At 39.4% G+C, this 72,089-nt stretch overlaps 1 protein-coding gene and 1 non-coding gene across 2 annotated transcripts; both read left to right on the top strand.

Annotated features, from left to right (window-relative positions):
- The first annotated feature begins 21,604 nt into the window (after positions 1-21,604).
- Positions 21,605-22,132, top strand: LOC102267145 (cytochrome c oxidase subunit 6A1, mitochondrial). The gene has a single exon (XR_001351551.2). It is a non-coding gene; the product is annotated as a cytochrome c oxidase subunit 6A1, mitochondrial (transcript).
- A 14,541-nt stretch (positions 22,133-36,673) lies between these two features.
- On the top strand, positions 36,674-50,257 carry SPIC (Spi-C transcription factor). The gene is made up of 6 exons (XM_070369945.1): positions 36,674-36,752; positions 38,669-38,694; positions 39,249-39,342; positions 41,032-41,144; positions 42,655-42,763; positions 48,910-50,257. The coding sequence occupies exons 2-6, from the start codon at positions 38,692-38,694 to the stop codon at positions 49,335-49,337; spliced, it is 747 nt and encodes a 248-aa protein (XP_070226046.1). The 5' UTR covers positions 36,674-36,752; positions 38,669-38,691; the 3' UTR covers positions 49,338-50,257.
- Positions 50,258-72,089: the final 21,832 nt, after the last annotated feature.

Raw genomic sequence — 72,089 nt, 5'->3', positions numbered from 1 at the left:
TCTACTCAAATCCCTTACCTATTTTTTAATGAATTATTTGTCATCTTATTGTTGAGTTGTAGAAGTTCTCTATATATTTTGGAAACTAGACCTTTATCAAATACATGATTCACAAGTACTTTCTCCAGTTCTATGAATTGTGTTTTCCCTTTGTTGTTAGTATCCTTTAATGCACAAACTTAAAATCCGATGAAGCCCAATTTATGTATTTTTATTTTTTAGCTTGTGCTCTTTGTGTCATATCTAAAAAAATATTGCCTAATCCAGGCTCACATCGATTTACACCCATATTCTAAGAATTTTGTAGATTTGTCTTTTACATTTATGTCTCTGATCCATTTTTAATTGTTTTTTGTGTAATTTATGAGGTAGGAGTCTAGATTCATTTTTTTACGTGTAAATATTCAGCTGTTCCAACACCATTGTTGAAACTGATTTTTCCATTAAATGGTCATGTCACTCACTCTGTTGAAAACCAGTTGACCATAAATGTACAGATTTGTGGACTTTTCAGTTATTTATGGACTTTTCAGTTCTAGTCCTGGGATGCTTATGTCTGTTCTCATGTATTGTTCTCATACAATACCATCATGTAGCTTTGTGATAGATTTTGAAATCAGGAATTATGAATTCTTTAACTTTGTCCTTTTTCAAGATTGTCTTGGCTGTTCTAGATCCCTTGCATTTCCATATGAATTTTAGGATCAGTTTGTTAATGCAAAGAAAGGCAATTAGAATTTCAGTAAGGATTGCACTGACTCTGTAGGTTAATTTGAGAAATTTCGCCATCATAATAGTGAGTCTTCCCCATTCACAAACATGGGATGTTTTTCCATTTATTAGGGTCATCTTTACTTGTTTTTAGCAATATTTTGTCGGAGAAAGAAATGGCACCCACTCTAGTACTCTTCCCTGCAAAATCCCATGGGCGGAGGAGCTTGGTAGGCTGCAGTCCATGGGGTCACTAAGAATCGGACACGACTGAGCGACTTCACTTTCACTTTTCACTTTCATGCATTGGAGAAGGAAATGGCAACCCATTCCAGTGTTCTTGCCTGGAGAATCCCAGGGATGGATGAGCCTAGTGGGCTGCAGTCCATGGGGTCGCAGAGTCAGACACAACTGAAGCGACTAGCAGCAGCAACAGCAGCAATATTTTATAGTTTTCAGTGTACAGGTCTTATACTTCTTTGGTTAAACTTATTCCTGAATATTTTGAGCTTTTTTGAGACGAAGGGTTCTTAACTTGGCATCATACAAATCCATAGATAGACTTGTGGGAGACTGTAAACCTACTGAAATTATCTCTAGAATTTTCTCTCTCTGTGTACATGCATTTTTTTCCCAGAAAGACAATCTAGCACTTCCATCATACTCTCTTTGATACACAATTTCAAAATACTCTTGAGAGAATAGTTACAAGGAACACCCATGCACTTAACACTCATCTGTAATAATCATCAATTTATGGCCATACTTCAGAGTCACTCTTGCTTCATAATTATCCCTACCATTTGTACCCAGTCTCCCCACAACCCACACACTAAATTCTTTGTAACGAGGCTGCTCACACTTGGACCTGTCAGCTGTGGCTAGGGGAGCAGTTCAGTTCCGTTCAGTCACTCAGTCATGTCCAACTCTTTGTGACCCCTGGACTGCAGCATGCCAGGCCTCCCTGTCCATCACCCACTCCCGGATTTTACTCAAACACATATCCATTGGGTCAGTGATGCCATCTAACCATCTCATCCTCTGTCGTCCCCTTCTCTTCCTGCCTTCAATTTTTCCCAGCATCAGGATCTTTTCAAATGAGTCAGTTCTTCACATCAGGTTGCCAAAGTATTGGAGTTTCAGCTTCAGCATTAGTCCTTCCAATGAATATTCAGGACTGATTTCCTTTAGGATGGACTGGTTGGATCTCTTTGCTTTCCAAGGGACTCTCAAGAGTCTTCTTCAACACCACAATTCAAAAGCATCAACTCTTTGGCGCTCAGAACAGTGCCCACTGGAAAATCATATTTGCTTTCATATGCACCATATGCATGAATAAGGGTGCAGGAATGGGGAAGTTATAGAAGCTGGACACAATAGGTATTCACTATAGTTCTTTTCTAATACCAGCATTTGTCCTTTGGGGGTGGATGTGGCAGGCGTTAGGTACAGTATTAATGGCTCGTCCTAAACTATGTCTTACTGTGATTGCCCTCTGTTCCAGAGGACACAACACAAGCCACAGTAGCACAGAGTCTGTGGTCTCTTTTATAGACTGCCTCTTGACCAACCCTACCCCTTCCTCCCACCTTCCCCTTTTCCCCAAGGGCAAGACCGGCTTGTCTCTCTATCAAAGTTATTATACCAGAAGTGAGAGCTTTTCTCTCATTGCTTTATTGCCTCTCAAACCTCATTATAGAATGGGGGATATTTCTTATTTTGAAATTCTTGCCAGCTGGAGAAACTTGGGATAAGGAACAGTTTTATTTTCTGACCCAGGAAGTCTGGGCTCTCTGTATTTCCTCCAAATTCTTCTTACAAACTGAAAAGCTCTCTAGTGCCTTTCTCTCTTCCCATACCTTATCATACTCAGTGCTAAGAAGCCAGATGACACTATCAATATTCTTCCTGGAAATATATCAGTTCAGCAAGTTCATTTATCTCTATTTCAAGTTACCACAGGCAGCATTTTTATCCACTATTCCACAACTGTTTACCACAGTTCACTCTTTTCCAAGCCTTCGTTAATATTTTCTCACCACCTTTATATCCTTTCCTAAAATAATTTTTGCCAGTCCTCCAGCTCTCACTAACAGCCTCTTCATTTTTCCAGCCCCCACCCACAGTATGGTTCCTAAGTCAATGCATGTACATAAGGTAAAGTCGCTCAGTTGTGTCTGACTCTTTGCGACCCCGTGGACTGTAGCCCACCAGGCTCCTCCGTCCATGGGATTCTCCAGGCAAGAATACTGGAGTGGGTTGTCATTTCCTTACATGGGGAAATGCAATTTTTACGTACCGTATCTCTTTGGTACCAATTTCTAGGTCAGTTATTTACTGCTGTGTAACAAACTGCTTTGAAATGTAGGGACTTAAACCAGCAGTAAGTAGTATTTATCACAATCATATGGATTGGCTAAGCAGTTCTTTTCCTGATCTTGCTGGAGGTTATTCACGCAGCTATATGCAACTGGTACACTGGCTGAGTTGGTTGGCTTCTCTCTGCATGTGGTGGTTCATCTTCGCAAAGGCTAGACTGATCTTGACATGGCTGTGACAGTGCTGTAGTCCTAGGTATAGACCTAACAGAAATGCATGCACATGTGCACCAAGTGACATGTACAAAAACATTTATGTAGCATTATTCATAAAGAATAAAAAACTAAACACCCCAAGTGTCTGTCAGCAGTAGAAGAATTCATAAATTGCTGTGTATTTACATAATGGAAATCTATAACAAAACAAATAAAAGAACTAGAGTTGTATCCTGGAGACATCTCATAAACACGTTACTGAGCAAAAGCAGCAGACACCAAAGAAAGTATATTATGTATGATTCCATGGATATAAATTCAAAATCAGGCAAAGCTATCATGACTGAACTATAATGTTAATTTTGGGAAAGGAGAAATGGGGTAGGAGGAAGCACGAGGAAAGTTTCTGGAATGTTTAGATATTCTCTTTCTTGACCTGACTTGTTTGCTTCTTTAATAATTCACTGAATAGCATATTTATATTTTGTGTGTTTTCCTGTTTGTGTTATATTTTAAAAATAATTTGAAGGAAGCACATTAGGATGACATTCACCTATCTAATTGGTAAATTTTTTAAGTAGTTCTGTGTGGGGAAATTGTCACTCTCACCCACAGTCCATTTACCATTAGGCAGGATCTACATACAAAATTTTAAATATACATACCCCTGACCAAAATGTCACTTTTAGGAATTATGCATATGCTTGCGCGTTTGCACAGCCACATTTGTACTATGCTGTGCTTGCAAATGCATGACATTCTGAACATTTATACAAGAAACACTTAAGAATCGTTCTGCACAGACTACAGACTTGAAGTGCAGGGAGACATTTTTTATTGTATACCCTTTGTACTGTTTGAATTTTATACCATGTACGTGAATTACTCTTTTAATAAAAGTAAACTAGCTGACTTTTTTATTTGTTTGTTTTTACTTGTCCAAGGTCATCTAGTTAAAAGTGACAGAGCCTAGATTTAAGTCCTAGGGTATCTAACACCAAAGCCCATACGATCAGCTGTAACTCTGAATTTCCTCGTGTGGAGTCTCAGTTTTCTCCCCTATAAAGTGAATGTATTTGTCTGCATTTCAAGGGTCTCTCTGGAAACCAACATGGAAGCTCCGTTATATGAACTGAATCAACACCACAGGTATGTAGGAGAGATCTACTGCTGAGTCATGGCGTCAGTGCTCAGAAATCACCCCAGGACACTCCATCCACCGAGTCTACCACAATAAGACTCAGTCCCTACCAAATGAGAATACCACCTAGAAGTTGGTAGTTGAAATAAATCTGTCAGTAAATCTCGCCGGAAGCTGGGGGAGAGCAAGAGCATAATAGGTAAATATAGCATGAAATCTGCATGTTAAAATTAAATTGCACGATTAACTTTTGAGAAATTTAAGTCACTCAGCTGTGCATTGACTGTAATAACCGTTGATACAGTTGTTCACATTTTGTAGGATACGAGACAGCTGTGGTTTCCGAAGTTAGCTAACACATTTAAAAAGTGAACACAGGCGAAATGTACTAGAGTAGGACTTTGCAAATGGAATTTAAAGAAAAACTTGCTATGGTAATTTTTTTTTGCTGTTACAGTTGCACTAGCAGGAAAAGGAAATAAAGTGATGTTAGTGAACATAATAGTTGTGATTGAGATCACTGAACTAGCTTGTGTTGTTCTCAGCTAAGAAAGCGAAGTTTGAAGATTTATTTTAAAATAAACAAAATGTAATAAACCTGCAACAGACAACTTCAAAATGCACAATCAATCCTATTTACTGTCCAATGATTCAAATGATCTGTTAGGAAGAAAAAACATCTGATCAATCATTTCTCCAGCCCTGTTTTTCTCTCAAGCTCCAGTTCTGAACCTCCCACTCCTTACTAGAAAGTTCTTGTTGAACATGCATTCAAGATTCACATATCTAAAATTGAACATATGTGTTGCCCAGCTAAAAAGTAAAACAAACAAACCCCCCCAAATATGGTTCATTCTCTCCACTTTCCTGTTTCTCTGCTTAGTGATCCAAATTCTACCTTCTAGCCTTCCCTGGCTAACCTAGTGCTTCTGCTCCCAGTGTTTTGGGTTTTTTGTAATATATTAGAGTATCCATTTTTGGTACTTGGAGTTTGAAACCATCATCTGCAAGCAATTAATGATTATCATTGTGTATGTGCAAGAACACAGTTATATACTTCTTTTTCTTTGCTGTGAGGAAAGAAATTGTAAATATACAGTAAAGTGTTGGTGAATGATTGAATGACACTTCAGCATTATTATCCCAAAGATAAATCAAATGCTTTGCCTGTCTATACTGTCATTTTCCAGAACATGGAGGAAAGAGGCAATGTGGAATTTCCCCATAATTTGATCTGTTCAAAAATTAATGATATTAAAATTCCTAAAATGAGTTTATAAAATTTTCTCTTTGGTATTTGAAACAATGAAATTTGCTACTGCTGTTTCCGTCCCAAAACTAAAAGCACATAGTTTGTATGAGAACTTCAGCATTGTAGAGAATAAAAGATTGGTCCTATAGCATATGAATTAGTATCATAGCATGATTTTAGTAGCCTGGTTAAACAACAGGCTTTATACCAAATACCATGTTGCATATCAAATAATGAAGTGAATTCCCTGCCTGGTGAAAAACAAAGAAACTTTATTATTGATATAGAGAAGTTGTTTTAAATTTTAAAGTTAAAATAAGGAAGTTCTTTGAATATTGCCTAACTCACTATTGTGGGAAAAAAGAAGCATTCCAGAACATACCACCCTATTTTGCATTTCTATTGAACAGTTTTTTTTAACCAATTTGCAATATTTGCTTTATAAAATAAACCCTAACTCAAATATCAATTTATCATTTTGACAAGAGAAAAGAGCTATGTTGTATATTATCAAATTCATGACCAGACAGGTGTTTTGATTGTAAATTATTAAACTGTAAAAATCTTTTGGTAAACTATGAGACACCAATTCCACAAATGTAAAGCATTTAATCATTATTACACATAATTTATAACATTTCTACAAAATGCTAGAAAATATGAGCTAAATGAGTACACCTGTTAAAAGTACTGGGTCACCTGAATAGGAGATATAAAGCAAAACGATTTTTATTCTTAGCAGATTTTAGTCATTTAAATCTGTTTATTCTATTTAAACTCTGAAGGATTTTCATTCTTAATTTAGTTTCTGGTGGAAACTTCACAAAATGAATAACCAAGTGAAAATTCTCAGAAAACAGACATTAATACTGGTTTTTAATTACCTTTATTTTATTTAGCTCTCTAGCTTTTCATAAAATATTTATGGGAAGAGGTTATTTTTAGCTCCCGCTTTACAAAGCTTTCTGTCACCTCATAACCTGAGTTCATCAGAATGGAGTAACACAGGATATAGAATCGGTAGAGACCAGAAGAGCTTAAGCAGGCATGGCATTTTGTAGAACTGTTAGATCTAGAAGAACCTCAGAGATCATCTGGGCCAGTCTCCTTGTTTTTTAAGTGGGGCCAGTGGGGCCTTGAGGTTCCCCAGCTCATTAGTTACAATCAGGCTTGGACTCTTCTCTTTCTCTTTGTTCCCTGGTTCTATCCACCTTGTTAAGTGACACATGGGAAAACTAGGAACAGTGAGAGAATCCAGAAAGACGTGTCGATAACACAGGTAATACAGTCTCTTCTAAACTGACTGAGCGCTGCCACTTAATCCACATCCAAAACTTCAACCAGTGACTGGAAATTACTAGATTTTTAATTACACAATGGAATGTCTCTTAAAGTGTTTTATTATCGATATTTGTCACTGGATGTCCACATTTTTCAAAACGGAAAACAGATGTTGACTTCCCACAAATCCTCACTGCTGTGCCCTTCATTTTCATCATGCATTTTCTAATAATGCTTATCAAGTGCTTACTTTGGGTCAGCCAATACACTAACCACTTCAAGTGCATTACTTCATGTAGTCTTCATTAACAACCATATAAATTAGGTACGACTATGCTCCCACATTTCAAAGGCAAAGAAACTGAAGCTTAGACAGGTTAAGTTACCCTAGGTGCATAGCTAGTAAGTGGCAAATCTAAGATTAAATCTCAAGCTGTTTGATGTTAGAGCCAGACCTCTTCAGCAGTATTGCTATGTTCTGTTCTGGGAAAGAAACCAGCCTACCCAAAATAAGAAAGTTCCTTATTAAAAAAAAAAAATAATATATATACATATGTGTGTGTATATATACATGTATATATACATATATTTATACACATATAGAGTTGGACATGACTTAGTGACTGAACATATATGTATAACTGAAAATATTTCTCATATATATGAAAACTGAAAGTGTTTACATATTATTTTCTAAATGGTATGTTCTTTTCCTTTTATTTAGGCTAGATAGTAATAGTCAATATTAGAAAGTTCAGACTAACTTATCAGTTCAGTTCAGTTCAGTTGCTCAGTTGTGTCCGACTCTTTGCGACCCCATGAGCTGTAGCACGCCAGCCCTCCCTGTCCAACACCAACTCCTGGAGCCTACCCAAATTCGTGTCCATTGAGTTGGTGATGCCATCCAACCATCTCATCCTCTGTCAATCCCTTCTCCTCCTGCCTTCAATTTTTCCCAGCATCAGGGTCCTTTCAAATGAGTCAGTTCTTCGCATCAGGTAGCCGAAGTATTGAAGTTTCAGCTTCAACATCAGACCTTTCAATGAACACCCAGGACTGATCTCCTTTAGGATGAACTGGTTGGATCTCCTTGCTGCCCAAGGGACTCTCAAGAGTCTTCTCCAACACCAAAGTTCAAAAGCATCAATTCTTTGGCGCTCAGCTTTCTTTATAGTCCAACTCTCACATCCATACATGACTACTGGGAAAACCATAGCCTTGACTAGACGGATCTTTGTTGGCAAAGTAATGTCTTTGCTTTTGAATATGCTATCTAGGTTGGTCATAACTTTCCTTCCAAGGAGTAAGCGTCTTTTAATTTCATGGCTGCAATCACCATCTGCAGTGATTTTGGAGCCCCAAAAAATAATAAATAAAGTCTCTCTCAATTTGCCATGAAGTGATGGGACCAAATGCCATGATCTTAGTTTTCTGAATGTTGAGGTTTAAGCCAACTTTTTCACTCTCCTTATCAGTCATTTTTAATTTTATTTTTTGCAATGCATAGTTTTTAAAAGTTATACAAGATATGTGATAATATATATATGTAGATATGGTTGAAAAAGAAATAATAAAAAAGTCTCTCTCTCCCCAGATTTCCACACCTAGAGTCACCTTCTCAGAATTAATCACTACAAACTAAAGAGCCTTTTGGGCTCCAAAAATCACTGTACATGGTGACTGTGGCCATGAAATTAAAAGACGCTTGTTCCTTGGAAGAAAAGCTATGACAAACCTAGACAGCCTATTAAAAAGCAGAGACATTGCCAACAAAGGTCTGTCTAATCAAAGCTATGTTTTTTCTAGTAGTCATGTATGAATGTGAGAGTTGGACTAAAGAAAGCTGAGCGCTGAAGAATTGATGCTTTTGAACTGTGGTGTTGGAGCAAGACACTTGAGAATCCTTTGGACTGCAAGGAGATCCAACCAGTCCATCCTAAAAGACTTCAGTCATGAATATTCATTGGAAGGACTGATGCTGAAGCTGAAGCTCCAATACTTTGGCCACCTGATGCGAAGAATTGACTCATTTGAAAAAACCCTGATACCGGGAAAGATTGAAGACAGGAAGAGAAGGGGACGACAGAGGATGAGATGATTGGATGGTATCACCAACTCGATGGACATGAGTGTGAGCAAGCTCTGGGAGTGGGTGATGGACAGGGAAGCCTGACGTGCTGCTGTCCATGGGGTTGCAAAGAGTCAGACATGACTGAGAGGCTGAACTGATCTGAGTGGTCTTGTGTATCCTTCCAATGTCTTCTATGCATTATATGTATATTTCCTTTATTATCAATGGTAGTATAATATTTACATTGTTCTGTACTTTTTTACACTTAATATATCTTGGCCTCTATTCAATACTCTGTAATGACCTATGTGAGGAAAGAATCTAGAAAAGAGTAGGTGTGTGTATATGTGTAACTGATTTGCTTTGCTGCACAGCAGAAAGTAGCCCAACATTGTCAATCAACTGCACTCCAATAAAAAAATTTTAAAATGATATAGCTTGGAGAATATTCTATATCTATACACATAGATTTACTTCCTTCTCTTTAACACTCGTGAAATGTTCTGTTGGGGAGACATGGAGGAATAAAGTGAAATGAAAAGTTGGAAACTGAGTAACAGTAATAAAGAACATCTCTTAGGTTCTACCTTCTAGATGTGACTAGAAGATTCCTAGGCCCCCTGCAAAGTCCACAGATATGTCCTCTCAACCTGCACTTAATGGGAATAGATACAGGTGGATACTGGTGCCATCATACAGGGAGTTCACACTGCGCTCTTATAAGTAGATTTTGTAAAGACAGAGCTCTCTGCAGGAGGTCTCCTTGTCTTGTTACTAACCCCAAACCAGGCACCCCAACACTCTACACATCTCTGGCCTAAGGACGCATTTCAGATCTTTTTGACCACACAATACTTCACCTAATCTGTTGATTCTTTCTGTAGATCGAAGAAGTAGAAATGAAGAATAAATAATTAACAGATGACCGGATGTCTTCCCTAGCTTCCCCTTCAGTAACCTCATCAACAAACTGTGTGAACAAGAGAGCATCTAGAGTCGACAAGCCTGCAAACAGTGGGGGATGGTGACGACTCTGACCCCCTCATCTCAATGATTGAGATTATTTCCCTTTTTCCCTTTAAAAACGTTCATGGCTGAGCAGAATCTTTGGACCTGGTTTTGAGAAGGGGGGTGGTGCACTGAGTCCACCATCTCCCCAGATTGCTGGCATTCTGATTAGAAGTAACTTTCCTTTCCTACCAAGATTTGTCTTGTCTCATGAGTATCGATTTTTGAGCACTGAACAGCTGGACCTGATTCGGTAACCCTATCACTGCACTACAGAGAACAATGGGACATTCCTTCCCCCACTATGTCCTACTAAAACCTTTGTGTCAAAACAGCTTGTCCAGTTCTTGCTTTTGACATGATGCACAAGCTCTTCAATCTGACTGATAAATGATAGGCAACACTCGAAACTGGCTTTTTTCTCCAGTAACTAATTCCCCTGAAATAAGAGCCTTTTAGGAAGCTCCTGAGCCTTTCATACAAATTGGTAGACCCTCTCTAACTAAAGTCCAACTATTCCCAGTTGGATCTCAATCTATGTAATAAAACTGTTCATTGGCTCAAAATGAGTCACCCCACCCTCTACTTCCCATCTCCTAAATATACACGATGAGGCGCTCCCATAGAGTCCCCTTGCCTCGTGCGAAATTTATCAATATGCATGGAGAAGAGAAGGTTTTTATCAATAGACATCAAGTTTGATGTTATTGTTTTTATTTACAGTTGAAGAAAGTGAGGTTCAGTACCATGGATGGGAAGAAGTTGGTCTGGGGTGTTCAAACAGGGGGCTGATATTAATCAATTGATATTAAAGTCTTCTGTACTTCCAGAGTGCCTCCCCAGAGCTGGGGAACCCCTCCATCCACAGCCGTTCCAATCACAAACTGTTTTCAAACTCCTATTAAATTCTAAGCTCATCATGGACAGCTATGTACTTTGGGGCACTACATGTTTGATTCTTTATTCATTGAGCCCTGACAATAGGCCAGCCACTGTGCCTAGCCCTGGGTTTCGCCTGCAAAGGAGGCAGAACATGTCACTTTCAACACATAAACAAATAAATGAACAAGGTACATATAGATTGCAATAAATTCTGTGGAGGAAATGGGTAGGGTAGTGTGATAAAATGTAACTGGGGGAAAAGGCTTGTTTTAGATAGAAGGATCCCTGAAGGCCTGGAAGAAAGTAACATCTTCACTGAAGCCTAAAAGGTGAAAGAGAAGAAGCAGCCAGTCATGTGAAGACCAGAGAAGAGCGTCCAGGCAAAGTGGACACCAGTTACTTGAGCTCGTCAGTTCATTGTAGCATTTGAGAGGGGCTTCCCAGGTGGTGCCAGTGGTAAACAACCAGCCTGCCAATGCAGGAGACATAAGGGACGTGGGTTTGATCCCTGGTTTGGGAAGATCCTCTGGAGGAGAGCATGGCAACCCACTCCAGTACTCTTGCCTGGAGAATCCCACAGACAGAGGAGCCTGGTAGGCTACAGTCCATAGGGTTGCAAAGAATTGGACACAACAGAAGTGACTTAGCACACACACACATACCCTATCAAGCTCAAAATATATTTCTCTAATGAAAATGAATTCACATTGCTTTGCCAAGAACTAAAACTTATTCAAAGGCTGTTACCTGGCTAATTACCATTATTAAAAAGAATATGCTAAATGGTAGTTTCTGTTATTATGTTATTTTTTAATTTGTTCTTTCTATAGTAAAGTATATTTGCTATTCAATATTATACATCATAGGTGTACAGTATAGTGATACACAATTTTTAAAGGTTATACTCCATTTATAGTCACAAAATACTGGTTACATTCCCTGTGTTGTATAATATATCCTTGTGGCTTATTTTATACCTAATAGTTTGTATCTCTTAAGCCCCTGCTCCTATGTTCCCCTTTCCCCTTCCCTCTCATCACTGGTAACCACTAGTTTGTTCTCTGCATTGTGATTCTGCTTCTTTATTGTTATACTCACTAGTCTGTTGTATTTTTTAGATTCCACATATAAGTGATATCATACAGTATTTGTCTTTCTCTGACATTTTATTAAGTATAATACCCTCCAAGTTCATCCATGATGCTGCAAATGACAAAATTCCATTCTTTTTATGGCTGAGTAATATTCCATTGCACATATAATATATATATATATATATATATATATATAATATTTTTATCCATTCATCTGTTGATGAATACTTGGGGTTTATTTATTTTTATAATTTTTCTAATATGTATTATAAGTGATGACCTCTATTTGATATTGACTGAAGCAGCATAACATATTCTTTCAACAAACATTTGTGCCAGATACTTTGTTGGTTTCTGGTGATAAAGTAGTGAAATGAAGTTTATTTGATATGAATATTGGATTGAGTTTGAGGTGGGTCTTCAATCATCTCTCCCATCAAAGTGGCTTTCATATGTTTCATATGTTGACATTTCCCATGAGACACTAATTCCATTGATTAAAAAAGAAAAGGATTTGAAAGTCAGTGAGTCCCCAAAGTCTCCATACAATCTTAGGTATGTGTATTATCATTAAGAACTTTATATAGACATAATGTTTGAGACAACTCAAGAATATAAAGTAAAGTAAGTTTCTTTGCTTGAATGAATAAAAAAACCATATTTACTCGATGGACGTGAGTCTCAGTGAACTCCGGGAGTTGGTGATGGACAAGGAGGCCTGGCGTGCTGTGATTCATGGGGTCGCAAAGAGTCGGACATGACTGAGCGACTGATCTGATCTGATTTGACTTTGAACAAAATATAGTATTTCCCCTCAGAGATACAAAACATAAACCAAAGTTCCTTGCCTTCTCAAAAAATAAACTCCTCATATTTAATCATTTTGATATTTTAAATTCTTGTCCTATTAGAATTTTTAAAGAACAGTCTAAATGTATTTTAATTGACTTCTTCTCTCCTTTCAAAAATGTCTGACAATCTTTTAAGCAATAAAGGAAGGAAATACCAAACTGGCAAGATGTGGGATGTGAAAATGGTTCTATGGGCATGAGAAAACTGCTCCTATTATGTTAGCAAGTTTCGAGTCCTTTATAAAAAGAAGAACTGGCTTATTAATACCAGTTTTGCTTAGTCATGTAATTTTTTAAAGTTATTTTGCAGTTATGTATTGGCTTTTTCGCTGCCATCAACGTGGGAATCAAAGTCACATGAACTGGAGTTTGTGCTAATGTTTTTCTGTCGTTTTTTCCTCTTTGACACCTATCTAGGGCAGACAAGTGTTATGAAACTGGTATCAAAGACCTCCAATCATTCCAGGGGGATAAATCATGCCTTTTACTTTTCTTTCTCAGAGTACTTTGTTTCTTTCTTTAGATTGTGTTAAGTCCACTATTTCATGTTATTATGGTACTTGGTATGAGGCAGTGAACTTTGATAATAAACAAGCCAGGTACTCATTGTTGGCCCTTGGCAACATTGTGAGGCAGGATTGTTGTCCCTGGATCCTTCATTGTGGGTGCTGTCTTTAGCCTGATAGCTAGGGCCTTCTGAGAGCACATGACCTCTGCACACAGACTCAAATCTGCATTCTCTGGCCAATCCCTCAGTGACTGAGCTACCATAAACTCAGTTTTTCTGAGCTCTTTCTCTTCTTTATCCCTCAGTGACTTCCAGCTACCATAAAACATTCGCACTGAAGCATTAGAAAAAAAGAACTATGATGTTCCTGAGAAACCTCTTTCATTGCTATTTCAAGATTTTCTGAAGTTATAAATAATATGGGAATTCAGGTAGCCAAAGGGGGAAATATTGTCTCCACCCTCAGATTTCTTCATGGACTTTTCGAATTCTACCCCAGAGAATTTGCTAAATGGATGTCAGCCTCCTGCCTTTGTCACTCAATGAAACTGCTTACTCATGGCTCACAAGGTTCCCCTGCAGATGATTAGTAAGCATTATTCCAAAGTTTCAGCAAAAACATTGAGGGAGGCTGCCTAACACTATTGTATTTAAGTTAGCTATAAGGAAAGAAGTCACATTGCCTCATGTGCTAGCCAAATTTTCCGCTAAATTTGTTTTTTTTTTTTTTAATTAAAAAGTGCTCACACAAACAAGGAAAAAAGAGGAATCCACACAGAAATATAGACTATGAGAGTTAAAAAAGAAGGGGCCTTCAGGATCGACTAGGCCAATGTACTCATTTTATAGAGAAACTACTAAGGATACTAAGCCAGGTTGCTTCCCTGGTGGCTCAGTGGTACAGAATCTGCCGCCAAGGCAGGAGACTCAGGTTTGACCCCTGAGTCGGGAAGATCCCCTGGAGAAGGAAATGGCAACCCATTCCAGTATTCTTGCCTGGGAAATTCCACAGACAGAGGAGCCTGGTGGGCAACAGGTCATGGGGTTGCAAAAGAGTTGGATACAATTTAGCAAGTAAACAACAAGCCAGGTTACCCAAGATGACATTGCCAGTGTCAGATCTTGTTTCTCAATCATAGCCTCTTATAGCACTATGGTCCTCTCCCTTCTTCATAGCATAAGCTGGTTACATTTTTGCATTTGCTTATGCCATTATTTGATTAATGCCTATTTCCCCCACTAGACTATTATACTCACGATTACAGGAACTCTGGTTTTGCATTGCTACTTGGCAGGACAGTCAGGCAGTCTCAATAAACATTTAAATGAGTATCAGTAAACACAGAGTCAACCAGCAGTAAAGATAGAATTAACAGTATGTTTTAGTCTTTTGAATAATTTCAAATTATTGTTCACATATTATGTGGACATGCTACCTAATCAAGGAAATGTTAAGTGTTACTGTATGTAGTAAAATATAATATCAGTGGCTTAAGACAAAAAAGTTTACTTCTGATTTATTTTAAATTTAGTTTCCCACCTGTGTGTTTCTTCCCTGTGTGTTTCTTCTCCTTTACTACTCATATAGAACACCCCACTTAAGACACTTCTGGTCACCAAGAGAGTTTTTTCCAACACCAACTTAAATAGGCAGCCTATCTCCACCTTGTAGCTACTCCATTTGGAACACAAAGCCTCCAGGGTCACTGTGGCAGGAGAAGAGCCCCAGCTTGTAAGGCTCTCCCTCAGCCTGGAAGTGGCACATGACACTTCCACCTATAGTCCTGTGGCCAGACTGGATCATATGACCCCATCCCAATGGTGAAAGAAGTTGAGAAAATTTTAAGGAGAACTACCTGTCTCTGCCTGCCATTGTACAGGTTGATGATAATAGTAACAATCACTAATTTTTATTGAGCACTTACTTTGTGCCAAGCCAAGAGCTAAGTGCTTTATTACAAAACCTCATTACAGATAAATGAACTACATATACTCTCACTATGATCAATTTCCAAATGAGGGGATTGGGGACAATTGGTGAAATTCAATTTTAGCTTCTGCTGTGCAACAATATGAATCAACTATAAATATACACATTTCCCCTTCCTCATGAGCCATCATCAATTTTAAAAGAGGGTAAAGAGATAACTTTCAAATTTCTCTTCTGCAGGCGTGCATACAACCAATTACAAGAAATAAGGATTAAATGATTTAATATAGGCAAGGTATTCAGAACAATTCCAGGCACACAGTACATTATCAACTAATGATAACTTATTTTTTAAAAGAGAAAAAAATATTGGCTAAGCGGTATTGAGATTGAATCCCATTTAAACCATTGTTGTCTGGGAACAAGTCAGAACCCATAAGAACCAATTGCAAAGTATCCTAAGGACCTAGAACTTCATCCAAAGCAGAAGGAATTTTGCCCTAGAGAGTTATGGACTTGGGAGTCTAGCAGTCCTGGGTTCAAATTAAGAGACATTTTTAATGCTTTGGTTCTTAAGTCTGACCTTTCTTCTGATCCGTAGTCAGATGCATTATTCATTGTAATACTGGCCCCTTGCAAGTCTGACCTTTCTGCTTTTCCTGGGGATCCAAGATACTAAGACATAATGCACAGCTGGATATTTGGATGTTTGTCCAGGATAGAACAATGTGAAGGTCGACCCCAGAAGGACAATGTCTGGGTTTGGTTCCAACACTTCCCGGAACCATGACCTTGAGCATCTGTGTCCTTCATTGCCTAATGGAGCTAATTGTTGTTGTTGTTTAGTCACCAAGTCGTGTCCGACTCTTTTCATCCCCATGAACTGTAACCCACTAGGCTCGTCTATCTATGGGATTTTCCAGGCAAGAATACTGGAGTGAGTAGCCATTTCCTTCTCCAAATGGAGCTACTGATAGTATTCAAATGGCGGGTGAGGTTATTAGAAGAGTTAAATGAACAAACATATGAAAAATTCTTAGAACATTGTCCATCTAACATAGTAGGCATGCATGCTCAGTCACTCAGCCGTGTCCCACTCTTTGCGACCCCATGGACTGTAGCCCACCAGGCTCCTCTGTCCATGGAATTTTCCTCACAAGAATACTGGAGTGGGTTGTCATTTTCTCCTCCAGGGATCGAACCCGCATCTCCTGCATCTCCTGCATTGGCGGGGTGATTCTTTATCACTGAGCCACCTGAGAAGCCCCCAACACAGTGCAGGTAATCAACAGATGCTAGCAAGCATTGGTATGGTTTACTTCTGCAGTGGCAACTAACTCTTTCAGTTTGACCAGGGTTGTTTTAAATCTTCAGTTTCAAAATTGAAAGTCCCACATCCCAGGAGACCATTCAGTCCCAGGTAAACAGCTTGGAACCCTGTGTTCACCAGACTGGCTTTGTCAGTTCACTTTGGAAGAACAACTACAAAAACTGTGTTAGCAGACATTGGCAGAATCTGTAGGTTCAAAGTGATTCTGTGCTCAGTTGCTTCAGCCACGTTCAACTCTTTGCGACGCTATGGACTGTAGCCCACCAGGCTCCTCTGTCCATGGGATTCTTCAAGCAAGAATCCTGGACTGGGTTGCTATGCCCTCCTCCAGGGGATCTTCCCGACCCAGGGAATGAACCCTCATCTCTTATGTCTCCTGCATTGGTAGGCAGGTTCTTTTACCACTAGCATCACCTAGGAAGCCCCAAGATGATTCTAAAGAGCATGCTTTAAGGTTGCCTTTCCAATGTCCCTTGGCTTTTCCTGATTTATTCTAGGACCTCATATCCATACTTAAATCAGCTCCCCAATTCTTTTTCCCATGTCTATTTCTCACACATGACTATTGGGCTATCTCCTCATTCACCTCCCCTTGAGATGATCAAGGACCTAAGGTTGTAAGTCTTGTCTTGTTTCTGTGGCTGCTCAATCAACAACGATGGGTTGAAGGGAATTTTGCTTTCCCGGACTTGAATGGGAGGGTCTAGATTAATTTGCCTCTGCATAGAATTTCCATAAAGGTGAGGCTTTTCCCAGGTATCGAGTGCTACGTGACCTTGGCCAAGTTGCTTAACTGCTCTATGCCATATAGTAAATATTTGTCAGTGATGTTGTTATTGTTATTAATATTAGGCATAGGAAAATTTGAATTTGGAAAATGGAAGAGCTGGGATTTTGACCCAAGGAATCTGTCTCCAGCTTTAGGACTCTGTGCCCTTGACAATTTTTCTTGATTTATTAAATTGAGAAAAAAAAGAGCAAAAATAGATGAGAAGATATCCAAGAGGAAGTACACTATGTAAATGAGTTTGAATGAGTGCAGATACACAAAAGCAAGGTCAATAACTTACAGATTCAACATTAGCTTTAGCTTTTTTTAAGGGTAAGAAAAATGGGAGTAGGAATAATCTCTTTAATAGTTTTCTGTTTAAAGAAAGCAAAAATACCATCCAGAGACCTACCTTCTTCTCCTACCCACTACCAGATGTTCATAAAGACATATTAAGTAAGATTTTATTTTCTACCAAAACCAAATTGGGGATTACAAAGACAGGATAAATGGGGGAAAAAATTCTTTCTACTATAATTTTTTAATATGCTGAGTATATACTTATTTTCACACTGAGTTATGTATATCTTTCATATATTTAATCATTTGTTTTTCTTTTGTGGTTTTCATAATTAATTTTAACAATACATGTCTCCAGGTTTCTGGTAAACAAATGTAGTTGAATTTTTTTTTTCTGAAAGCAATATAGTATTCATTGATAAAGTTCCTAAGAAAATGGAGGGAAGACTGAGCGACTTCACTTTCACTTTTCACTTTCATGCATTGGAGAAGGAAATGGCAAGCCACTCCAGTGTTCTTGCCTGTAGAATCCCAGGGACGGAGGAGCCCGGTGGGCTGCCGCCGTCTCTGGGGTCGCACAGAGTCAGACATGACTGAAGCAACTTAGCAGCAGCAGCAGCAGCAATCTAGTGGTTAGAACTCAGGCATTTTCACTGCTGTGGCCAGAGTTCAATCCCTGGCCAGGGAACTGAGATCCCACAAGCCTTTTGGTGCAGAAAAAAAGGCAAACAGAAAAAGGAGGGATAAATATGGTTTCAAAATACTAGTTCAAAATGAAACAGCAACAATAACAAAAAATAACAAGTCCTAATTGCATCTTCTACATGCTCCTGACAAGTATGATGCTGGTTTGTTTGCCAGTATTAGCTTCATTTTCACAAATGTACTTAGTTTAGAAAACCTTCCTATTTTTGTCACCTCAGTAAGTTATGTTTTTCAAAGAATTTGCTCATTTCATCTAAACTTAAATTTTGGACATAAGGTTGTTCATTATATCTTCTATCATTAGTTTTTAAAAAATCAGCTTTATCAAAGTATAATTTACACACAATAAAACTCACCAGTTTTAAACGTGCAAAGAGTTTTGACAAATGTATACAGTTACGTGGGCTTCCCAGGTAGCGCTAGAGGTAAAGAACCCATCTACCAACGCAGGAGGTGTAAGCGACGTGCGTTCGATCTCTGTGTGAGGAAGATCCCCTACAAGAGGGCATGGCAATCCACCCCAGTATTCTTGCTTGGAGAATCCCCTGGACAGAGGCGCCTGGAGGGCTACAGTTCATAAAGTCATCGGACATGACTGAAGCGACTTAGCACTCATACAGCCATCACCACAATTATGATATAGAATACTTATCATCCCCTCCCCCCAGATTTTTCTTGTCCTCCTTTACAGCCAGTCCCTTCCCCCAGTCCCCAACCCTGGACACCTGTTGATCTGATCTCTGACACTATCATTTTGCCTATTCTGGTATTTCATATAAATTGAATCTTACAGTTTGTAGTATTTTGTGTCTGGATTCTTTCAGTTAGCATAATGCTTTTCAGATTTATCCATGTTGAATGAATGTGTATGAATAATTTGTTCCTTTTTCTTTTGAGTAAAATTCCATTGCATGGCTATATAGCAAACTGTTTACTTATTCATGAGTTGATAGAAATTTGGGTTTTTCCAGTTTGGAGCTATTATGAATAAAGCTGCTATGGTCATTTTCATACAAGTGTTTATTTGAACATGTTTTCATTTCTCTCAGGCAACTACCTAGGAGTGAAATGGTTGGGTCATAACAGGAGGTACACATGTTCAGTTTTATAAGAAACTAACAAGTTATTTTCCAAATGGCTATACCATTTTACATTCCCACCAGCAACTTATGAAAGTTCCAATCACTGCATACCCTTGCTGACACTTGGTAATTATCAATCTTTTTAATTACAGTCATTCTAGTATGTGTGTAGACGTAGCTCATTGTGGTTTTTAATTTGCATTTCCCCAATGACAATGATACTGATGAGCAACATTTCATATGTTTATCATTCATATATTTTCTTTAGTGTTATTTTATCATTTTCTTCTTATTATAAAAAAAGTCAAAGCAGCATTTATATCATCATAGTTCCTTCTATGTGACAATATACCAAGGGAAGAGAGAGAAAACCAACTCTTTTTCAATACTCCATTCTGGAATGTGTGGTCTCAGTTGATCCAGAACAGCCAAGGAGTCAGGTAGTTGATAAACTTTACAGATAAGAAAATGAACCAATAGGTAAGCCATTATTCAAATTCCTGTAGCTATTACAAGGTGAAAGATTTTCAAAGTTTATGCTCTTGCCATGCCCTCTGCTACTTCTTAAGTAAGTAAGAAGTAAGGCTTTTGAAATTTAACTTTCCTAACTCATATTAAATTCTATGACTCTTGGACTTTTTCTGCTAGATTTTAACTTTTGTCAGCTCAGCTTTTTAAAAGAGCTAAACTTGGGACCTTCCTGGTGGTCCAGCAGTTAAGACTCTGCTTCCAATGCAGGTGAGGTGGGTTCTATCCCTGAGATCCCTAGCCAGGAAACTAAGGTCCCACATGCCGCATGGTGGGGCCAAAAAATTTTTTAAAATTTTAAAAAATAGCACAGGGAACTATGGTCAATATCTTGTAATAACCTATAATGGAAAATAATTTTTAAATAACATGTGTATGTGTATAACTGAATCACTTTGCTGTGTACCTAAAATATTGTAAGTCAACTATACTTCAATAAAATATATATATTAAGAAAAAAAAAGTGCTAAACTATTCTGGAATCTGAACAACAGACTTTGGACAAGAGGTAATTCTGTTTAAAATATAATTTTTAAAGGCCACAAACAGCCAGTTTTTAAATGCATGCTTAAGGTTTTTTGTTTTTCTGTTATCAACATTTAAGAAGATTTATTTTATTGAGATTAGGTGTTAATAAAATATTCTTACCTGTTTTCAAAGTAACTTTTATTTCTAATTGTGACATTTCTTCTGGACAAGGGAGGAAAGTATATATTAAACAGTATTATATGATAAAATGCCAGCCTATAATTTTTTTAAGGTTTAATGCTTTTTAAACTAGATAACACACATTATAAAAAAGAAATTCAGAATATCAAAAAGTATATAGTGAAAAGTAAGTCTCACATCTTTGGTATCCAGTCCCCAGTTTTCTCCAGAGACACTCATTTTTAACAATTTCCTATATATCCTTCCAGGATATTCCATGCATATGTAAGCACATGTATTTAATATATTCTTTAAAATACAAATTGAATTATCATATATACACTAGATCTTGCATTTTCTATTTTATAATGTAACTTAGAGTTCCATATTGATATTTTAAAAACGCCTCATTTTAATGCCTACATAACAGTCCATTAAAGAATATGCCACAGAAATTCCCTGGCAGTCCAGTGGTTAGAACTCAGCATTTTCACTGCGGTGGGTCTGGGTTAATTCCTCGTCTGGGATCTTGCCTGGAAAACTCCAGGCATAGAGGAACCTGGTGGGCTATAGCCCACAGGGTCAAAAGAAGTTGGACATGACTGAGCACACACCACTGCATCACTGCCCTGGGAACGAAGATCCAGGAAGCCACGTGGTGTGGCAAAAACAAAAGAATATGTCACAGAAACTATTACATATATTGTGCAAAGCCTAAAATATTTACTACCTGGCCTTTTACAGAGGAAGTTTTTTGGGTTCTCTTTTTGTTGCTAATTCTTAACTTAATAGTGAGTAATTAGAGAACATGGTCTCAGGATTACAAAAAACATATTAAAAGCCCTTTGAGATACTGTACTTAGAAATTTAAAATATACATTGCTCCAGGGTAAAAAAGAAATAATAATGAAAAGTTAATAAATACTTGGAACAGAATGATAGTGAAAACCCTCTACATCAAAACTTGCTGAATGGGGACCCAGGTCGAAGATGGCGGCGGCAGCTGGATCTCGGGTTTCTGGGCTGCTGGGTCGTTCCGGGCTGCAGCTAAGTCGGTGTATGTCCAGTGGCACCCATGGCGAGGAGGGCTCAGCTCGCATGTGGAAGGCCCTCACCTACTTCGTGGCGCTCCCCGGGGTGGGAGTGAGTATGCTGAATGTCTTCCTGAAGTCGCACCACGGAGAGGAGGAGAGACCCGAGTTCGTGGCCTACCCCCATCTCCGCATCAGATCCAAGCCCTTTCCCTGGGGAGATGGTAACCATACCCTATTCCATAACCCTCATGTGAATCCACTTCCAACCGGCTATGAAGACGAATAAAGAGAACCTGGACCACTACCCAGTGGGGACCACAGGACTGTTTGGACCATTACTCTACACGCATGGACCGGAAAAGTACACGGGACCTTAAGCTCACCACCTTGTATCCATTGATGACCATTACACTTGAGGACCATTATACTGATCTTCCATCCCTTTGCTTATAGCAGGAGGAGATGGCTTAAATAAATAATTTAGTCATGAAAAAAAAAAAAAAACTTGCTGAATAGAAAAAAACAAACAAAACTTGTAGGATAAAGCAAATACTTTTATCTTTTTATGCTCATGTTAGCTAATAAAATACAAACAAACAAAAATTAAAGACATGTATCTCAAATAAGAGATTAGAAAAGGAACACAGAATAAATCCAAACAGAATGAAAGGAGATAGATAATACAGAGAACAAAGAATAGAAGAAGGCACACAATTAGAATCAGCAAAGCCAAAATTTTTCAAAAAGGTGAACAAAATTATTTGGTTTGTTTTTCTATTTTCTAAGATAGAAAAGACATGAATGGATGTATTGAGTTCTTAATCTAGATTACTGCATGTTTTTATTTCTAGAATTTCCATTGGTTTTTCTTCAAATCTGCCATACTCCTAACCTCTGCTATCAACAAAAATAATTTTTAGTCTTCTGCTGAGATTTTCAATCTTGTGTTTTATCTCCTTAAACATTATCAAACATAATTATTTTAAAGCCTGTGGCTGACAACTCCAATATCAGAAGCCCTGATGTGGTAACTCTGTTTTCTATTACTACTTGTTCTCCTTCAAATTGCCTTATCTTCTTACAGGTTTAATGATTTTTTAATGCCTGTGGGCATTGTATTTGAAACCCTGAGGCCATAGTGCTATCTTCTATCTAGAAGTGCCACAGGGCATTAGCAACTTTGAGTCCCTAAATCCAATTTCAGGAATTAAAATGATAGCTACAAACTGGGCTAAAACTTCTAGTAAGGCAATTTGACTTCCAATTTTGACTTAATTATAGCATAGGGGCTTGCAAGCTCTCAATCCAAGTGTTAGTTGCTCAGTCATGTCCAACTCTTTGCAACACCATGGACTGTAGCCTGCCAGCTTCTTCTGTCCATGGAATTTCCCAGGCAAGAATATTGTAGTGGGTTGCTATTCCCTTCTCCAGGGGATCATCCTAACCCAGGGATTGAACCCAGGTCTCCTGCATTGTGGGCAGATTCTTTACCATCCGAGCCACCAGGGAAGTTAGAAAATTTATGCCTCCACTACCCATGGCACTGGCTTCCCAGGTGACACAGTAGTAAAGAATCTGCCTGCCAATGCAGGAGACGCTGAAGATGTGGGTTTGATCCCTGGGCCAGGAAGATCCCCAGAGTTGGAAATGGCAACTCCAATCCCCACTCCAGTATTCTTACCTGGGAAATTCCATGAACAGAGGAGCCTAGCAGGCTACACTCCATGAGGTCTCAGAGTCGACGTGACTGAGCACACATCACACATCACTCATAGCATTAATGGCACCAGAAGAGAGAGAAACAAGTGGGCATCCTGAGAACCTGATTTTGTCAATACTCAAATCAATATCCATGAGATAGTAATGTGACATTTAAAGCATTTAGAAGTGGGTTCTGAAAGCAGGAAAGGTGAAATACAGACTACTTTTGTGACCCCAATATAATCCCAGGAATTAACTGCGGCTTTCCCTCCTAAGAAACTATTGGTCCTAAGCTTCTTTCAGTCCTTGACTTGTCTCACTGGCAACTGAGCAGTTCACTTCCTCACCTCCTTCCAGTCTTTGCACAAAGTCTACCATCTTAAAACGGCATGGCTGATGACCCTATTTAAAAGAGGAACTGTTCTCCTTCCTCCTTTTCATTACCCTACTCAGCTTTCTTTTTTTCATGAACCACTTACTGTTTACTATGCTATGTGATGTACTTAATTGTCATGCCCATTATCTGTCTTTCCCCCATGGAAATGCTACAAAGATGGGAATTTTTGTTTTATCCACAAATATATCCTAGCACCTAGCACAGCATCTATATAGGTGTGCATGTTCGGTCACTAAATCCTGTCTGACTCTTTTGCAACCCCATGGACTGTAGCCCACCAGGCTCCCCTATCCATGGGAATTACCAGGCAAGAACACTGGAATGGGTTGCCATTTCCTCCTCCCAGGGATCTTCCTGACCCTTGGATTCTTTACCACTGAGCAACCTGGGAAACCCACAGCAACTATCGGAAGGAATAAATGAAGGCAGTTCTGAGACTATCAGAGATATGAGAGGGAGTATCTCAGATGTCTCACTTCTCCCCTCTAACCCACAGTTTATCAAACATTTTTTCCTCAACTACTTATAGCCTTGTCCTTGAGTGAACCAGCAGCTTCTGGGAGGAACAACTGTCAGAAGTAAAGATGACCTGAAACACACTAGGTAGTTACTAACAAAATGTGCAAAGAAAACATGTTTAGGGATTTCCCTGTGGTCCAGTGGTTAGTTGTCATTGTTATCGCTAAGTCATGTCCTACTCTTTGCAACCCCATGGACTGCAGCATGCCAGGCTTTCCTGTCTTTCACTGTCTCCTGGAGTTTGCTTGAACTCACGACCATAGAGTTGGTGATGCCATCCAATCATGTCATTCTCTGTTGTCCCCTCTTTCCCCTGCCTTCAGTCTTTCCCAGCATCAGGGTCTTTTCAAATAAGTCAGTCTTTGCATCAGGTGGCCAAATTATTGGAACTTCAGCTTCAGCATCAGTCCTTCCAATGAATATTCAGGGTTGATTTTCTCTAGGGTTGACTGGTTTGATCTTGCTCCAAGGGACTCTCAAGAAGACTCTCAATCACTCCCAGTGGTTAGGACTTGGTGCTTTCACTGCCATGGCCCAGATTCAATCCCTGGTGAAGATCCCTTTAGATCCCACAAGCTATGTGGCGTGGTCAAAGGGAAAAAAAAGACAACATGTCTACATTGAGTAAAATTTCAACACATAATTTTCAGTGATTGGAATGCAGGAAAGGGCAGACATTTCAAACACACATGAAGTCTTTTTGCTCATTAAGTTTCTTGTTAAAGAATCATTGAAATGCATGGTTTCTACACATACTGACTGCTCTACATTTACAAAGCCAACAGCCCACACAGGTACTTGGCTACCTGTACTCATGTGATGTGGTTGAGAACAAAAGGTAAATAAAGGATCTTGCTGAAAATCAAACAAACAAAACAAGAAAAAAACATTTCCCTTACATCTGTTTGTGGTCTTATTTTGGATTTACATATTTTAGGTCTTGGATCCTGCCTGCCTGGCCCATCCTTTATCTGGCTCTGCACCTCAAGATAAAGATGATAGAGATTTCTAATACTCATGCACTACCACACCCTGCATCTAGATATGGATTCTTTTGCCTAGAAGCAGATTACCTCTCCTTCTGGAGTTCTAGAATAGGCTTGTTCCTTCAGTAACAGCCCTCCTGTCTGAATGACTCATCTCCTTTCAGATATTCCTTCTTGTCCTTCTTTTTCAGGAGACTTTGAGGTTGGTTTTTCTTCTTCTTGCTGTTTCAGCTAATGGAGGCTATGCTTTCCCCTTTCCAAGATCCACGAGTCTCTCGCTTGGACCTCAACTGGTAATGATCCTCTCACATCCTCTCACAGAATGTGCCACATTCTGGCACAGTGGCATCTATATACACTGTAAACCTGACAACTGATCTTAACTTGCACAGAAACCATGGGAATTCACACCATGAATACAAAAGAAAAATAGCCAAGCTCTTTGGTTTCTCATTAAACACAATAAGATGCCTTACTAAATATGTGTAAAGGAAGGTGGGTCTGCTTTTCGCATATGTGCTCGGTCACTCAGTCACGTCCAACTCTTTTGAAACCCCATGGACTGTGGCCCCTTCCCAGGCTCCTCTGTCCATGAGATTCTCCAGGCAAGAATTCTGGAGTGGGTTGCCATTTCCTCCTCTAGGGGATCTTCCCAACCCAGGGATGGAACCAGAGTCTCCTCCATTGCAGTGGCCACCAGGGCAGCCTGAGGTATTATATTATTTGATGGCAAAAAAATTTTTTGGGGGTAGGTGGGGCTCCAAAATCACTACAAATGGTGATTGCAGCCATGAAATTTAAAAAAACTTACTTCTTGGAAGAAAAGTTATGACCAACCTAGACAGCATACTCAAAAGCAGAGACATTACTTTGCCAACAAAGGTCCGTCTAGTCAAGGCTATGGTTTTTCCAGTAGTCATGTATGGATGTGAGAGTTGGACTATAAAGAAAGCTGAATGCCAAAGAATTGATGCTTTTGAACTATGGTGTTGGAGAAGACTCCTGAGAGTCACTTGGATTGCAAGGAGATCCAGCCAGTCCATCTTAAAGGAAATCAGTCCTGAATATTCGTTGGAAGGACTGATGTTGAAGCTGAAACTCCAATACTTTGGACTTGATGTGAAGAACTGACTCATTTGAAAAGACCCTGATGCTGGGAAAGATTGACGGCAGGGGGAGAAGGGGACAACAGAGGATGAGATGGTTGGATGACATCACCGACTTGATGGACATGAGTTTGGGTAAGCTCCGGGAGTTGGTGATGGACAGTGAGGCCTGGCGTGCTGCAGTCCCTGGGGTTGCAAAGAGTTAGACATGACTGAGCTACTGAACTGAACTGATGGCAAAATTATTCCCATTTGAGTAAAAGGCTTCAAATAAGAAATAACACTAGGAATTGATTGAAGGCTGAGATGAGGGGGACAAAACCTATTTCTGTGCTTTGTAAATCTTTATTACTATCATATTTATTTCATGATATAAATGTATAGATTATGTTTAAATCATGCTGGAGTTTTAACAGAATTAAAAGTGTAATTTGTGACTTCCCTGGTGGTCCAGTGGTTAACATTCTGTGCTCCCAGTGCCATGGGCCTGGATTCCACCACTGGTTGGGCAGCTAAGATCCCACAAGCGATACGGGCAAAAAAAAAAGTAAATTTATAATACTGACTGATGAGTGTGTTCGTGATCCAAAGCAAAATCACCTCCTTAGAATTTTCTGTCTTGGAGTTTAACTTGCTTTGTTAGATAACCTTTTTGTAAAGAAAAAAAGAAAACCTGAATAAATATATATTGTTTAGTTGTTTATTTCTGAACCTGGTAAATTTCTGGGTTTTACTTTTTTCACTGAACTTCATATACTCAAGATTCTTCCGTGTTATTGCATTTAGCTATAGTCTATTCATTTTCACTTTTGTGTATTATTCCATTATGTGAACATATCTCAATTTATCGTTTCTCTTACCAGTACACGTAAATGTATATATAGAGCTTGTGCTTGTGCTCAGTCATGTCCATCTTAGTGCGACCCCACAGACTGTACCCCGCCAGGTTCCTCTGTCCATGAGATTTTCTGGGCAAGAACACTGGAGTAGGTTGCCATTTCCTTCTCCAGAGGATCTTCTGGACCCAGGGATCAAACTTGCTTCTCTTGCGTCTCCTGTATTGGCAGGCAGATTCTTTTACCACTGTGCCATCTGGGCTATATGTAGGCATATATGTATTATTTATCAATCCTTGTCTTTGTGTACGTATAGATAGATAGGTAGATACATATCTACCTATCTACCTATATATACATATATATATATATATATATAAATAGAAAGAGAGAGACTGAGAGAGATGAGATGTTGCAGAGCTTTTCCATTATAAACACAGCTGCTAACATCTTTCACATGTATCCTGGCTTTCATGTACAAAAGTATCACTTGTGTATACTCCTAAGCTTTACTAGTAAATACCTGTTTTCCTAAATGGTTGTCCCAGTTTAGACTCCTACTAGTAATGGGAAGAATTCCCATTGATTCACATCTTCTTCATTTAGTTGGTATTATTAGACTTCTTGGGCTTCCCAAGTGGCTCAGTGGTAAAGAATCCACCTGCCAATGCAGGAGACACCAGAGACACAGGTTCAGTACCTGGGTTGGGATGATCCCTTGGAGAAGGAAATGACAACCAACTCCAGTATTCTTACCTAGGAAATCCCATGGACAGAAGAGCCTGGCAGGTGACAAGTCCATGGAATTGCAAAAGAGTCAGACAGGACTTAGCAAAACAACAACAAATCAGACTTCTTAATTTTTGTTAATCTCAACCACAGCATTAAAAACAGAATAAAACCTTTTGTGAAAGTTGATGGATTTGGTTCCAAACTGAAACTCTTGCAGCACTTGGCCATGAGAAACTGATTGCCCACATGGCAGCTCCCACTTGTCCCTGCATCATCAGGTGGAAACAGCATCACAGTTCCTGATAGTCTTATTGATGACGGTGGTTTAGTAACTCAGTCTGATTCTTGTAACTCCATGGGCTGTAGCCAGACAGGTTCCTCTGTCCATGGGATTCCCCAGGCAAGAATACTGGAGTTTTGCCCTTTCCTTCTCCAGAGGCTCTTCCCAACTAAGGCATAGAACCTGGGTCTCCTTCATTTCAGGCTTACCAACTGAGCCACCAGGGAAGCCCTGCTGGTCTTATTGGCAGCTGTCTAATTTTGCATACATTGCAATGTATACCAATTGACACTTCAAAGTGATCTCAGCTATATCCAATCTGGGCATTCAGTTCAGTTCAGTTCAGTGACTCAGTCATGTCTGACTCTTTGCAACCCCATGAGCTGCAGCACGCCCGGCCTCCCTGTTCATCACCAACTCCTGGAGTCCACCCAAACCCATGTCCATTGAGTTGGTGATTCCATCCAACCATCTCATCCTCTGTCGTCCCCTTCTCCTCCTGCCCTCAATCTTTCCCAGGATCAGGGTCTTTTCAAATGAGTCACTCTTAGCATCAGGTGGCCAAAGTATTGGAGTTTCAGCTTCAAAATCAGTCCTACCAATGAACACCCAGGACTGATCTCCTTTTAGAAGCTCATGATATTTTGATAACTCATGCTCTTTTTTCTTCCTTTCTTTTCAAATAGATTTTTCATAAACCCCAACCACAAAACTTTGATGTAGAAAAGCAGCTGTGTAATGTTTTTTAAAGACATTTTTTCTTAGTAAAAATAAACCTAGTTTTATATGCTAAAACTGTTTACATTTGTGTATATTAGCTTTATTTTTAGGGGCTCCAAAATCACTGCAGATGTTGATTGCAGCCGTGAAATTGAAAGACACTTACTCCTTGGAAGGAAAGTTATGACCAACCTAGATAGCATATTGAAAAGCAGAGACATTACTTTGCCAACAAATGTCCGTCTAGTCAAGGCTATGGTTTTTCCAGTGATCATGTATGGATGTGAGAGTTGGACTGTAAAGAAAGCTGAGCGCCAAAGAATTGATGATTTTGAACTCTGGTGTTGGAGAAGACTCCTGAGAATCCCTTGGACTGCAAGGAGATCCAACCAGTCTATTCTGAAGGAGATCAGCCCTGGGATTTCTTTGGAAGGAACGATGCTAAAGCTGAAACTCCAGTACTTTGGCCACCTCATGCAAAGAGTTGACTCACTGGAAAAGACTCTGATGCTGGGAGGGATTTGGGGCAGGAGGAGAAGGGGATGACAGAGGATGAGATGGCTGGATGACATCACTGACTCGATGGACGTGAGTTTGAGTGAACTCTGGGAGTTGGTGATGGACAGGGAGGCCTGGCGTGCTGCGATTCATGGAGTCTCAAAGAGTCGGACACGACTGAGCGACTGAACTGAACTGAAGAAAATACAAATTTAAAAGTCAGTTGGTATTTACCAATATCTTCTAGAGACATTATCTGAAAAACTGAGTTGAGAACAAGGAGATCTCAATTCTCACTTAACACTCACTCACTGAATGATCTCTGATCTCCCTAGGTGTAGACTTCCTCACCAGCAAAACGAAAATAACACCCTGCCAGCCTTACGGGCTATTGTGAGTTAAATGATACAATGCAGTACTCACCCATCCCACTTCCACTGAAGTCCTATGTTGGATTATAGTATTTTACCATGTGTTTTGGGAAAACAAAAACATGTAAGAATTGTTTCCCATCCACCCCCTACCCCTTGGAGTTGGCAAAGTTATTATAACAGAGATAATGCTGAAAATGACAGAATGTTATGAAGGTATAATGTTGTATGATCATGGTGGTTATATGAAGATTATATGAAAGTTTAAAAAAAAAACTGAAGCAAAACAATACTGAGAAACCCTTTAAGAAGACATTTCAAAGCTTTCTCTTCTAACCATACCAGAGGCATTCTATAGATTTTTTTTTTTTAATGAGTATGCATGCAAGCTAAGTCACTCCAATCATGTCTGACTCTTTGCAACTCTATGAACTGTACCCACGAGGCTCCTCTGTCCATGGGATTCTCCAGGCAGGCATACTGGAGTAAGTTGCCATTTCCTCCTCCAGGGGATCTTCCCAACCCAGGGATTGAACTGGTCCCTTGTCTCCTACATTGGCAGGCAGGTTCTTTACCACTAGCGCCACCTGGGAAGGTAAAAAATGAGTATATTTTTTGCGAATTGCAGTTATCTGATAAAAGTTAAATACAAAGAAACTATAAATTTTATAATGAAAAGCACCTGAAGCTAGAAAATCTAAGCTGCGATAGGCACACAGCTGCAACTTGGGATCCCTTTAATCTGTCAGTTTCCCAAACTATTCTGAGTTCAGACAATTTCCTCCCCACTTCATCCCACTTTCCTTATCAGTTCCTACTCAGTTCACTTCTCTGGGAATGGGATCCCTGTTTCTCCACAGTGGGAGATATTATTGCCCTGCTATTTGATTCTGCTAAAATATAGGGAATTACCACTCACAAATGGCTAGGGGAAAAAAAAAATTCCTAGCCAAGAGGGTCTGGAGATGAAGCTGAATCAATTGCAAGCCTGTCTTCTTAGTGAACTAGAAAGTGAAAATAGGCATGATGGCAGTACTAGGGAGTCATTCTTTTTCCCTTTCCTAGGCCAGTGAATGGTTTAGGTTTAGAAGTTTCTAGGCTAGAAGGCGGAGAAGGCAATGGCACCCCACTCCAGTACTTTTTCCTGGAAAATCCCATGGATGGAGGAGCCTCGTAGGCTGCAGTCCATGGGGTCGCTAAGAGTTGGGCACGACTGAGCGACTTCCCTTTCACTTTTCACTTTCATGCATTGGAGAAGGAAATGGAAACCCACTCCAGTGTTCTTGCCTGGAGAATCCCAGGGACAGAGGAGCCTAGTGGGCTGCTGTCTATGGGGTTGCACAGAGTCAGACACGACTGAAGCAACGCAGCAGCAGCAGGCTAGAAGGGCTGAAGTGGAGAGGCATATCTGCTCTTGAGCTTCCAGATAAAGATGTATAAGAATTTCACAATGAGTTAGCTCACCTCTCCCTGCCAAGAATACACAGTAGGTTTTCAGAACTTAGCTGTGAGAGGACTGGAGACAGCTCTTGCACAGGTTCTGTCCTGGCTCTAAACAAACCTCCACCCCTTCAGTCAGTGCCTCCATGGAAACCAGGAGAGTCAATCTGTTTTCTCCCTGCCTCCCTATATGGCTGCGTGGCTTGTTGTTTTTTTTTCTTCCCCATCTTTTGTATTAGGAAGCAAATTAAAATTAGTAAAGAGAAGGAAATTACAAAGCTCTCAGCATAGACACTGAGAGGGGGTAAAGAGTCCCCAGCTGCGTCGTTTTTTTGTTTTTAACCAATCCTGTGTCAGGGGAGTTTCCTCCATTGGTATGAATACTTGTGGGAGCTATTACAGTAATTACAATAAATACTAGAGCCTACGGAGAGCTTTTTTTTTTTTTTTTTTTTTGCCTTTGCTTTTTTATTTAAAAATTAAAAAAATTTTTATTAGAGTTTATGGGCTTCCCAAGAGGCGCTAGTGGTAAAGAACCCGCCTGCCAATGCAGGTTAGACGTAAGAGATGGGGATTCAATCCCTGAGTAGGAAAGATTCCCTGGAGGAGGGCATGGCAACCCACTCCAGTATTGTTGCCTGGAGAATCCCATGGACAGGTGTGGTGAAGGTCTCAGGTATAGTAAAACAGGAGCAGTTTTGGTGATTAATAGCTACCACCAGGCATGTTTACTACTCTTCTGCACTATCTCAGTAAAACCTCTCAAGAGCCCTTTGACATAAGGCCATTATCGAATTCTTGTTCTTATGCTCATTCTCAGTCTTATTCCATAGATAAAGAAGCAAAGTTGGATTGAATGGTTAAAAGCCTTTGGCTGGAGTCAGGTAGAACTGGTTTGACTGCTATCACTCACTGACCTTAAGTAAGTCATTTCACTCCCTCGTCACTTTGTTACTTTATGTATAATACCGGTATAATTACAAAGTAGGACCTAACACTTGTTCAACATATATTAGATGTTTGGACAGTTCAAAGTATGTGACATGAATTCACTTCGATTTTCACAGTGTATATGGTAAGTAAAATCATTATCTACACTTTGTAGAGGAAACTGGAAGTTTAAATAACTTGTCCAAGTTTACACAGATGGGTGGTGTGTATGGAGCCACAGTTGGAATTCAGGGATAGTAACAGTTTCCTAGGGCGTTATTGTGAGGATTAAATAATATATTATGATAGCCTATGTAGAAGTAAATATATGACAGAGTAGCACAAAAGATGAGAGGGGCTGTAAACAGAACTACATGATGATAAGTTTCTTATATTATGCATGAAGCAATATAATAGTAACTCAAGGTAGACTCGATAAATTAAGAATTCATATTGTAACCCCTGGAGCAACCACTAAAGACAAAGTACAGAAGTATATCATGCCATTATTACACCATGACATAATAAAAAGCTAATGGGGGAATATAATGAAATAGTAAAATACTTATCTAATCCAAAAGAAAGGAGGAAAGGAAGAACAAAGAAACAAAAAATAAATAGAAAACAAATAGCAAGATGGTAGACTTAAATCTACCTGTGGCAGTAATTACTAAATTAAACTAAGCGCTAAAAAGGTAGAGGTCATCAAACTAGGTAAAAAAATCAATGCCCATCTATATGCTACTTTAAGGAGACATTAAATACAAAGACACAGACAAATTGGACATGTTGAAAGGAAAAGGAATAAGAAAATTAGTGTGGTTCATATCAAAGTAGACTTCAAGGATTACCAGAAAGGATTACAAGAAAGAAGGAAATTTTACAATAATAAAAAGCTGAACTCATTAGAACATAACTCATTAGAACATAGCAATTCTAAATAAGTTTGCCTCAAATAATAGAGCTTCAAAACACGTGAAAGCAACAATTGACAGAATTAAAGGGAGAAATATAAAAATCCACAATTAGAGCTTGACAGTCCTCTTTGTAATCTCTGTAGTCTTTGTAACTGATAGAAAATCCAAAGGAAAAAAAATCAGTAAGGATCTGGAAGGTTTGAATAACATTATGAACCAACTTGATCTAATTTACATTTATCCAGTGCCACATATAATAACTGTAAAACACACATTCTTTCAAATGCAAATGAAACACTCATCAAGATAGGCCCTATGCCTAGGACAAAACAAGTCTCAATAAATTTCAAAGAATAATCCAGTGCATGAGGGTGAAATGAGGATGAGAGTTAGCTATGTATTTTGTAATCTATGGTTCTATGAATGCTACTCAGACGTAACAAATTCTCTAGCAGCTTCTTCCTGGTCTAGCAATATTACTCGATTATTAGGTTTTCAGAGATCTTATCAAGATTAAGATCTAGTTCTTAACTCCCCTATAAGAATCGAATTATTTACATAGCAACTATGAAGAAAGAACCTGAATTTAGTCTCTCTTTTCTTAGGTTCTGAAGTTCTCTATTCTCAGAAAATGCAGGTTTCCACCTGAAGTTTGGCACCATATGATTTAGACTCTACCACATCTGTTACTTACAATTTTATAAAATAATATCAGTTGCCACCAAGGACAATGAATTTTTGCAAAAGCGAATCTGTTGATTAGGGATCCTCTCTGTAGAGCTCTTGTTACTCAGCTCAGACCTAGAGAGAAGGGAAACACTGATGACCACCTTTAAAAAGATGCTCTATGTGTACATTGGTTACAAATATCTCAAGAAGGAATACTTAGATAAGAAGGCTTTGAAAATAGAATATAGTAGGAGTTCCTAAACTGGGTTCTGTTGGCCTGACTAGGAGAACTTGCCTGAAAATGTGCTGATGACATTGTCCTGAAGAAATAGCTGATCATAACTTTCCTTAGGTTCTCAAGGAATAGGAGCCTTAACCCCTAGAATGCTAAAAGAATGTATCTTTTTTTTTAAGTTGCTGGAAGCATTTTCTTACTTTACCTTTACAAAAGACTCAAAACTGCATTTCTACTTTTCATCTATAATATAGAATCATGCCCCGCAAACATCATGTGCTCATTGGTTTCACTCAACTATTCTTCAGGGTCCATTTATTTACATCTTGCAAAATAAAACTTTGGAGACACCTGTTGGGGAAAATGTGGGCTTAGAATATTGACTTGTTCTTTTTTCCCTTTATTTCAAATACATACCAAGCCTGTGCTGCTATGAGATTCTTCGGGGTGCTATGGAGACTGCTATCAATACTGAGAACCCTGGTCCAATGGAACCTAATCTACGGACATAGGACTTCAGCACATGGCAGTTGAGAGCATCTGCATGAAGTCATTTGGGCCCAAATCTGGGCCCAGAACAGCCCATCTCTCACTAGCAATTGGACTTTAGGGGGGGAAAAATTCATAAAATGTGTTTGAGCCTTGGTTTAGAGACTTCATCTGTGAAATGGAGCAGAGCAGTAACTACTATCACATGTGATTTTTAGATTCTTTTGAACATTTTTATATTACTAATATTTTGGGGGCGGCTTGATGTGTGTATTTGATCCAGACCCATCCTCCTTTCTTGCTACCTTTGCCTCTTGGCCCCCAGACTCATTTTACCCCAGCCCCACTGCCGTTCTTTTTCGTGCCTTAAATAAACCAAACTCATTTCCACTTGAGATTCCTGACATCTGCTGTTTCTTCTGATGAGAGGTGCTTCGCAGCTTTTCTGCTTTTCTTTTGCTCACTCTTTCTTATCCTTGGATTTCAGCTCATACACATTCCCTTAGAATTTTTTTGACCGTTCACCATGGCCATATACATTCACTATGACCTTTCTCTTATTGTTTTTTTTGTACTCATCATTCGGAGAAGGCAATGGCAACCCACTTCAGTACTCTTGCCTGGAAAATCCCATGGACGGAGGAGCCTGGTAGGCTGCAGTCCATGGGGTCGAGAAGGGTCAGACATGACTGAGCGCCTTCACTTTCACTTTTCACTTTCATGCATTGGAGAAGGAAATGGCAACCCACTCCAGTGTTCTTGCCTGGAGAATCCCAGGGACGGGGAAGCCTGGTGGGCTGCCGTCTATGGGGTCGCACAGCGTCGGGCACGACTGAAGCGACTTAGCAGTAGCAGTACTCATCATTAATAACATTTTTATAGTTTGCTTTTTAAAAACTTCATTTTTCCTCATCAGAACTTGTTGAGGGTTGTGATCCCTGGACTCAGGACAGTATCCATCAGAGGAAAGAGATCATTGATATGTATTTGTTGACTAAATGAACCAAAGAAAATCAAAAGGCGCGAAAAGGGCGTAGACTGGCGATGGTACAGATTTAAAAACTCATCAGCATTAGCAATTTGGTTTTATACAGTTGTTACTTATAACATCTACATTTCACAAGAGGGGAATGTGTGTTTATATTTGCATAATAAAACTCGGCAAAAAACGTGATTGGTCTAGAACAATAGTCCCATATCAAAGGTGAGCTCAGATTCCAATTATGCAAAATAGAAAATCTCTCTTCCCCACCCACAAGGTTTACAAAAAATTCTTAGGTGGTTTTCCCCCTGGCTAACTGTGACATCTATTAAAACGACAGAAGGTTACAGTTACTTGAGAGTGTTGCAGACCTGTGCTTCGGAGGGGAAAGTTGTTTCCACCTGGAGCACTTGTAAATATTGGATTGGCCTCTGATGGACAGGTAAGATAAAATGGGTACATAGGCAGAGGGGTGGGCTGTGAAGGAAGCATTACAGGTGAATGGAGTCCCCGTCATTTCCATCAGAGCCATCAAAACCATCCCAAATAAACCTTCAAGCTAAACAAGAGAGCTGGACCTGCTCTCTAAGTGCACGGGCCTCAAACATGTCCACAAGCTTCTGGTTTGGAATTGTTTCTTTATCCAGGTGTGGAGGGAAGACTATAGCATGGATTCAATTGCCTCCTCTTAAAGGAGTGGTGGTAAATAAGGTGAAATGAGGAGCCTGAGTGCCAGGACCAGGGCCTGTGCCTTTAAGATCTCTAAGTGGGGGAGGTGTGTGTGTGTAGAGGTGGGGGCAGTCATTGAATGACTTTATCAAGAAAATGATTTGAAAGGAAAGACCAGAGTGAAGGCTGTTAATGGTTCAGGCAAGAAAAGCAACACAGGCTCCAGAATCAGGGAAGAAATATAAGAATAATTTTTTAAAAACAGAAATATGAACAAGGGTTGTTCAGATCAGAGGTGCCCAGTCGGGTTGTGTGGGCCCGGGGGCCACAACTCATGCTGGGTGGGGTGGGGGTTCATGGGGTTTGTTCTAATGGTTTTGGCCTATAGTATACAAATATTCTGTGCCACTTCAAAATAATAGCCCCTGGTGTCTACTGGCCATATCATGAAAGAGAAATAATGAAGGCACTGTATCTTTTAAAAAAAATCCCCTTTTGTAGCACTTCCTTAAAAACAGCTACTTAATGCAACTCTGTCAGTGAGCTCCTGACAGTTCTGTCCTAACGATTCTGATATTAATGAAAGAATTTGGTAAAGGGCTGAAGTGTCTTCCTGGTAAGCGGTTTAATTTATGCTTTTCAAAACTCCTTGTAATAACTATTAATTTTCTTCTTTTGACCTAATGAGTGTTTTTCGTTGACTACCTATTCTGGTACTAATATTAATCGATTGAAGTGATCGATAATGTTTTCAAGCTTTTTTCCTTCCATTTGGGTTTGCTACTTTAAAGAGTCATGATTGTTTTGGGGGCTATTTTAGTCAAAGGGAGTAGTTTCATATAAGTATTTAATTCGAAGTACAGCACTCACCTAGGTAGGTATTTCCTTTGGTGCTTATGAGTCATAATTAATTGAAAGTTATTGATATGGCCTTTAAAAATACCTGTACTGGTAATATCCATTAGAAATCATCATTCAAATTATTTATGGATTTTCTTTTTTTGTTGTTTTTGCTAAATTTTTCAACATCTTCCACACTGAGAAGCTGTATTTTTTTCCAACCTTATTGAGATGTAATTGATATAACACTGTGTAAGGTGTACAATATGATGATTTGACACACATACAAATTGGGAAAGGATTACCACCATCAGACTAGTTAACACATTCATCACCTCCCATAGTTACCTTTCTTAAATGGTTTTTCTTATGTTAGTTGCTCAGTCATGTCCTACTCCTTGCAACCCCATGGACTATAGCCCACCACGCTTCTCAGTCCATGAAATTCTCCAGACAAGAGTGCTGGAGTGTGTTTCCATTCTCCTTTCTAGGGGATCTTCTCGACCAACCCAGGGAGTGAAACTGGGTCTCCTGCATTGGCAGGCGGATTCTTATGGCTGAGTTCTTTTAAATGACAGTGATTTCAAAGAGCAGAACAGAATTTTGATGTTTGACATATTATATTGATATGTTATGGATATGTTTAGCAATAGTATTAGATTGTATCATCTTATGCAAGGTTAAATATTAAAGAGAAAGCTCATTGTGTTTGGAGGATAAATTCTAAAAACTTGTATAAACAGTGTGGTTTGGTGTGCTAAATGAAATGGTAAACAATGTAGATCCACCGCCCGCTCTTTCTTATGTAGATTTGTTTGTTTTGTGTAGTGTATAGAACAGAAAGTTTTAAAACATTTAATGTGGGTCAGTATGATAACTATTTAAAACAAAACTTACTTACAGAGATAAGAAAGTAGATGTAAAATTATAGACCAGGATTCTTAGAAACTCTACAGGTGGGTTTCATAGAGTACATTTTATCTGTAAGGTAAATTCACATTTTATGAGAGAAAAAGCATGTCTTTCACCAGATTTTCAGAAGTCTATATGACGCCAGAAAGTTAAAAAACAAAATGAGTGTTATAAATGGACAGCCTGGCTAAGGTTAAAAAGATTTTCATTTCCAGAACTTTTTAATACTCACAGGAATTTTTAAATACTTGACATACTTAAATATACTCAAATTATTTCTGTATTCTCATATCTTAAGTGGTTTGCGTGGTTAACTGTTTAGCTATTTTATTTATATTTTTAATCTCTTTTTCTAATTGAAGTATATTTACTTTACAGTGTGTTAGTTTCAAGTGTAAAGCAAAGTGATTCAGCAATACATATTTAGCTATTTTAACATTTAAGAAATTTGGAGGACTTCCCTGGTGATCCAGTGGTTAATGCAGGGGGCCCGGGTTCAACCCCTGGTCAGGGAACTAGATCCCACATGCTGCAACTAAGACCCAGTGCAGCCAAATAAATAATAAAGAAATATTTTTTAAAAGATGTAATGATAGAAAAGCAAACATAAATCTTCAGAGGAAATTTTTGTAGAAAGGAAACTTGTACTCATCAAAATTCAGATGGTACTTTCGATTTATATAAGGTATATGCAGAAAATATTTTAAGTAGTCTTTTTTAATTCAGAGGCAAATTAAATAGAAACACTAATTTTATTTTTTACATATTAATTTTTTTCAGAATTGTCAATTTTTTAATGAAGCATGGTAAGTTGACATTTAAAAATCTTCTTTGTTTTTCCTCATTAGATTAATAAGGGTATGAGATGGTTACAAAACAATTTAATTTTAGGTCTTGGAGACATGCTTTTGAAATTAAGAACATTTCATTTTTTAAATAATGAGCCAGATTCTGTTTGATAAACATACTTCCTCGATCCCTTTTTCTAAATCAGTCTTCTGCTATATAACTAATTCCTTGCTAAAAATTTATAAAACATTAAATACCATACTATAGAATGAGCACTGGTTTTAGATACTATATTGTAGAGCAGTGGATCTCAACCAGGCTTGATGTTGTCCTCCAGGGCATATTTGGCTACGTTTAAGATATTTTTGGTTGTCACCAGTGGGATTGACACTGGTATCTGGTGGGATGCTGTTTTGCACCCAACAATGCACAGGACAACCCTCTACAAAAGAGACAGTCAACCAAAATTGCTAATAGGTTGTGCTGTGGTTGAGAAGCCCTCCTTTACATCAGCAAAATTAAGTTCAGTTGGTAATGTCTTAACTCCAGAGTTCTGCCACTGTTCTAATAGGCTTGTGCTGAACAAGACAAGCTGGGTCAAGCATTTGAAGATGCTTTTGAAGTACTGAGGCAGCATTCAACTGGAGACTTTCAGTACTCCTCAGGTAAAGATGTCAGTCTCCTTCTGTTTGTACATCAGATGGCTTGTTGGTCACATACCACACACATGAGAATAATGACCTGAACAGAAAAGATCCTTTTTACCCCGTGCATCTGGGATCAGTTCTAAAGGCAGAAATCAAACAGGATTATCCACCTTAAACAATTTTTGTTAGGTTTTGTATATTAATGAAACATAACTGATTTATAATATTAATTTCAGGTGTACAACATTGTGATTCACTCCATTACAAGTCATTCTAAGATAATAGCTATAATTCTCTGTGCTGTACAACATATCTTTGTTGCTTATCTTTCTCATACATTGTAGTGTGTTTATCCCATACCACTGAATTGTCCTTCCCACCTTCCCTGTCCCTCTACATAGCCACAAGTTTGTTTTCTATGTCTGAGAGTATCTTTCTGTTTTGTTTGTATTATTTTTTAGATTCCACATATAAGTGATATCATCTAGCACTTGTCTTTGTCTGACTAATTTCACTAAGCATAACATTCTCTAGATATATACTTGTTGCAAATTGCAGAATTTCATTGTTTATGATTTAGTAATGTTCCATTGTATGTATATACCACACCCATTTGTCTGTTGATGGGCACTTAGGTTGTTTCCCTGTCTTTACTATTGTAAACAGTGCTGCTGTGAACACTGGAACGCATGTATCGTTTTGAATTTAGAGTTTTCATTTTCTTCAGATGTATATCTAGGAGTGGAATTGCTGAATCTTACGCTAGTTATTTTTTTGAGAATCCTCTATACTGTTTTTCACAGGGGCTGTACAGATTTGCATTCCCACTAACAGTGTACAAGGATTCCTTTTTTCCTACATTCTCTCCAGAATTTATTGTTTGTAGACTTTTTGATGATGGTCCTTTGACCTGTGTGAGATATCTCATTGTTTTGATTTGCTTTTCTTTAATAATTAGCAGGCTCCTCCGTCCATGGGATTTTCCAGGCAAGAGTACTGGAGTGGCATGCCACTGCCTTCTCCATAGTAATTAGCAATGTTGAGAATCTTTCCATGTGCCTATTGGCCATCCCTATGTGTTCTTTGGTGAAGTGTCCATTCAGGTCTTCTGCCCATTTTTTGATTGTTCTTTTTTTATATTGAGCTCTTTATATATTTTGGAAAGTAACCTATTGTGAGTCACATCATTTGCAAATGTTTTCTCACATTCTGTAGGTTGTCTTTGTTTTGTCAATGTTTTCTTTTGCTGTACAAAAGTTTTTAAGTTTAATTAGATCCCATTTGTTCGTGTGTGAACATGCTAAGTCTCTTCAGTTGTGTCCAACTCTTTGAGACTCTATGGACTGTAGCCCAACAGTCTCCTCTGTCCATGGGATTCTCCAGTCAAGAATATTGGAGTAGGTTGCCATGCCCTCCTTCAGGGGATCTTCCCGACCCAGGGATGGAACCCGCATCTCTTATGACTCCTGCATTGGCAGGTGGGCTCTTTACCACTAGAACAGGTAATCTGGGAAGCCCCCCCATTTGTTTGTTTTTTGGTTTTATTTCTTTTACATTAGGAGACAGATCTGCCTATTCTCTATCCTAAATAAATTTAGTGTCTCACATATAAAAATGCCACGATCAATCACATAAGCATTTGTCATCATTCACACGCATAAATATAAAATTTGACCTTGTCAGTTTCTTTCTCTGTTTTTAAATTAGATTACAAAAATTACCTGGCTTTTATCAACCACCGTTCTCATATCAGAGGAAATTCCAACAGCTATGGTGTGCAGCCTGCAGAGGAACCCATCTATAATTGGAGAACAGTAATAGTGAGTACTTTTACCAGGAGACTGTCATCCCTCAGTAACAAGCAAATTTCCTATTTACACCAGCCTTCCCTTGGTGTATGCTAGCTGAAACTGACTGAAAATGCTCACTTGGGGCCACCTGAGGCGTGAATTTGGCAGGCAAGTTGGGGAATCATCAATGCTGTCAAGAAGGAAACTCCCCTTTATTATTGTTCTTCATCTGACTTCAGACAGGTCTGAATGATTCTATAAAGAGGAGGTATTTTAGGGTTCTCATGTCAATGCTTCTCCTCAGTCCATCCAGAAAACTGCAGAAAAGCTATGGTTCCCCTAAAAACATTCCCTGTACTGGCTTTACCTACAATCTTGTATTAACCCGCTTTGTTTCCCGTCCCAAGCTCAGAGCTAGCTATGTATATTGGACCAATTCATTTCTATTTTAGCACCTTCTGCAAATGGAAGTGTCTCTACCATCTCTCCTTCCGTGTATTTTTTTGCATTGTTTTCTTTTTTTTAAAATTATTTTTATTTATTTTTTTGGCCACGTCATGGCATGTGGGATCTTATTTCCCCAACCAGGGACTGAATCCATGCCCCCTGCTATGGAAGTGTGGAGTTCTAACCACTTGACTGCCATGGAATTCTCGGCATTGTTTTCTTGATGTATCCATTTTATCAAACAGTCTTAATACTCTGAAACAGAGTATAAATATAAAGTAGTCTTCGTTTTTTTTCAGTCATTACTTTCAACCATGCTATGTCAAATATCCTTTTTCTGTCCCTGTAAATTGTACTGTCAGGGTCTCTCCAACAAGACATTTCTTTTAAGAGGGAGTTTTGGTTTTACTTTAACCTCTCTCACCTCTGCTTAGGGTTACCAGGTAAATTAGAGGATGCCTAATATTTTCAGTTGCTAGGGCAACCCTACTTCCTCTTCAGATTCTACCCGCAGTGTGCACTACACAGCCCCTTGTGGTTGGGAACTCGTTGCCTGCTGTATGGGGATGGCTCAAGTCTAGCCCCTTCTGCCCTGTCTTTTTGCCATATGTAATGGTAGAAGCTCAGGTGGTTTCCTCCTGCCTCCTCTCTTGGCTCTGCCCTCCTGCAACTGCCATCTGTCTCTCCTTGTCTCATCTTGTCTAGATGGGCATCCAGTTCTGGAATGGAAGCTTGTCTTCCCTTATTGCTGGCACTTCCATTTCTACTAGTGATTCTTCTGAATCTTTCTTACTGGTCATTTTTAGGGGAAAGGAAGAAAGTAACCCACTCTCCTTTATCAGAGAGAAGGGAGAATTCAGAATTCCTCTCAATTCTGAGGATGCTCAGAATTCCTCAGTAACCTCTGTCCCTTGGCACTCTCTGTATATGGGTTTGATGCTGGCTCTGCCCTGGGAGACAGCCACTGAAGGTAGCACTTTTCCAAATTTGAGAGCTGTTGAACATTCTTTTTGCCCTCAGATTTTGACTTTGGCCACCAATTGGTGGCCGCACAGAAAGTCCCATTTAACATCTTGATACATTATTTATATAGAACAGTGCTACGGACCTCTATTTTGAAGGAAACATTCATCAATCTCTGCAGAACATCCCCGAAAACCAGCTGGTACAACCTGCTCTTCTCCAGCAAAAGGGAGGAAAAGGTATGTGGATACATCACTCCTTGCAAAAGAACCAAGTCTTTATCAAAGCAGCTTTTAGGGGATTTCATATCTGAGTTTGGAAATGACTTGCAAAATGTTTTTTTCTCACAACTGAGAATAACAACTCTGACAGACAAAAGACTCCAAGCTGTTTATTTTGAATGAGCTTTCCTTTTGCTTCATAGAGATGTTGTGAAGGTGCGAAGCATCAGTCCCTCAAATAAATCTGTGTTCAAGTATAGGGTGTAAGGGGATTTCCCTGGTGGTTCAGTTCTTAAGACCGTACTCTTGATGCAGGGCTCATGGGTTTGATCCCTGAACAAGTCACTAAGATCCCGCATGTCATCCAGTGGAGCCTAAAAAAAAAAAAAAAAAAAAGGATGTAAAATATGGAGAACAGGTTACTGGTTACCAGCAGGGGGATGGGATATATAAAGGTAGGTAATTAAGAGGTTATTATGTATAAAGTAAGATACAAGGTTACATTCTACAACACAGAGAGTAAAGCCAATATTTTATAATAGCTTTAATTGGCATATGACCTTTAAAAATTGTTAATCATTATATTGTACACCTATAACTTATATTGTACATCTTCTATACTTCAATTAAAAAAAAGAATAAGGTATATAAATTTTAGGTATAGAAGGGGGAGGTTTTCCATAAATTGTCTTAGCAATCTTATTCCAATTGTGAAGCCCTAGGGACAGAAATCATCTTCTCTATTAAGTTTTCCACAGAAAAAAAGTTCCATAATAATAACTTTATTTCATAAATTTGAAATCCTGATTTCATAAATTGAAGGTGATCTCATCTAACAAGTAAGAAAAAAGTGTTAAAGCAAGATAATAACTTGTGTTGGCCAAGATGTGGGCCACACACACTCACATGCATTATTTTTGTTTTTCACATGCATTATTAAAGGGGGTATAAACTGGTACAGTTTTGTAAAGCAATTTAGCAATATCTCCCAAAATTTTAAATGTTCATATCTTTCGACTCTTAGTGACTCTATGACTCAGTGGTTGAATGTGAACTCTGGGTTAATTATGTGAGCCTGGCCAAATCATTTAACCTTCTGTACCACAGTATTCATATTCAAAAAATAAAGAAAAGCAAATAATAATTGTACACACATTGTAAGATTGCTGTAAAAATTAAGTTAGAAAACCCATATAAATCACTATGCTTATAGTCTAGTACTATGGCTATTTCCTCAAATACCTTAGGTACATATGTGTATGTAAATATGTATTAGGATGTTCCTTGCAATGTTGTTTGTGATAGTATACACCTACTAAATACAAAGACATGTAAGATGCATCACAACTTTATACTGCAATTTAAAAAATGATATCATAGCTAACATTATTTTGTTTTTTATTTTTTTTTTTTTTATTTTTTTAAATTTATATTTTTATTGAGGTGTAGTTGATTTATAATATTATATTAGTTTCAGGTTTACAACATACTGATTCAAAATTTTTATAGATTATACTCCATTTAAAATTATTATAAAATATTGGCCATATTCCTTGTACTGCATAATATATCCTTGTAACTTATTTTATACATAGTAGTTTGCACCTCTTGATTCTCTATCCTAATCTTGCTCCTCCCTCCTTCCCTCTGCCCACTGGTAACCACTAGTTTATTCTCTATATCTGTGAGTCTGTTTCTGTTTGGCTATATTTGTTAATTTTTAAACTTTTTAGGTTTTTTTAGATTCCACATATAAGTGATAGCATACAGTATTTGTCTTTCTTTGTCTGACTTTTCATTTTATCATAATACCCTCTAGGTCCATCTACTTTGTTGCGAATGGCAAAATTTTATTTTATTTTTTTATGGATGAGTTATATTCAAATGTATGTATATATACATCTTCTTTATCCATTCATCTGTTTATTCACACTTTTAGCTATTATAAATAATGCTGCTATGAACATTGGGATGCATGTATCTTCAAATTAGTGCTTTCATTTTCTTTGGATATACACCCAGGAGTGGGGTTGCTGGGTCATATGGTGGTTCTTTTTTTTCTTTTGGCCACTCCATATGGCATGTGGGATCTTAGTTCCCCAACAAGGGATGGAACCTGAGCCCCCTGCATTGGAAGCACAGAGTCTTAACCACTGGACCGCTAGGGAAGTCACTGGTAGTTCTTTTTTAAGCTTTTTGAAGAATCTCCACACTGTGTTTCACATGGCTCTACCAGTTTGCATTCCCACCAACGGTGCATAAGTGCTCTTTCTTCTCTATATTCTTGCCAACACTTGTTATTTGTGGTCTTTTTAAAATTTATTGTTTACTTCTTTGGCTGTGCCAGGTCCTAGCTGCAGCATGTGGGGTCTAGTTCCCTGACGAGGGATCGAAACCTGGGCCCTCTGCATTGGGAGCGCAGAGTCTTAGCCTCTATGTCAGTCAGAGTCTTAGCCTCTGAACCACCAGGGGAGTCCCGTTTGTCTTTTTGTTGATAGCCATTCTGATAGGGTGCGATGATATTCATTGTGATTCTGATTCTCTAATCAGTATCAATGTTGGGTATTAGAAGATTTTTATGTGCCTGTTGGGGCCATTTGTATGTCTTTGGAAAAATGTCTATTCAGGTCTTCTGCCCATTTTCTTAATGGGATTGTTTATTTTTTGATATGGAGTTGCTTGAGCTATTTACATGTTTTGGATATTAACCATTTATTCATATCATTTGCAAATATTTTCTCCCATTCCGTAGATTATCTTTTTGTTTTGTTGATGGTTTCCTTTGCTATGCAAAAGCAGTTGAGTTTAATTAGGTCTCATTTGTTTATTTTTATTCTTGTTTTCTTTGCCTTAGGAGATAGATAAAAAAAAAAATATTGCTACACTTTTTGTCAAAGAGCATTCTTCCTATGTTTTCTTCTAGGAGTTTAATGGTTTCTGGTCTTACATTTGGTTTCTGGTCTTACATTTAAGTCTTTAGTCCATTTTGAGTTTATTTTTATAAATCTGTGAGAAAATGTTCTAATTTTATTCTTTTACATGTTCATACTTAAAATTACTTTAAATGAATATTTTTGGGGATAACTAGTTTTGTTCCTATGGAGAAGGCAATGGCACCCCACTCCAGTATTCCTGCCTGGAAAATCCCATGGACGGAGGAGCCTGGTAGGCTTCAGTCCATGGGGTCGCTGAGGGTCAGACACAACTGAGCGACTTCACTTTGACTTTTCACTTTCATGCATTGGAGAAGGAAATGGCAACCCACTCCAGTGTTCTTGCCTGGAGAATCCCAGGGACGTGGGAGCCTGGTGGGCTGTCGTCTATGGGGTCACACAGAGTCAGACACGACTGAAGTGACTTAGTAGCAGCAGTAGCAGTTTTGTTCCTATAAAACAGTATACTGTATCCTAGAATTATAAAATCTAACTATGCAGTAATACTCTAATCCAGAAAGGAATAATGTATAATATCACATAAGTAAAGTTAATCTACTGAACATTACTACTAAGTATTGAATAATGGCAGTAATTTAATATTAGGACAATAATGCTTCTACCTCTGTCTCCTATTCTTTTTTTTTTTTAACAAACCAACTAAGTCCAGAGTATGATGCCTATATCTTTTCACTGATGTTTTGGGCTGTGGATCTTTGCAATTAGGGAAAATATAATTTACTATTTTTGTTTTTAGAGTTGTCATCCACCTGAAGTCGTGATACATTTGAAACAATGAAATTTCAAAATACTTCAAGAATTCATTATTAGGAGACAGCGACTTCACTTTCTTTCTTTCTATAGTTCCTTTTGGAGAAGGAAATGGCAACCCACTCCAGTGTCCAGTGGAGAATCCCATGGACAGAGGAGCCTGGTGGGGCTGCAGCCTATGGGGTTGCAAAAAAGTCAGACACGACTAAGCAACTAACACACACACACAAATAGTACATATATAATTATTAAAATGCAAAAGAGCATACTTTAAATATTGAAGCAGAATGATCTCTGAATACCATTTTGGTTTGGGTTTTAATCCTTTGTAATTCCATAATTCAAGAGTAATAATGCTCATGAAAATTTCAGATGATTCAGAAGTATGTGAAGAATGAGTGAAAAAATGTTCTTTCTTCCCATGCTATCCCCCAGAACTAACTGTTATCAACACTTTAGTATTTCCTCTATCTATAGCTAGTCTCTATATGGTTCAATGATTTATTTAAGATATATTAGACACTGGGAAAAGTACAAAGTACTATACCAATTTTCACTTTTAAAGGATAAAGTATTAGTTGCTTGGCTGTGTCTGACTCTTTGCAACCCCATAGACTGTAGCCTGGCAGTTTCCTCTGTCCGTGGGAGTTTTCAGGCAAGAATCCTGGAGTGTGTTGCCATGCCCTTCTCCAATATGCATATGATTATATATGCAAAAAATAAATTGTTTTCTAAAGATATGCAGACTAGATTGGAGTTTTTACTTTCAGCTTGTGCTTCTGTTTGAATTTTTTATCATATACCTTTATTTTCAAAACACAAAAGTTCAAACATCTTTTTTTTCAAAATCGAAAACAAACTTTAAAAGATGAGGATCCATTATAATTGATTTGACCATTGGATGAGAGCCAGAGAGCTTGTTTAAGTCTGTGACTTTAATTCATAATGTGTTTTTTGGTAAGTCCCTTTCATTTCTCAATTCATAAACTCAAGATAATATAACACAAAAGATAATCTTTGAGGCTTTTGGATGAATAATGACCGATGTATGAGTCTTACACCCCAGAGACTGTTTAAAGCAGTTTGGGAATCCACTGTTTGACTTTCTCAAGGGGAAAATGGAATCTGGCCGTGGAACTTTTAGCTACTGACAGATCTGGTGGACCACGATGTTTATAGGCCAATTCAGAAGTCAGAAAACGGCTTGGTACCTCTGTTCTCCAATCGACCAAACAAGCAAAAATCACAGCAAATCTTCTCAAAGTTTCCTTTCTAGTTACTCTGAAATATAAAGGGCTGTGTTCCAAAAGAGATTAAAAGCTCTGGCAGTATCATTTTATTTCACAGCAATGAAAAAACATCACCATGCTCTTTGTCATTTCTCATTAATAATGTCAGAATGTCATGAAGATATTTTGGGATTTCAACTTTGCTTTTTTTCTATTTTTTTTTCAAGTAATTATGCAGAGCCAGAGTTAGCATTTTTACATAAGTCTATTACTGATTTCAGGAGAAGGCAATGGCACCCCACTCCGGTACTCTTGCCTGGAAAATCCCGTGGACGGAGGAGCCTGGTAGGCTGCAGTCCATGGGGTCGCTAAGAGTCGGACACGACTGAGCGACTTCACTTTCACTTTTCACTTTCATGCATTGGAGAAGGAAATGGCAACCCACTCCAGTGTTTTTGCCTGGAGAATCCCAGGGACGGTGGAGCCTGGTGGGCTGTCGTCCATGGGATCACACAGAGTCGGACACAACTGAAGTGACTTAGCAGCAGTAGCAGCAGCATTACTGATTTCACTTGAATTTGCACATTGTTTTACATTTTACAAAATGCATTCACCTTCTTTAGCTTATTTGTCTTAACTTACTTGAATAAAGCTGCTTCAAATGAGTTCCCTTTTGGAAACGTCTTTTGAGACTTCTCCTTTAAACAAAACAACCGTTTGTCTGTGTCGGGTGTTAGTTGCTCTGTGGCATGTGGGATCTTAGTTCCCTGACCAGGGATTGAACCCACATCCCCTGCATTGAAAGGCAGATTCTTAACCACCAGACCACTGAGGAAGTCCTGAAACTTCTCTTTAGAACCACTAAACTTTGTAGTACATTTTGCTCAGTCTTGTTCTGTAGATAGTTTAACATAAAACTAGAAGTCAAGATTTAACTGTAAAGAAAGACCACATGACAGATGAGAGACTAGGGTAAAGAGGCTCCATGCTTCCCTTTTCCAATGAAAGACTACAACATTTTGGACAACTTCCCCAACAAGAAAGTTTCATTTGAAACTGCAGTAGGCCAAGTCCCATAAAATGATACCATAAATACATTCTAAGAGGGTGAATAGGAGGGAAACCAATCCCAATGGAACTTTCAATTCTGTATTCACTCAACAAATCCTTCCTGAGAAGGTGCTCTGTGTAGAGCCATGGTGAAGCATGATGTTGTTTTCCTCTGTTTTAGGCAGGAAGAAGCTCCGACTGTTTGAATACCTTCATGAATCCCTATGTAATCCAGAGATGGCATCTTGTATTCAGTGGATAGATCAAACCAAAGGCATCTTTCAGTTTGTATCAAAAAACAAAGAAAAACTTGCCCAACTCTGGGGAAAAAGAAAAGGCAACCGGAAGACCATGACTTATCAGAAAATGGCCAGAGCACTGAGGAATTATGGAAGAACTGGGGAAATCATCAAAATCCGGAGAAAGCTAACTTACCAGTTCAGTGAGGCCATTCTCCAAAGACTGTCTGCACCTTATTTCTTGGAAAAAGAGATCTTCTATTCACAGTATGTTCAACCTGATCAAGGATATGTCAGTCTAAATAACTGGAATGCAAATTATAATTATACATATGCCAATTACCATGAGCTAAGTCACCCTGATTGCTAAATATACTCTTACATTTCATAATTTTCTGACATCAGAAGTCTCTACAAGTTTTAGGATTTTTCTCTAAAAGCAAATACTGAAAAAAAACACTTCATGATTGTTACCTTTTATGACATAGCATATAATCTATACTAACTTGGGGAGAAATTTTGCCAGTGAACAGCTCTTTAGAATGATTGTCCCATTTGAAAGTATAGACTAAATGTCCTTCCTCTTACTAGTAACTATGCAATTATTTCTTTTTAGATTAATAATGCCAGTGGAGACTGTTTGATTTGCATATTGATTAAACATTATTTTCTTGTCACTTAGACCAAAAAAAAAAAAAATCATTTTAGCATATATCCAATAGCTTTAGCAACAGAACAAAAACTGATTGCCTGTGATAGTGTTCCTGCTAAATTATATTCAGGGCTTTAAAATTTTCAGTGGCTAAAACTAGAACTACTATATGATCCAGCAATTCCACTCCTGGGTATATATCCAAAGAAAATGAAAACACTAATTCAAAAAGATACAAAATTTTTTTTTTTTGGCTGCACTGTGTGGCTTGTCAGATATCAGTTTCCCAACCAGGCCTTTGCAGTGACAATGCCAAATCCTAACCACTAGACTACCAGGGAACTCCCATAATGACATTATTTACAATAGCCAAGATATGGAAGCAACCTTCTAGCCAACAGGTGAATAAAGATGTGGTATACACACACACACACACGCACATAGAATATTACTTTGCCAAAAAAGTGAAATCTTGCCATTTGCAATATGGATGGACCTAGAGGATATTAAGCTTACTGCAATAAGTCAGACAGAGAAAGACAAATACTATATGTTACCATTTATATGTAGAATCTAAAAATTGAAACAAATGAAAATAATGAACTAGAAATAGACTTAAAGATATAGAGAACAAACTAGTTACCAGTAGGGGGAGGGCTGGGGGGAGGGGAGCAAGATAGGCATAGAGGATTAAGAGGTACAGACTACTGAATATAAAACAAAAAAGATACAAGAATGTAATGTACAGCACAGGGAATGTAGCCAACATTTTATAATAGCTTTGAATAGAGTGTAACCTAGAAAAATATTGAATCACTATGTAGTACATCTGAAACTAATATAATATTGTAAATCGACTATATTTCTATAAAATAAATAAAGATTTAAAAAATAAAAACTTCAGTGGCTATCCTCTGCACCTCGGACCTCATGGTCTGTAATCCTTCGGCACTAAAGCAATGGTCTAAGGAAAATGTCACCTACAAACTCCAAAGCTTACACTTATCACAATCATTTCCTTGCTTTTCTCTCTTGCTTTGGGTAGATCCAGGCGCTAAAGTTTCTTGCTCTCCTGCCACTCAACCACAGGGAGGTGCTCTTGCACCATTAGTTCTTGAGCCCAACCCTGGATCATGATCCTTCCTTGAACTAGCCCAGCTAAAGGAGGCTGAAACAGTTGAAGCCGGAGGGTCGGGGGAAGGCTTTAATAAAAGATTGAGGCTTGCAAATAATAAACCCAGGAGTGGAGCCAGGATGTGGGCAGTCTTGCATGGAAGCTGTCCCATAAGAAACTCCCAAAATAAACTTTTTCTTACTTGCTGCTTGGCAGGTTTTTTAAGTCACTTCAGTTGTGTCCGACTCTTTGTGACCCTATGGACTGTAGCCTGCTAGGCTCCTCTGTCCGTGAGATTCTCCAGGCCAGAATACTGGGGTGGGTTGCCATGCCCTCCTCCAGGGGATTTTCCCAGGTTCTTTACCACTCCTGCCACCTGGAAAGCCATCTGTATTACCATGAAGCAAGAGAACATCCTAGATTAAATGGGCCATCTTCAGTCTGGGCCAAAAAGGCCTGGCCAGCAGGTCAAGAGCTCCTGGGAGCTTGCTGTGTTAGATCTGCAACATTGCTGTGACCATATAGTGGTTGGTTCTCTGCACTGTGTCTGGCATTCCCAGTTTCCCCTTTTCCTTTGTGCCCTCCCGGTGCCCTTTCTTCCTCAGGGAAAGAACATGGTAGATCCCAGGTGACTAAATGGAGACTAACTCAATATTGGCCATACCCACATGTAGTCTAGGTTTGTTATAGACAATTTTGTGTCTTCCCAAAATTCATGTTGAAATGTAATCCCCAATGTTATAGTTTTTAGGGGTAGGGTTTTGGAGAGGTGATTAGGTCATGAAGGAAATCTCTAATGAATGGGTTTAGTGCCCTCATCAAAGAGATGACGGAGAGTTCCCTTTCTGCTTCCACCCTGAGAGGATAGTAGGGTGAACCAGGAGGAAAGCCCTCAGTAGACACTAAATCTGCCAGCACCTTGATTGGACTTCCCAGCTTCCTGAACTGTGAGAAATAAAGTCCTGTTGTTCATAAGCCACCCAGTTGATAGTATTCTCTTAGAGGCGATGGCACCCCACTCCAGTACTCCTGCCTGGAAAATCCCATGGACGGAGGAGCCTGGTAGGCTCCAGTCCATGGGGTCGCTAAGAGTCAGACATGACTGAGCGACTTCACTTTCACTTTCCACTTTCATGCATTGGAGAAGGAAATGGCAACCCACTCCAGTGTTCTTGCCTGGAGAATCCCAGGGACGGGGGAGCCTTAGTGGGCTGCAGTCTCGGGTCGCACAGAGTCGGACACGACTGAAGCGACTTAGCAGCAGCAGTAGCAGTAGAGCAGCCAGGACAGACAGAAAATTTCAATCAGTGCTAACGCCAAGGTAGGACTCAGTATTTACACTCAGTCTGCCTTTCTAATTTAGATGTGGATGGATTTTAAGGGCAGAGGGAACATAAAAGAAAGAGGACTGCAACACAAAAAGGGCGTGTGTGTTCTTTGTCAGGCAAGAACAGCGAGGTACCCCATGAATGTTTGAAATGTTCCACCTCAAGAGTTGTCAAGATTAGCCCTGACTTACCCAGGCCATGGACTCATCTAGCAAAGAGCTGAAAGTGAAAAAAGAATCCAGAGTGTTCAGGTGTTTTCAGTAGTGGGTCACATGATCAGAAATCCCAATATGGAGGGCCCATGAATATTTGAATGGTGATCTGATGAGTTCATCATTGGCACTGAAGAAATAGATATGGTTCAAAATAAGATATATGCAAATTGTGTAAAAGCAAAACTTTGTGCAGTGTTTGGATCAGCTGTCAGAAGAAGTTTTATTGTCGGGGGCTGTAGTGAAGATTCAGGTGCTAGTGAAGATTCTCTTTGATAAGCAAACCCATTCAGGATGTGTAGTGATGGATTAACCAATGAAAGGCCAGAGAGTTCATGTACCACTTATTAACAAACTGTTAACAAACTGAATTTCCTATAATGACCACTTCATGATCTGGGTGAACTATTTTCATAGTTACGTAAAGTATTATTTGTTCACCCAGATCATGAAATGGTCATTATAGGAAATTCAGTTTGTTAATTTATAATTTTACATAAACAATTATAAAAAGTCATGTGATAAAAGATCACATTTACGAGTTTCAGAGTTGTAAACTTTTCTTTTTAAAACTTTTTAAAAACTATTAAAACTTTTTTTTTTTTAAACCTTTTTTTAAAAACTATTTCTCTGGGTGTGCTAGGTCTTAGTTTGGGCCCTTGGGATCTTTAGTTGTAGCATGAGAACTTGGTTGTGGCATGTGGGATATAGCTCCTGGACCGGGGATTAAACCCAGGCCTCTTGCATTGGGAGCATGGAACCTCAGCCTCTGGACCACCATGGAAGTCCTGAGTCAGACTGATAGCTTTTGGAACACTTTGTTTCTTCTAATTAACTCAGTAAAATCAGGGAGATCAGTTGGGATGCCCTGGGCTTCAAATAACAAAAAACCTTGACTCAAACTGGTTTAATATTTGCTATTGACAATACCCTTCTTTCTGGTACTGAATTCTGAAGCAGTAAACTTCCTTGATTGTCGCTAACTAAGGTCAACTTGGACTCATTGAGTATACACTAGGATTTATTGAAAGGTATTAGATTGCTTGGGGCTTCCCTGATGGCTCAGTGGTAAAGAATCCGCCTGCAGTGCAGAGACATGTGTTGGATCCCTGGGATGGGAAGATCCCCTGAAGGAGGAAATGGCAACCCGCTCCAGTATTCTTGCCTGAAAAATCCCATGGACTGAGGAGCCTGGCGGGCTACAGTCCAAAGTATCGCAAAGAGTTAGAAACAACTGAGTGGATAAACACAACTGCATTAGATTGCTTACAAAATTTATGAGAAGGCTGGAGAACAAGCAGCCAGATAAAAAGCCCCAGACTACACCAAAGATCTGGCCAAGTGAGGACATCACTGCCACTAGAGGCCTAGCTTAGATCCTCTTGCATGTCACTGAACAGAGCTGGCATAGATCACTCCTGCCCCCAGCAACTATCTTGCTGCACCTACTGCTGCATTCAGAGCTGGTTGTCTGCCCTCCCTGCTTCTGTACATCACTAGATCTGTATTTGAAATCTGTGATGGAAACTTCCGATTGGCGGAAGCTTGGTCATGTGTTCATGTGTGGCTGCAAAGAAAGCTAGAAAAGTGATTATCTGGAACTTTCAATCCTTATACGGGGAGACTGTTTCTCATCCTATCGAGACTCATTAGGTCAAGAATTCCCCAAACATAGAAAGGGGTTCAGAAAGTGGGCAGCCAAAAGAATGACAAATGTTCGTTAGAGTTTTAAACTACAATAACAAGGATCAGAGCATGTATAGTTTGATTTTAAAGACCTTTGCCCTACCTGGCTAATCTCCAAAAATACTCTTTGTTCTTAGTGCTTCTGTGGTCATAGGAATTTAAACAGTTTCTAAACAACTTTTCCTTATCTTTCTGAGAAGTAATTTCAGCATGTTATTTAAGTTCTCTGGATATCAAGTAAAATTGTGACATATTTCTATAACTGAAGCTGATCTAAGAAATTAAAGCCTATAATTTGTAGCTTTTACAGTCTAGGAGGCTTCACTCATATCTATTTTCCTTTGTTCAGGAAATTCTTAAAATGTTCTAGTTTTGTGATTTAGTTTCACTGCGATTGTTTGAAGAGCTCAAAATAATATAATTGGCCAGTTACAAGTATAAAAGATAATTGATATTCTTTTCTCAAGAGCATTTTCTGGTTGCCAGAGCTGGCTCTAAGGATGTGAGGAGTATATTGAAAGTGCTCAGGGTTCAGTGGTGCTGTAAGACCAGCTCTCAACCAGTGAAGGCTGCGGGTTGTTCAATACTTACCTCTGCTTCTTCACCTCTTAGTTGGAATAATGCTGAGACGTGTTCTTAAACTTCCCTATTCCCCTACTGGTGTTTTCTGGAACCACCTCTCAAACTACTAACATTCACTTTCTTGTCTCAGTTTTTGCCTCTGGAGGAGGGAGAGGACCCAACACAAGCCATAAACTAAATCAAATTACTTAGGACGCTCAGTTTTATAACTTCATAGCAAGTTAACATTTTTAATCCCTACAGGTGTAAAAAATCTTCATTTTATCTTTTTTTTTTTTGTCCTTGCCTTGTGACTTGCATGATTTTAGTTTCTACACCAAGGATTGACCCAATGCTCTCAGCAATGAAATCATGATGTCCTAACCTGCCAGAGAATTCCCTTTCCTCATATGTGATTTTTAGTTTGACTTGGTAGAGCATTCAAGGTTAAAAAAAATTGTTCTTCTGAGGTATTAAACATATATATGTAGCTTTCAGTTTTTCTCCATTTCTAATATAATCTCCTTTCTTCCCAAGCACCACCCCCGATCCTGCTTTGTTTTTCCTATTTGCTTTTTCTTCTGTTTTATGTTTGTGACTTTCTTCCAATAAATGGTGATTCTTGTCTCTCCACTAATGTGTAAGGCACTAAAAATCACTTTTGGGTAGAAGTTGCTGGTTATGCACTTCAAGGTGGTTTGGATGGGAGCTGGCTATTTCTCTGGGGGTCCCAAATATCATCACCTACAAAAGAATCTACCTGAGAAGAATATTCTTACGGAGACAGAAAAGGCATACTCCCGATTCCTGGGGTTTTCAGAATAGGTTGAATAAGGGCCTGGAGAGCCCACCATTCAGTAAGCAGATATTCCCTTAATATTAGTATTTTCATCTTCACACTTAACTCTACTTTCCAACCTAAGTTGGAGCCATTCTAATCCAATTTCTCCACATCATAAATCTGTGATCTCCTATTAGATAAAATTACTTTTCTGGATGAAGGACCTGGGATGCAATTTCTCTTTTTAAAGACTTTCAACTAATCACTCTGTTTTCAATTCTGTGTTGCTCTCTGCTTTCCCTGATAACTGGTGCCTCCAAATTTTGGACTTCTCAGGCAGAGGCAAATCAACTTTGTTCTCATGTTTCTTCTTTGTGGTTTTTGAAGTTTTCTCTTCTTGGCTAAGGTAGTTACTGTGCCTCCATTGAATCGTTTCTGGGTCTGTTTCTATAGTCTACTTTTCCTGTTGGTTCCATTTCTCTGTATATCTGGTCATTTAAAATCGAATGTAGTGTTTCTCCTCACTCTAGAACTGAGTTGAGTAACAAGAGCTCACAGAGAGGATCCCTAATCAATAAATTCTCTTTTGCAGAAATTCATTGTCCTTGGTGGCAACTGGTATTATTTTAGAATATTGTAAGCAATAGATACGGTGGAGTCTAAATCATATGGTGCCAAGCTTCAGGTGTAAAACTGCATTTTCAGAGAACAGAGAATTTAAGAAACCAAGAAAAGGGAGACTAAAGTCAAGCTCTTGTTTTTCTTTGCATTTGAATTTCAGGCATTGAATGTGAAAAATTATAGGGATTCTGGATGATATTATTTCCCCCAGAAGGATTTCTCTTAATTTTGATTAGAAGATAGATTGGTAGCAGATCACCTTAATTCAGGCAGGGACTCAGCTCATACAAGACTGGGCTCCAGTCTTTATAACATTTTTTCTACTATCTTCTAAAGTAAATCCCTGTACATATGTTATACTTACATCTTAAGATTTCACTTTAAAAATTCTGTTGTGTGATTTTAGAAAACAAATCAGGTAATGAGAGTTTTGTAATTTGTTACTTCCCAGGAATAATAGAAAATGTACCATGTTGTTGGAATTTGGTATTAAGCTATAGGATTAATGTGCTACTTTATTCTGGAAATAAATTTAAACTCACAGGTAGAAATGATAAAAAAATTATTTTTTGTTAAAATAAATTTCAATGTATTAGTGTTAGAATACAATGTTTCCCTGAATTCATATGCTAAATCATAAAGTGATTTTTCACTTCTGGCGGATTATTTCAGTTTACATACCCTAGTAATCATTCTCTTTGAACTTTAGGGGGAAGATTTGAGAAATACTGATTACATTTAATCCTCCTTTCTTTTGACAGTGCCACCCTGCCTGTGGGATCTTAGTTCCCAACCACAGATTGAACCTGCACCCTCTGTGTTGGAACCTAGCAGTCCCAACCACTGGACTGCAAGGGAAGTTCACGTCCTCTTTTTTTTTCTCTGATGGTTAGGAAATTTGAAACATCACATCCTAGACATTCAGTAATAAGCAACCCCATTAATTTTTTTATCCATCTATTTAAACACTCTCATTCATGACTTCTGATTTAATTACCCTTCTTGTATATATTTGTTTTATCTTTATTTATCAAATATACCTTTAAGTGTATTCATTGTCTGCTGCTTTACAGACTTTTTGGGAAGCAGATGGATGGATAAACTTTATCTATTTTTAACTACCTATTACACTATTTTACTTATTGCCATGTTGGGTAAGCTTATTTTGAGGTTTTCTTCACAATGACATGACTAATTAATTTGGTATGGCACTTTTCTTAAAATCACTAGGAAATCAGCCTAATCTAATACAAGATTAGATAATCAACATAAGAGACATTAGTAATCTTTAGGCTATCTAAAAGGAATAATTATATCGCCATACTTTAAAATATGTAAGGCACTTTCAAATACAAAGGAAACTATCAGTTCTATGCCATTTGGTCACAAAAAATTAGCATTTTCCCTAGGTTTCCCTATGCAATTTTTTTCAGAGGCAAAAACAACCCAACATTCTAAATGGATATTTTTAGAAGTAATTATATGTAGGGACCACATGATATCATGATGATGTAAAAACATTTTTGTAGAGTAAGAATATCCTATCATGTCCCCTGAGTGGCAGAAGGAATATGTCATTCCAACCCATAAAAATATTTTTGCTATCTTATTACCTCCATACTAAATAACTTAATCAGATCATTTGACTCTGTGGAGTACAAGGAGACTCATTATGGTTGCAGTAAATGAGAGAACTTTTTAAATTATTTCTTGGACTGCCATATGACTTTTGATAAGGGGACTGTGGAGAGGATATTGTAGAAGAAAGGAAATCACAAATAAATTAACTAGGCGAAAGTGTTATAATGAGGCTCATGGCATAGAAAATATTATTCACATAATAAAATAATAAAATATAGGGGTACTAATCCTTTTTAAAACATATGTGAATGTATACCAAGCTTAGAAAAGACTATGTTTGAATCTTCAGTCTTGGGCAGTGAATTAAAATTTTAGACACTCAACTTATTTGTCGTTATAATGTAGATATTTCTCTCAAGGCTGTCCTGAGGACTAAATGACCTACCTATATTCACCCCACCTAAAAGTAGCCCCAAATATAACTTAATATCGTGTGTGTGTGTGTGTGTGTGTGTGTTAGTTGCTCAGTCATGTCCAACTCTTTGCAACCCCATGGACATTGCCTGCCAGTCTCCTCTGTCCATGGGATTTCTTAGACAAGAATACTAGAGTGGTTGCCATTCCCTTCTCCAGAGAATGTTCACAACCCAGGGATGAACCCAGATTCGGTCTGCCGCATTGCAGGCAGATTCTTTACCAACTGAGCCACTGGGGAAGCCCCCAACTTGATACCTTTTTGATGTAAAAAAAACAAAAAATGTTTTGAGCCACTTGAAAATATAAACTTCTAGCATGTACATAAGTCAGATGACTATGTATAGAATAGTAATTTTATTATGACTTCCAGCTGTGACTGACCTTGGGCAAGTTCTTTACCTATGAACTTGGTGACATGCCCCGTAACATAGGAAAATTTATGCTGACACAACTCAGATGCCTATTGGTAGAATTCAACACACATATCGTTAGGATATATTGCACCTTGTATTAGATTGCTAAAGTTGGCGTGACAAAGGATAGCAGGCTGGGTGGCTCTAGCAACAGAAATCTATTGCCTTACACTTCTGGAGACTAGAAGCTGGAAAACGAGACATTGTCAGCGTTGGTTCCTCTGAGGGCTATGGGGGAAGGATGTGTTCTTGGCCTGTCTTTTTGGCTTGTAGATGGCATTTTCTCCCCATAATCTCTTCGCATTATCCTCCTTCTATGCATCTCTCTGTGTCCAAATTTCCACTTTTTATAAGGATACTAGTCATATCAGATTAAGGGCCTGCCCTACTCCAGTGGCTCAGTTGGTAAAGAATCTGCCTGCAATGCAGGAGACTCAGTTCGGTCCCTCAGTGGGGAAGATCCCCTGGAGAAGAAAATGTTAACCCACTCCAGTATTCTTGCCTGGAAAATCCCATGGACAGAGGAGCCTGGTGGGCTATAGTCCATGGGGTTGCAAAGAATTAGACACGACTGAGAGACTGAGCATAGTAAACATAGCCTACTCCAGTGTGAACTCATCCTAATGAATTACATCTGCATGGACTCTGACCAAAAGGTCACATTCTGAGATGCTTTGGGGTTAGAATTGCACCATATGGATTTTGGGGAGACACAGTTCAACTCATAGCATAACGATGTAGAACTTTGTGCTATCTATCACAATTGTATAATGTTGAATATAGTCTTCCAAAGTATTAATGAAAAACCTCCTGTAGATTAAATATTTACTCAAAATGTTGTGCAGTTTAAATGTTGTACATTTAGGCAGAATATCCAGTCCAGGGAAAAATTGAGGGGAAATAAACTGAAGGAGCAGGAAAACGGAAACTGGCAGATGAATTTGACACTGGCACAGGGTGTGGTAGCCTTTCTATGTTGCCTCCACCACGTGTCCTTCACATTAGCTCTCACGGTCAAGGTGCCCAAGCTCTCGTATCTCCTACCTTGCAGATTTCATTTTCTCCTCTCCCAGGGTTCTCTGTCTTTATTAGACTCCTATTTTAACAGCTGTTCTTGTCCCAAAGATTTCGGTGTTAATTAGTTCCTATTAACTGACTATACACTTGTGGGTATGATGACTGATTCATGTGTATTTCTTCTTTTTTCCTTTATTGACTTTTTAGATGTTCTTGGAACTCAAATATATACCTCTAATCAACACAATATATAAACAATTCGGAATAATTTTAGAATAAAATACTTTATTTCATGAGAATATTAGAAATAAAGCTTGAGTTAGGGACTTTAGCCCTTTCTTACCCAATATTACTCTATAGGATTACCCTTAACCACTTGGTCAGGGACCCCTTTGATCACCATCTTTCCCTTCAAAATGGGAACTGCTTCATTTTTTGTTTCTGGTTATATATACAAAATCCATAATAGTCCAACTTGTAATAATGATAATCCAACTAATTCTTACAATAAGTTCATAAAATAACAAAAAGAAAGGCATAATAACACCCTTTTAAAAATCTCCTTCCAAATTTTTTCTATACACATATAGCCATGCACATGAGCCACTGGGAAGCCCCCAACTTGATACCTTTTGATGTAAAAAAAAAAAAAAATGTTTTGAGCCACTTGAAAATATAAACTTAGCATGTACATAAGTCAGATGACTATGTATAGAATAGTAATTTTATTATGACTTCCAGCTGTGACTGACCTTGGGCAAGTTCTTTACCTATGAACTTGGTGACATGCCCCGTAACATAGGAAAATTTATGCTGACACAACTCAGATGCCTATTGGTAGAATTCAACACACATATCGTTAGGATATATTGCACCTTGTATTAGATTGCTAAAGTTGGCGTGACAAAGGATAGCAGGCTGGGTGGCTCTAGCAACAGAAATCTATTGCCTTACACTTCTGGAGACTAGAAGCTGGAAAACGAGACATTGTCAGCGTTGGTTCCTCTGAGGGCTATGGGGGAAGGATGTGTTCTTGGCCTGTCTTTTTGGCTTGTAGATGGCATTTTCTCCCCATAATCTCTTCGCATTATCCTCCTTCTATGCATCTCTCTGTGTCCAAATTTCCACTTTTATAAGGATACTAGTCATATCAGATTAAGGGCCTGCCCTACTCCAGTGGCTCAGTTGGTAAAGAATCTGCCTGCAATGCAGGAGACTCAGTTCGTCCCTCAGTGGGAAGATCCTGGAGAAGAAAATGTTAACCCACCCAGTATTCTTGCCTGGAAAATCCCATGGACAGAGGAGCCTGGTGGGCTATAGTCCATGGGGTTGCAAAGAATTAGACACGACTGAGAGACTGAGCATAGTAAACATAGCCTACTCCAGTGTGAACTCATCCTAATGAATTACATCTGCATGGACTCTGACCAAAAGGTCACATTCTGAGATGCTTTGGGGTTAGAATTGCACCATATGGATTTTGGGGAGACACAGTTCAACTCATAGCATAACGATGTAGAACTTTGTGCTATCTATCACAATTGTATAATGTTGAATATAGTCTTCCAAAGTATTAATGAAAAACCTCCTGTAGATTAAATATTTACTCAAAATGTTGTGCAGTTTAAATGTTGTACATTTAGGCAGAATATCCAGTCCAGGGAAAAATTGAGGGGAAATAAACTGAAGGAGCAGGAAAACGGAAACTGGCAGATGAATTTGACACTGGCACAGGGTGTGGTAGCCTTTCTATGTTGCCTCCACCACGTGTCCTTCACATTAGCTCTCACGGTCAAGGTGCCCGAAGCTCTCGTATCTCCTACCTTGCAGATTTCATTTTCTCCTCTCCCAGGGTTCTCTGTCTTTATTAGACTCCTATTTTAACAGCTGTTCTTGTCCCAAAGATTTCGGTGTTAATTAGTTCCTATTAACTGACTATACACTTGTGGGTATGATGACTGATTCATGTGTATTTCTTCTTTTTTCCTTTATTGACTTTTTAGATGTTCTTGGAACTCAAATATATACCTCTAATCAACACAATATATAAACAATTCGGAATAATTTTAGAATAAAATACTTTATTTCATGAGAATATTAGAAATAAAGCTTGAGTTAGGGACTTTAGCCCTTTCTTACCCAATATTACTCTATAGGATTACCCTTAACCACTTGGTCAGGGACCCCTTTGATCACCATCTTTCCCTTCAAAATGGGAACTGCTTCATTTTTTGTTTCTGGTTATATATACAAAATCCATAATAGTCCAACTTGTAATAATGATAATCCAACTAATTCTTACAATAAGTTCATAAAATAACAAAAAGAAAGGCATAATAACACCCTTTTTAAAAATCTCCTTCCAAATTTTTTCTATACACATATAGCCATGCACATATTTTACACGTGGTGCCATATGTTTCTAATAATCTCTTTGCACTGAAGAATGTAGCATGAACATATTTCTTTGTGGCCAAAAATAGTTTTATGTTATCATTTTAATGTATGCATGCATGCTAAGTCGCTTCAGTTGTGTCCAACTCTTTGCAACCCTATGGACTGTAGCCCTTCAGGCTCCTCTGTCCATGGGATTTCCCAGGCAAGAATACTGGAGTGGGTTGTCATTTCCTCCTCCAGGGGATCTTCCCAACCCAGGGATTGAACCTGCATCTCTTACACCTCCTGCATTAGCAGCTGGGTTCTTTACTACTAGTGCCACCACCCGGGAAGCCCATCATTTTAATAGCCACTTGGTATTCCTTATGTAGCTATGCCATGATGTATTTAAAACAGTGAGCCTCCAATCTTGAACTATGACATTTTTCAGAAAAGTTTCCAAATTTCACACCAATGTTTACTTCTTTGTTAGGGGCCAGCCTTTTTAGGTCCACACTACAAGTTTTTGCAATGAAAATAGAAACCCAGGGCACTGACGCCTGAACCATAACTCCTGTCAAGGCATATCCTGTGCAGAGTGCTACCGTTTTTCCACTGTGAAACATTACTTGAACAGAGTCTCAAAATAGCCCTCCCTCTTTTTAGCATGCCAGCATCTCACTTGTGTTATCCGGCCCTCCCAAAGCGGCCAGCAAGAATTCTCAACTCCTCGGCCTCGGAGTCCCTCTGTCCCTGTGCCAGACCAGACTTAGCAATCAGAGCATAACGTCAGGGGAGCTGTGGGCAGTTGGAACTTTGGGAGAGCAAGTGGGAATGCAGACATGTGGAGCTGGCCAGTTCCCTGTCTCCACCCATGGCAAAAGATCTTGGTGTCATGCATAGAGGTGTTCTGAGTTGGGGATAAAGGTCAGGGGTACAGGCTTATGGTGTGCCTGAAGCCCAGCCTAACCGATTCACATTTGTCCTTGCTGTTACCTATAAATGACAGAGCAGGTTTTGGAAGGTTATAGATTTTTCAAGTTTTTAATTCTCTAATTTACACTAGTAAAACTCCAAAGAACATGAGCTTCAAAATTAGACAGTCTTAAGTTCAAGGCTAGATCTGCCACTTATTATTCACGAGACCCAAAACTTCAGGCACTCAGCAAGCACTTATTAAATAAATGTGTTGCATGGAAGTCTGTGAATGTCAGCTCTAAAATGAGGATGATAATCGTAGCAATTCCCAGGGCCGTTGTAAGGACAAACTGATGACTGCACAATTGGCATGTAAAAAGTGCTCCGTAAATGACAACTGTTACTTTATTATTCTCAGAAGAAAAATTAGAACTCTTCTTCCCAGAATCCTTTTTATAGTCCTCTCACCAGATTCATTTGTTCAAGTAGTTATTAAATAGGTACTATGATAGATCAGATCAGATCAGTCGCTCAGTCGTGTCCGACTCTTTGCGACCCCGTGAATCGCAGCACGCCAGGCCTCCCTGTCCATCACCAACTCCCGGAGTCCACCCAGACTCACGTCCATCAAGTCAGTGATGCCATCCAGCCATCTCATCCTCTGTCGTCCCCTTCTCCTCTTGCCCCCAATCCCTCCCAGCATCAGAGTCTTTTCCAATGAGTCACCATGATAAGTATGGGGGAAACATGTTAAATAAGACAGTGTCCAGGGGTGCAATTTAGAAATATCCATTCATTCACTGAACACATTTATTTATTTATAAATATTAATTAACTTATTAATCAATTAGGCTGTGCTGAGTCTTAAATGCAGCATGCTTGATCTTTAGTTGTGGCATGTGGGATCTAGTTCCCTGACCAGGAATCGATCCTGTGCCCTCTGCATTGGGAGCTCAGAGTCTTAGCCACTGGACCGCCAGAGACATCCTGGAACACTTGCTTATTCATTACTTTTTGATCAAGTACAGAGCACATAATCTACCTCCAAAATACTTTTCTGTGTTTTCTTACTTCCATCACCATCGTCATCCTATGGACCACAGCAACAAATTCCTTGCTATTCTCCCTGCTTCCATTCTTGACTTTTAAAAACCACTTCACATCCAGAGTGATCTTTTAACAGTGTAAATCAGATTGTGCATTCCTTTGTGAAAGCACAAAATCCATTTAGAATAAGATGCAAATGCGTTACCTTGGCTCACATGGCCCTATATGACCTGACCCCTTCCTACATCTCCAACCTCAGCTTAGCCTACCCACATCAATCTTCCCTTGCTCCTATATTCCACAGTCTCAGTTCAAGCTCTTTTCAACCTCAGGGCTTTTGCACATGCTGTTCTTTCTGTCTGAAAGGCCATCTCCTTGGCTCTTTGGATAACAGGCTTCTTCTCATGCTTCATGTATCCATCAAAGATAACATTTTCAGAGAAGGCATCCTTAATGGCCATCATTTATTCCTTAACACAGCATCTTGTTTATTTCCTTCTTACTGCTTTTTACAATCTATACTTATTTTATTTTCTGTCTCTCCCACTAGACCATAAGCCCCAAGAGGGCAGGAGCATTGCCTAGGAATATGCCTGCCACACAGTAGGCACTCAATAATGTATTACATGAAGAATGAATGATTGAATTTCCATTGCTTGATAACCTCTAGGAATCAAAATTCGTCTTTTTACATTTTTAAAATTAAAAAAAATTGGGGGGTGGTGCTGTGCTGTGTGGCTAGTGGAATCTTATTTCCCTAACCAGGGATTGAACCTATGCCCTTGGCAGTGAAAGCGTGGAGTCCTAACCACTGAACTGCCAAGATATTCCCAAGAATAGAAATTCTGAACTCCAGGTTGGTACATTCTAGGATACATATCTTCTGATGTGAAAAGTTATTTTTATGTAGGACTAAATTTAAAAAATGGATAGAATGTAACCTGGAAAGGAGAAGGGAAAGTTAGTCTCCTCTAGGAGAATAGCAGAGTAGAACACATTGCAGCAACAAAGAGTTTTAAAACTCATTTGTATTTAGGGACACAGTGTTCCTTCTCCACTATCCTCTAAATAGGGTCCATGGAGAAGAGGATGGGCTTTGATGCCAAGAGCCGGATTCACATTGCTGCCCTAACCTTTACTGGCTGTGTGACCACCGGCAAGTTAGATAATGGTTCCAAGTCCATTGAACTGAGAAATGGACCCCTGAGTCCACTACAGAGTAAGGGTTCAGTTCAGGTTAATTACCTATCCTTTTTATTCTGCTGAAAAGATTTTTTGGGGCTTACCATTATAAGTTTAAAAGATAACAATAGCCATGACCTAGCACAGTGCTGGGTATGTCAGATCAGATCAGTCGCTCAGTCGTGTCCAACTCTTTTCGACCCCATGAATCGCAGCACGCCAGGCCTCCCTGTCCATCACCAACTCCCGGAGTTCTCTCAGACTCACGTCCATCGAGTCAGTGATGCCATCCAGCCATCTCATCCTCTGTCGTCCCCTTCTCCTCCTGCCCCCAATCCCTCCCAGCATCAGAGTCTTTTCCAATGAGTCAACTCTTCGCATGAGGTGGCCAAAGTACTGGAGTTTCAGCTTTAGCATCATTCCTTCCAAAGAAATCCCAGGGCTGATCTCCTTCAGAATGGACTGGTTGGATCTCCTTGCAGTCCAAGGGACTCTCAAGAGTCTTCTCCAACACCACAGTTCAAAAGCATCAATTCTTTGGCACTCAGCCTTCTTCACAGTCCAACTCTCACATCCATACATGACCACAGGAAAAACCATAGCTTTGACTAGATGGACCTTTGTTGGCAAAGTAATGTCTCTGCTTTTGAATATGGTATCTAGGTTGGTCATAACTTTCCTTCCAAGGAGTAAGCGTCTTTTAATTTCATGGCTGCAGTCACCATCTGTAGTGATTTTGGAGCCCAGAAAAATAAAGTCTGACACTGTTTCCACTGTTTCCCCACCTATATCCCATGAGTGGTGGGACCGGATGCCATGATCTTCGTTTTCTGAATGTTGAGCTTTAAGCCAACTTTTTCACTCTCCTCTTTCACTTTCATCAAGAGGCTTTTCAGTTCCTCTTGACTTTCTGCCATAAGGGTGGTGTCATCTGCATATCTGAGGTTATTGATATTTCTCCCGGCAATCTTGATTCCAGTTTGTGTTTCTTCCAGTCCAGCGTTTCTCATGATGTACTCTGCATATAAGTTAAATAAACAGGGTGACAATATACAGCCTCGACAAACTCCTTTTCCTATTTGGAACCAGTCCCATGGAACCAGTTCCATGTCCAGTTCTAACTGTTGCTTCCTGACCTGCATACAAATTTCTCAAGAGGCAGATCAGGTGGTCTGGTATTCCCATCTCTTTCAGAATTTTCCATAGTTTATTGTGATCCACACAGTCAAAGGCTTTGGCATAGTCAATAAAGCAGAAATAGAGGTTTTTCTGGAACTCTCTTGCTTTTTCCATGATACAGCGGATGTTGACAATTTGATCTCTGATTCCTCTGCCTTTTCTAAAACCAGCTTGAACACCAGGAAGTTCACGGTTCACATATTGCTGAAGCCTGGCTTGGAGAATTTTGAGCATTACTTTACTAGCGTGTGAGATGAGTGCAATTGTGCAGTAGTTTGAGCATTCTTTGGCATTGCCTTTCTTTGGGATTGGAATGAAAACTGACCTTTTCCAGTCCTGTGGCCACTTCTGAGTTTTCCAAATTTACTGGCATATTGAGTGCAGCACTTTCACAGCATCATCTTTCAGGATTTGAAATAGCTCAACTGGAATTGTATCACCTCCACTAGCTTTGTTGGTAGTGATGCTTTCTAAGGCCCACTTGACTTCACATTCCAGAACATCTGGCTCTAGGTGAGTGATCACACCATTGTGATTATCTGGGTCGTGAAGATCTTTTTTGTACAGTTCTTGTGTGTATTCTTGCCATCTCTTCTTAATATCTTCTGCTTCTGTTAGGCCCATACCATTTCTGTCCTTTATCGAGCTCATCTTTGCATGAATGTTCCTTTGGTATCTCTGATTTTCTTGAAGAGATCCCTAGTCTTTCCCATTCTGTTGTTTTCCTCTATTTCTTTGCATTGATCACCGAAGAAGATTTTCTTATCTCTTCTTGCTATTCTTTGGAACTCTGCATTCAGATGTTTATATCTTTCCTTTTCTCCTTTGCTTTTCGCTTCTCTTCTTTTCACAGCCATTTGTAAGGCCTCCCCAGACAGCCATTTTGCTTTTTTGCATTTCTTTTCTATGGGAATGGTCTTGATCCCTGTCTCCTGTACAATGTCAAGAACCTCATTCCATAGTTCATCAGGCACTCTATTTATCAGATCTAGGCCCTTAAATCTATTTCTCACTTCCACTGTATAATCATAAGGGATTTGATTTAGGTCATACCTGAATGGTCTAGTGGTTTTCCCTACTTTCTTCAATTTAAGTCTGAATTTGGCAATAAGGAGTTCATGATCTGAGCCACAGTCAGCTCCTGGTCTTGTTTTTGCTGACTGTATAGAGCTTCTCCATCTTTGGCTGCAAAGAATATAATCAATCTGATTTCGGTGTTGACCATCTGGTGATGTCCATTTATAGAATAGATGCTTAAAAAGTGGGAGTTCCCTGGTTGCAACGTAAATTGGTGCAGCTTCCGCAGAATACAATATGAAAGTTTCTCACAAAAACGACAAATAGAATTACCATTTGACCCAGCAATTCTACTCCTGGATATATGTCTAAAGAAAAAATAAATAAATAAAATGTTAATTCAAAAAGATTCATACACCCCAACGTTCATAGCAGCATTTTTATAATTGCCAAGATACGGAAGCAACCTAAGCATCCATAAACAGATGAATGAATAAAGAAGATGTGAAATACTACTCAGCCACGAAAAAGCAAAATTTGCCATTTATAGGAACATGGATGGACTTCAAGGGTATTATGCTAAGTGAAATAAGTCAAACAGAGAAAGACAAATAAATGTTATATGATATCACTTATACATGGGATCTAAAAAATGCAGCAAAATAGTGAATATAACAAAAAACCAGATTCACAGATATACAGAACAAACTAGTGGTTACCAGTGGGGAGAGGAAAGGTGGCAGGGACAGTGTGCACTGGTGAGAGAGACATCCAGAAAAAAAAGTGGGAGTGCAACATGAGAGTGTAGTGGTTCTCATACTCAAACATGCAGTAGAGTCAGCCAGAGGGCTGGTTAAACCACAGAGAACTGGGTCCCTCAATGAGTTTCTGATTCAGTATATCTGGTAGGGCCTGAGACTTTGCATTTCTAGCAAGTTTCCAGGTGATGCTAATGCTGCTGATCCAGGGACCACACTTTCAGAATGACTGACAGGGGTTAAATACACCAACCAACTCTGGGTTTTCTAGTAGTCATGTATGGATGTGAGAGTTGGACCATAAAAAAAGCTGACTGCTGAAGAATTGATGCTTTTGAACGGTGGTGTTGAAGAAGACTCTTGAGAGTCCCCTGGACAGCAAGAAGATCCAACCAGTCAATCCTAAAGGAAATAAGACCTGAATATACACTAGAAGGATGGATGCTGAAACTGAAGCTCCAATACTTTGGTCACCTGATGTGAAGAATTGATTCATTGGAAAAGACCATGATGATGGGCAAGATTGCAGGAAGGAGGAGAAGGGGATGACAGAGGATGAGATGGTTGGATGGCATCACTGACTTGATGGATGTGAGTTTGATTAGGCTCTGGGAGCTGGTGATGGACAGGGAAGCTTGGCGTGCTGCAGTCCATGGGGTTGCAAAGAGTCGGACACAACTGAATTGAACTGAACTCTGGGTGCCAGACTGGCTGCCTTCAAGGCCCTGCTACATCTCCTCACTAGATACATGATCTCCAGAGGGCTGCTTTATCCCTCTGGCCTTGGTTCCTTCATCTGAAAATGGAGATAAAACAGAGCCTTCTTCTATGAGTTTTTATGAGGTTTAAATGAAGCCTTACACCTTGACTATTATTTGAATGTAAACACCAATTAAAATGAATTTATAAAAATGCTATCCAGTAAAAATTTTGGGGATTATGGAAGTGTCCTGTCCAAATCGGCAGCCTCTAGCTACACACGGCTTCACAGCACTTAAAATGTGGCTAGCACAATTGAAAGGCTGAATGCTTAGTGGCAGTTAATTTTGATTAATTTAAGTAGCTTCATGTGGCTAGAAAAGCACAAATGGTCAGTTAGAATTTTCCCCAGGACTAGGTCAGAGCCTCTTGGTAGCAGCTCTTTGCAAAGTTGACAATTCAGAGTGGTACGAAAACCTGGGTGTGCATGGATCTGCCACTTCCTAACAGCTGACCTTAAGCAAACAGCTCAACTTCCCAGTGACTCAATCTCATCTGTAAAATGGGAACAATACCTCCTGTCCTGATTTGTCAGGTATTCTATATTTTAAAGGGATAATTAATGTAAAACTGTAAACGCAGTACAACTCCAAGGATTTCCTTAAAACTTTTTATCACTTCCTCAGATTTTCCCCCTAGGATCTGCTTTATAGGTTGAGTCTTCAGCTTTCTGTGTCCACAGCATCTGACATATAGGTCCTAAGCTAAAATGCAGCCTCTGCATAGAATGTCTTCTAAGTTGGCCAGCATGTATCAGTGATCTAGGACATGAAGTAGAAAAGAGGAAATATCTGTGTTATTTTAGATGCACCAATATGCCTTTTAAAAAGTTATTGGGGGGAAAAAAAAAGTTATTGGGGGAAACTTCCCTGGTGGTCCAGTGGTTAAAATTCTGAGTTTTCACAGGCGAGAGCATAGCCTCAATCCCTGGTCAGGAACTAAGATCCTGTAAGCCTCGCATGGTGTGCCAAAAAAAAAGAAAAAGTTATGAAGATGACTCAGGGGCTATTGCCCACCACTACAGGTGAAGAAGACAGGTCCTTGGATTAGTCCCAGACTCTGGTTGGATGGCATCACCGACTCAATGGACATGAGTTTGAACAAGCTCCAGGAGTTAGTGATGGACAGGGAAGCCTGGCGTGCTGCAGTCCATGGGGTCGCAAAAAGTCAGAAACAACTGAGCAACTGAACTGAACTGGCAGGCAGAGCTGGTTCCTGGAGTCTGGCTGCAAGGTCCAGGGATCCCAGAGCTTGTTTCAGATCATGAGTTGGGAGGTGGGAGGTGTTTCCTTACACAGTTGAGTGTGGGTTCTTAGGTGTCCTGAAGGTTGCATTGGCCCGTAAGTGGGCCCAGCTAGCCCCAGGGTAGGGTCTGGCCTGCATTCAGAGATCATAGTTTCTTGTTTCTGGTGTGTGTTCCCTTCCTCGCCTGCCCCTAGCCCAGTGGATGAGGCCAGTTTAGAGGCTCAGGTCCTGGTGGCTCAGGTGGTAAAGAATCTGCCTGCAATGCAGAAGTGAAAGTGAAAGTTGCTCAGTTGTGTCTAACTCTTTGCAACCCCATGGACTTTACAGTCCATGGAATTCTCCAGGCTGGAATACTGGAGTGGGTAGCCTATCCCCTGAGGTTCAATCTCTGGGTTGGGAATATCCCTTGGAATAGGAAATGGCAACTGGCTCCAGTATTCTTGCCTGGGAAATCCCTTGGATGAAGGAGCCTGGCAAACTACAGTCTGTGGGGTCACAAAGAGTCGGACGTGACTGAGCAACTAACACACACACATTTCTCCAACCTCTTTAAGGAATTATTCCCCTCTTACCTAGATGGGAGGGGAGTGTGGGGAAGAATAGATACTTGGGGAAAAAAAAAAAAAAGGCTCAGGCAGGCTTCCTGGTGGGAAGAGCAAGTGTAGGACCACTGGTGGGTGGAATTGGGTCTTGGCCCTTCTGTGGGATGCGAGAGCCCAGAGGTGGTGGTGGGCTCTAAATTTTAGAAAGCCTGTGGCTAATGATTTAGTTGTTTGGCCTAAGGCATCTCTGCAGACCAGCAGGTAGGTCTGGCTCAGGCTCCTATCTCATTATTGCTCTTGCCCTGGGTCCTGGTGCACTGAGATTTTGGGCGCTCCCTTCAAGAGTGAAGTCTATTCCCTGAGTCCTGAGGGACAGGCGGTTCTGCAGTTAAGTCCTCTGGCCCTCAATGCCAAGTGCTCTGGGGGCTTGTTCTCCTGGTACGATATCCCTGGGCCAGGAAGCCAGTGGGGCTCAAGACTCTCACTCCTGTAGGAGAAACTGCAATATAATCACTCTCCAATGTGTGAGTCACCAACCCTGGGAGGATGGGATTTAATTATATTGTGAGTCCCCCCTCTCCTACTTGTCTTGTGGTTCTTTCTTTATATCTTTAGCTGTAGAAGATCTTTCCTGGGAGTTTCCTATCTTTTTCACTGCTGGTTGCAATGCCAAAAGCTTGGCCTCTCTGCATCAGAGACAGAGTTTTGGGTATTACTTTGCCAAGTAAAGGGATACACAGGGGGCTCCTGCTCTCGAAAACTATGTGTCCCAGCCTGGTGGGATTTGATGTAGACTTCCTTGGTGGCTCAGATGGTAAAGTGTCTGTCTACAATGCGGGAGACCCGGGTTCAAGCCCTGGGTTGGGAAGATCCACTGGAGAAGGAAATGGCAATCCACTCCAGTACTGTTGCCTGGAAAATCCCATGGACAGAATAGCCTGATACGCTACAGTCTATGGGGTCCCAAAGAGTCGGACACGACTGAGCAACTTCACTTTCACTTTCATACTGATAGTTCAAGGACAGGGCTGCTGACAAGATTAGATGTGTGCAGGGTCTCAGGTGGTCAGTCTCCTAATCTTATGAGCTTCTCTGGTCACCCCCAGCCCCTGCCTTTTCCTTAATTTTTTTGGCCACACGTGATGCAGGATCTTAGTTCTCAGACCAGAGATCAAGCTCCCACCCCCTGCCCTGGAAGTCTGGAGTCTTAACCACTGGGCTACCAGGGAAGTCCCCCTCCCTTTAATCTTGCCTCAGGTGATTTCTTGGCTGCTCCTCCCTTGATGAGCAACTGTTTAACTCCGCCCTTGGAACTCAGGGAAGGTTGTGGAAGCTGGAATCTTGCTATAATAAATGGGGGACAAAAAAAGGCTTCCACGTCCAAGAGCCCCACAGGGTCCTTCTCGGTTTAGTTGTCCTGCAGATAGTTGTGATTTGGGTGTGCTCAGTGTCCTTCTCCTCTGCTGTCTTGGCTGCTCTCCTTATTCTGAAATATTCTACCTGAAGTTGGCACTGAAGGTGGAAACACTTTGCGGGAATCAAGGGAGAAGATGGATGAGCAGCTTTCAGGGTCTGCAGAGAGTACAGGTTGTCTTGTTCTTTTTTAAAAATAACTTACCTATTTTTGGTTTTGGTTGCGCTGGGTCTTCGTTGTGC

Source organism: Bos mutus, chromosome 5 (assembly GCF_027580195.1).
Source record: "Bos mutus isolate GX-2022 chromosome 5, NWIPB_WYAK_1.1, whole genome shotgun sequence".
Lineage (NCBI taxonomy): Eukaryota > Metazoa > Chordata > Mammalia > Artiodactyla > Bovidae > Bos > Bos mutus.
Note: the sequence above shows the minus strand (reverse complement) of the source record. Positions and strands in the feature narration are given on the sequence as shown.

Bases quoted from the DNA above. Each gene is read 5' to 3' on its own strand.
- SPIC (XM_070369945.1), top strand. The intron at 41,145-42,654 runs GTGAGTACTTTT...TTATTTATATAG, and splicing joins ATAATTGGAGAACAGTAATA to AACAGTGCTACGGACCTCTA. The intron at 42,764-48,909 runs GTATGTGGATAC...CCTCTGTTTTAG, and splicing joins CCAGCAAAAGGGAGGAAAAG to GCAGGAAGAAGCTCCGACTG.